At 46.4% G+C, this 67019-nt stretch overlaps 1 protein-coding gene across 1 annotated transcript; it reads left to right on the forward strand.

The window, feature by feature from the left end:
* The first annotated feature begins 18331 nt into the window (after window positions 1–18331).
* On the forward strand, window positions 18332–57455 carry Prx6a (Peroxiredoxin 6a). Its single transcript, XM_084585917.1, has 6 exons — window positions 18332–18517; window positions 45821–45977; window positions 46644–46787; window positions 55155–55228; window positions 55535–55607; window positions 57175–57455. Exons 1-6 carry the CDS (start codon window positions 18426–18428, stop codon window positions 57298–57300), a joined length of 666 nt encoding a protein of 221 aa, XP_084442043.1. The 5' UTR covers window positions 18332–18425; the 3' UTR covers window positions 57301–57455.
* Window positions 57456–67019: the final 9564 nt, after the last annotated feature.

Consider the following 67019-nt stretch of genomic DNA (forward strand, 5'->3'; position numbering starts at 1 on the left):
AGCGTTTATGACACTCAGTTACTGAACCCGGGTTCGAGTCTGATTTGTTCAGATCCAGTAGGATCGCTTTCTTTTCCTTTTATTATTTTTTTTTTTTTTTTGTGAAAGCACCACAATTTGTCATGATCAGCGATCGGTCATTCAGGATTTATCACTCATTCTGCTGGCAGGCAACTTGAACATGGAAGGCAGTTGGGCTAGTTGGTGTGTATTTGTAATAAGCAACTAGCGTGCTGTCCCGTCGGTACCTTTTGTCGCTGTCATTTGTGTTTTTCCATGCTAGTTGCAATGTCGCAGTCATTAACGAAGCAACTTGAAAGACCCTTTGGGGGAGACTTGCGAGTTGGCGCCGCTATAGCATCAGCTTAAATTACTTGCGCGAGGCCGCATGGTTGTGACCTCGCGAGACAGCTTAGCCAATCAGAGCGAAGGCAAAGACAAGATCTGACAAGATTCCTAGTTGCTAGGGTGAGCGGGTGAGTACTTTCGCTCTAAAACCAATCCACGTAGGGGTGCAGCCACCTAGACTCGTAATATTCTAGCATCCATGAAGACCAACCTAGTAGTCGAACCATGGGATCTCTTAGCGAGGAAAGTCGATGAAAGCGTAAAGCGTAGTTATCAGTCACGACTTCTATGTAATTCGTACCATACTTGCAAGAGCTTGTTCCTCGAGAGCCCACTCAACTCCAAATATTTGTTTTCAGTGATAGCGTAAATTCGTTGGCGATAAGCGCAAGGCGACTGGCATGAAAAGCGGTGATTTTATGGCCATACTCTCTTAGCAAGGACAGCTTGATACTGCGTCCATTGGCGCAGGCGCGAACAGAAGCACGATGTAATGCGTTACGTTCCGTTAAATTCGACGCAGCCAGCAGCGCGAAGAGCAAGGAAAAAAACTTGAACGCGGTCACCCTTTAAAATAAAAGGGACATTTTTATTTCCTGAAACGTTCTGTTGATAGATAACTAAGGGCGCTGAGACGTTTAACGTTAACGCCGGAAACAGGAACAATGTCATACAAAGCCTTACACTACCTTCGTTTGCGCCGGAGTAGGGAAGAATTTTTGAAGAATGTACCTTAGAAAGTTGATGCTGAAGGTGAATGACATCACGTTTGACAGGTAGACCATAAGGTGTAACGGATGCTGTCTTTTGATATCGATGTCACCTACAAATATCTGCCATAAAGCACACACTAGAGAAGCTGATAAAATTGCAATTATCGTAATGACAATCTGCAACTAATTGCCGGATTTTCTGCAGAGAGGGGTTTTTTAACTCTGTAGCGGTAATATCAAACGAAGGAGGTCTTATAGATTTATCTCTAAGAGTACGAAAAGCCCTTTACTGAGCGCAAACATGGTTGCGTTCCTCATAAAATCGTTATGATTGTCCCGAAACCTTTCCACATTCAAAGATCCCGTGGAAAATCAACTGCGGTGACGTCAATTCATGACATGCCGTCTATGCAATCTGACCCATCAGAAGACTAACGGAGAACGATGGAGCCTGCTGTCATGCCGGCAAGCCGTGAATCCCCTTGATAAATTTAAAGCATTGACACTATAGCTGTCCTCCACGCAGCGGTTTTCTCCTTGGTTCTCCTCGCCCACCGCCTGCCCATGCTGCACACGCCATGCGTGTTCTTCAGCACCAACCGGCAGTTCGCAGGAATCTATGGAGTCCGCGTTTTGGGCCAAATTAAGCATCTCAGTGCTCCAAATATTTTTAATAAATTGGGATAACAACATCTAGATTTTCGAAATCCGCTATATTGGTGGGTTCTTTTTTTCTCAGGCTACTGAATTCATCATACTGTTCTAAAATGGGCTTTGGTGAGACATCTATACTATAAATGCAAGTTGTTTTCCGCTGAAAATTTTTTTTCCACGGTGTAGGCCACTTATTATTGCATATTGTATGTTCACAGCTGCGTTTGGCTTTTTTTTTTAATTCGAAAGCATATGTCTCATCGACACAAAAGTTGGCGTTGTCCGCTGTCGGCGACCGTCCATTGCAAGAAATTTGAATAACATCACTATGACAGTGTACGGCCCCGCATCTTATCTACATGCTGTGGCATTTGAGTTCCCGATGCAGTGTCTTCGGCCGCGGAACGCGAAAGGGTTCCGGCTCGAAGGAATTCCCTCGTGCGTTAACCTCTTCTTCAATAAAATGAGTTCTTCGGAATACGAGACAATGTTGTTACGGTACGCAGTGAAAGAGACGATGACGAAGTGCTGGGCTAGTGGAGAAAGACGACGCTGCAGCTACGTCTGGTTCTCCTGTGAGTGCGTCCCTGACAGTGAACTGTTGCGGCTACGACGTACCATCGCCTCCTAACATCTCGACGTGCCTCGTAACATCTTGGTGGAGGTGCTGGGTGAGACGCCAATACCACAAGCTGGATCTCCGTAGTGGCCGCCAACTTGGTGCTAGCACTATGCAGTCCGACGCAGCTACCTCTACAGCGGCACAACCAGCGCCCACTGTCGTCGTTGCGCAGCCTCGTGATCCGGGAACCTTTTGCGGCACCGATGACATCGACGTCGAAGACTGGCTCGCTATGTACGAGCGAGTCAGTAAGCACAACCGAGGGGACGCAACGTTGATGCTTGCAAATGTCATTTTCTACCTGGCTGGTACGGCGCGCGTCTGGTTCGAGACGCACGAAGAAGATCTAACATCCTGGGACATGTGCAAAGAGAAGCTTCGGGATCTCTTTGGCAAGCCGACCGGACGCAAGCTCGGCGCTAAAAAGGATCTGGCATCGCGAGCACAGTCGTCGACCGAATCATATCTGTCGTACATACAAGACGTACTAGCTCTATGCCGCAAAGTGAACAGCGCCATGCCAGAGTGTGACAAGGTGGGCCACATCTTAAAGAGCATTGCTGACGACGCTTTTAACCTTCTATTTTGCAAAGATTGTACGACGGTGGCCTCCGTCCTCGAGGTATGCCGGCGGTTTGAGCAAGCTAAACATCGTCGTATTGCTCCCCGCTTCGACCGCTTGCCAAACATAGTTGCTACGTCTTCGTGCGAAGATCTGCCAACACTGCAGCAGCCGTCCCATGAGCCAAATTTGACCAGGATCGTTCGCAGAGAGCTGGAGGCAATGGCCCCCGTCGCATTCACACCTCAGCCGGCGGATGCTACTATAGCACTGATCCAAGCTGTCGTTCGCCAAGAATTCGCGAACGTGGGCCTTAATGCGAGCGTAAGCCTCAGCTCTGGTCAGCCGTCCGCACAGCCATCTGTCCAGCCCACCGTTCCGGTGGTAGCTGCTGCGGCTCCGACTGCACCCTTCCCAACGCGATACCCCGAATCTACCCGACGCTACCGCAACCCAGAAGAATGGCGGACCTTGGACAGCCGACCCATCTGCTTCAACTGCTCACGTGCCGGCCACATTTCTCGCCATTGCCGCAGCCGTTGGGTTCCGCCACCTCGACCTCGCTACTATCATGATCGCAGCACCGCCTACGGACCACACCCAACATCTCTCCGTGATACGCCCTCTCGTGACTTCAACTCGCCATCCCCGCGCATGTCCAGCCGATCGCCGTCTCCCCAGACCCGCTGTTCCCGCTCGTCCCTACCTCACCGTTCCTCGTCCCCCCACTTCTCTGGCCCGCTCCCGGAAAACTGATCAATGCAGCTCCCGGAGGTGAAGCTGCATTGACGATCCGGCCCGAAAATCCTCTGCTGACCCTCGCTCATCGCCGCAATCTTCTAGATATCTGTGTAGATGGTGTGCCTGTTACCGCCCTAATTGACACTGGTGCCCAAATTTCCGTCCTCAGCTCTTCGTTTCGCCGCCGACTCAAAAAAGTTGTCACACCCGCCTCTTCATCAGCCGTTCGTGTCGCCGATGGAGGCGTCGCTGCCGTCGTGGGACTTTGCACTGCGCGCGTGAGCATTTGTGGTCTAACTACCCCTGTGCTCTTCACTGTAATCTACAGCTGCCCTCACGATGTGATCCTCGGCATCGACTTTTTAACGGCGCACTCTGCCCTGATTGATTGTTCAAGTGGCCTCCTTCGCTTAGACCTTTCTGCTCCGACCGCACAGATATCAAGCCACGCCTCTGCTCCTTCGAGTTTGTTCGCCTACCGCCCGAAGCTGCCATGTATGTTCCTTTGGCCCCGTTTCCTGCTATTCCTGATGGTACATACGTCACTTGTCCAATCACCGATGTTGTTCTCCACCGTAACGTCATACTCCCTCACACTGTCCTGACCGTCACGGATAACAGAACCTATCTTCCCGTCCTTAACTTCAGCCGCTCTGTCCAAGTTTTGCTCCATGGCATTGCACTCGCTGACTTGCTTCCGTTGGCTGACTGCGAAGTTTCTGCCCTCAAGCCTGTGCCTCTGTCGTAACCCCCCGTATCAGCTACTCGTTCGACCCTTTTTACTCCCATGATAGCACCGGATTTGACACCTCAGCAAGCCAGTGCTCTCTCCGACCTTTTGTTTTCGTACCGCGACATTTTTGATTTTGGCGACCGGCCTTTGGCCCAGACATCTGTCGTTACCCATTGCATCAATACTGGTGATGCCAGCCCTATTCACAGAAGGCCTTATCGAGTCTCTCTTGCTGAGCGCCACGTGATACAGAAGGAGGTCGACAAGATGTTGACAAATTCGTCGTTCCGCCAGCGCCTCAAAAAAGTTCTTACGCCCGCTAACACCTCTACAGTTCGTGTTGCTGATGGAAAAACTGCTGCCATCATTGGAATGTGCACTGCACGCGTTAGCATCGCCGGCCACCACGTCCCTGTGCTCTTCGCCGTCCTTAATCCTTGTCCTCAAGACGTGATTTTAGGCGTAGACTTTTTAACAGCCCATTCCGCTCTCATTGACTGTTCCTCCGGACTTCTGCGCCTAGCCCTGCCCTATTGTGTTCACGACCCCAGTGCTGACCAATCCCAGCCTCGCCTCCGCTCCAGTACATTTACTCGCCTACCTCCCGAGGCGGCAGTATACGTGCCCATGTCACCTTTTCCCTCCCTTCCTGACGGCGACTACGTTGTCAACCCCATCACCGACGTGACTCTACAGCGCAACATCGTCCTACCTCATAACATTGTACACGTCGAGAATAACCTCACCTACATTCCCGTACTCAACTTCAGCATGTCTTCACAAGTTCTCCCGGAGGGCATTTTCCTTGCTGAGCTGTCGCCTTTGTCCAGCTTTATGATTTCTGCAGTGCTGTCCGACCATCACGCCGACGTACCTGCACAACCTGTCCCATCACGTAGTCCGGAGGACCGCATCTCAGCCATGGTTGCCTCTGACCTGCGTCCCGAATATGCCAGCGCCCTTGCCGGCCTTTTGCGGTCATTCAGCGACATTTTTGATTTCGGTCACGGATCCCTGGGCCAAACGTCCGTCGTCACACATCGTATTGATACTGTAGATGCCCGACCTATTCATCGACGGCCTTACAGAGTTGCTCTTTCCGAACGCAGGATCATTCAGGAAGAAGTAGAGAAAATGTTGGCAAGCAACATTATTGAGCCGTCGAGCAGCCCCTGGGCGTCTCCGGTAGTACTCGTCAAAAAGAAAGACAACAGCTGGAGGTTTTGCGTTGATTATCGACACCTAAACAAGATAACAAAGAAAGACGTGTACCCTCTTCCAAGGATCGATGACGCTCTCGACTGCCTGCATGGTGCTAACTACTTCTCCTCCATCGATCTCCGTTCTGGATATTGGCAGATCTCTGTTGACGAAAGAGATCGCGAAAAGACGGCTTTTGTCACCCCGGATGGCCTCTACCAATTCAAAGTGATGCCTTTCGGCTTATGTAATGCCCCTGCGACATTCGAGCGTATGATGGACTCCCTATTACGCGGGCTCAAATGGACCACATGTCTGTGCTACCTCGATGACGTCATCGTATTTTCATCAACCTTTGAAGGCCACCTCCATCGTGTTTCGGCTATTCTTGGCGTCTTCCGACGAGCTGGCCTTCAGTTGAACTCCAAGAAGTGTACCTTTGGTCGCCGGGAACTCAAGGTCCTAGGACATTTAGTCAACACCCATGGCATCCAGCCGGATCCCGAGAAAATTCGCGCTGTAAGGGATTTCCCTAAACCGAAATCTAGCAGCGACGTGCGTAGCATCCTCGGACTTTGCTCATATTTCCGGCGATTTGTGCCAAACTTCGCAGAAATAGCCCATCCGCTCACGCAGCTTCTGAAAAAAGAGGTCTCCTTTACCTGGGGCCAAGAACAATCGGCCGCCTTCGTCGCTCTTATTGCCCACCTCACCGGTCCGCCAGTGTTGGCTCACTTCAATCCGTCAGCGCCCACAGAAGTACGCACCGACGCAAGTGCTCATGGAATTGGTGCCGTTCTCGCACAACGCCAGCTCGGGTTACCCCGCGTCATCGCCTATGCCAGCCGACTCCTCTCTGCGGCCGAACAAAATTATTCCATCACTGAACGTGAGTGCTTAGCCCTAGTTTGGGCCATTACAAAGTTCCGCCCTTACTTGTATGGGCGGCCATTCACAGTAGTCACTGACCACCACGCACTGTGTTGGCTTTCTACACTCAAAGACCCTACTGGCCGCCTTGGACGTTGGGCCTTGCGCCTTCAGGAGTACAATTTTTCAGTAGTATATAAGTCTGGCCAGTTGCATCGAGACGCCGATGCCTGTCCCGTCATCCAGTCGACCCGCCAAGTCAACCTGAAGGTGACAATGACGCTTGCGTGCTCTCTATTTCTGATTTCTCCAACATTCGCCATGAGCAACGCCAGGACCCTCAGCTTCGCGAAATTATCAATCGCCTCAGCGCCGATCGCGACGACCCTTCCCTTCGTTTGTTTGTGCTCCACGACGGCACCTTATACCGGCGCAATATGCGACCTGATGGCCCCAACCTTCTACTAGTAGTCCCTCAGCACCTACGCTCAGCCGTCCTTCAACAGCTTCACGACGTTCCTACAGCGGGTCATCTAGGCGTCTCTCGCACATACGACAGTGTGCGTCGTCGGTTCTTTTGGCCAGGCCTATATCGTGCAGTCCGCCGTTACGTAGCTGCTTGTGACCGCTGTCAACGCCGGAAAAAGCCATCACTTTTACCAGCTGGACTTCTGCAGCCAATCGACATCCCCATAGACCCATTTTCTCGAGTGGGTCTGGATCTTCTAGGGCCTTTTCCACTGTCCGCATCGGGGAACAAATTGATTGCGGTGGCCACTGATTACACCACACGCTACGCGGTCACACGAGCAATACCAACCAGTTGTGCAACTGATGTCGCTGCTTTCCTCCTCAACGACGTTATACTCGTCCATGGAGCTCCCCGCCAACTGCTCACCGACCGTGGCCGTTGCTTTCTGGCTCGTATAGTCGACGAGATCCTACGGCTGTGCAACGTTCGTCATTCTTTCACGACTGCCTACCATCCACAGACGAACGGGCTTACCGAACGCCTTAACCGGACACTGACTGACATGTTGTCTATGTACGTTTCTGATGACCACCGCGACTGGGACATAACGCTGCCATTTGTGACATTCGCTTACAATTCGTCGCGTCACGACACTACCTGCTACTCCCCCTTCTATCTTCTATACGGCCGTGAACCTCTGCTTCCTTTTGACAGCCTGCTCCCGTCTGTCACCACTGCCAGCTCATATGCTCGTGACGCCATAGCCCGAGCTGATGCTGCCCGCGTTGTTGCTCGCAACCGACCCGCAGCCTCTCAGCACTCCCAGAAACGTCGCTATGATTCCTGTAATCGCAACACCGTGTATTCTTGCGGCTCTCTCGTGCTGCTCTGGACTCCAGCTCGCCGCGTTGGCCTCTCGGAAAAACTTTTGCCCCGGTATACAGGACCCTACCGTATTTTACGACAAGTGACACCAGTGACATACGAAATTGCGCCCTTGCATCCCGTCCGCCATGCCTCTACACCACGCACCGAGACGGTCCATGTTGCACGCCTAAAACCGTACTACATGGACCCTGGTTTGGACGCTAGTACGCACCGGGACGGTGCTTTTCAGCCGGCGGGGTAGTGTCACATTAGGCGGTGCAACGCATAAGGAAAGAAGAAGAAGACTCTCGTGAGTTTTTGAGAGAAGACGACGTTCAACAGTGTCGGCTGGTGCCTAAAGAGAACGCCTGTTTGAAAGCCTTGTCTTCGGTGCCCGCCCTCTGCTACAAGCTGAACTACCCCGTAACAATATTATTGAGCCTTCCTGCAGTCCCTGGGCGTCTCCTGTCATTTTAGTCAAAAAGAAAGATCAAACTTAGAGATTTTGTGTAGATTACCGCCACCTCAATCAGATCACTAAAAAAGACGTTTATCCGCTCCCGAGAATTGACGACGCCCTGGACTGCTTGCATGGTGTCAGCTATTTTTCCTCGATCGACATGCGTTCCGGCTACTGGCAAATAGCTGTCGACGAACGGGATCGAGAGAAAACCGCATTTGTCACCCCCGACGGACTATACCAATTCAAGGTCATGCCATTTGGCCTCTGTAACGCTCCTGCGACCTTCGAGCGCATGATGGACTCGCTTCTCCGTGGCTTCAAGTGGACAACGTGCTTATGCTGCTTAGATGACGTTGTCGTTTTCTCTCCCACGTTCACAAGTCACCGTGAACGGCTTTCTACGATACTGGCAGTCTTTCGCCGCGCCGGTCTTCAACTCAACGAAAAAAAATGCAGCTTCGGCCGCCGCCAGATCAAAATCCTGGGACATTTGGCTGACGAAAATGGTGTGCAGCCCGACCCTGATAAAGTTCGTGCAGTCCGCGAGTTCCCTACACCACGTAATACAAGTGATGTGCGAAGTTTTCTCGGGCTCTGCTCCTACTTCCGTCGCTTCATTCGGAACTTCGCTGACCTAGCACGTCCCCTTACCTCCCTTTTGCAGAAAAACGTGAATTTCTCGTGGAGCAGTGAACAAGCTCAGGCCTTCACAACGCTCATTTCCGCGCTCACCGCTCCTCCTGTACTGGCGCACTTCGACCCGTCTGCGCCTACAGAACTGCGCACCGACGCTAGCGGACATGGTATTGGCGCCATCCTTGCCCAGTACCAGCACGGCCACTCTCGTGTGATTGCCTATGCCAGCCGCCTTCTATCTCAGTCCGAGCGCAATTATTCCATTACGGAGCGCGAATGCCTTGCACTTGTTTGGGCGTTGACCAAATTCCGCCCTTATTTGTTTGGGCGGCCCTTCAGCGTAGTGACGGACCATCATGCCTTGTGTTGGTTGTCATCACTTAAGGACCCTAATGGCCGCTTAGGTCGCTGGGCCTTGCGATTACAAGAATACACGTTTACTGTTGTGCACAAGTCAGGCCGCCTACATCAAGACGCCGACTGCTTGTCCCGCCGCCCCGTTGACCCTCCTGAACTTCCTGACATTACTGCTGGCGACTGCGTTTTGTCCATTTCGAACTTTCTTCACATCGGCGTCGAAGAGAGTCGTGATCCTTCCCTGCGCCCCATTATTGATCACCTGCGCAACGACAGCACCGATCCGCCCATCAGTATGTTTGTGCTGCTTAATAACACATTATACCGACGCAATATGCGCCCAGATGGTGTAGACCTTTTGCTTGTTGTCCCGACACATCTACGCTCTGCTGTTCTTGCGCACCTTCATGATGCTGCTACAGCAGGGCACCTAAGAGTGTCCCGCACATACGACAATGTTCGACGGCGATTCTACTGGCCTGGCCTATACCGCTCTGTTCGTCGCTACGTCGCCGCCTGTGAGCTGTGCCAGCGCAGCTCTTCACCCTAGTGGGCCCCTGCAACCACTTGAAGTTCCAACTGAGCCCTTTTCTCGAGTTGGTCTCGACCTACTTGGGCCATTTCCCACATCCACTTCAGGGAACAAATGGATTGCCGTAGCGATCGATTACGCCACCCGGTATGCCATAACGAGAGCTCCACCAGCTGTGCCTCCGACGTTGCAGACTTTCTTTTGCATGACGTCATCTTGCTTCATGGTGCTCCTCGTCAACTGCTCACCGATCGCGGTCGCTGCTTCCTTTCTAAAGTTGTTAATGACCTGCGCTCATGCGCTACGCGCCACAACTTCACAACGGCCTACCATCCACAAACGAACGGTCTTACTGAGCGCCTTAATCGTACCCTGACCGATATGATGTCAATGTATGTTTCTGACCATCACCGTGACTGGAACATCTCTTTACCTTTCATAACATTCGCTTATAACTCCTCACGGCATGATACCGCCGGATACTCTCCCTTTTATCTACTCTTCGGCCGCGACCCTCTACTTCCCTTCGACACCTTACTCCCTCTTGACGATTCCTCCTGCAGTTACGTTTCTGATGCCATCGCCCGCGCTGATGCCGCCCGTCATATTGTTCGAGACCGGCTTCGTGCGTCCCAGCGTTCTCAAAAGCACCGTTACGATCTCCAGCACCGTGACGCCTACTACCCTCCTGGCTCCCTCGTACTCCTCTGGCTCCCTGCTCGACGTGTAGGCATGTGCGAGAAACTTCTGCCCCGCTACGTGGGCCCTTACCAGGTCTTGCGGCAACGTATGAGATTATCCCTGTGAACCGCCACTCTCTTGCAAACCATCATCCAGAAGTCGTGCATGTCGCCCGTCTCAATCCTTATATCTCGCACTCACCTGTGAAGTCTACGCACAGGGACTGTGCTTCTTCCGCGGGGGGGGGGGGGGGGGGGGGGTATTGTTACAGTACGCAGTGAAAGAGACGATGACGAAGTGCTGGGCTAGCGGAGAAAGACGACGCTGCAGCTACGTCTGGTTCTCCTATGAGTGTGTCCCTGACGGTGAACTGTTGCGGCTACGACGTACCATCGCCTCCTAACATCTCGACGTGCCTCGTAACAATATCTCTGCTGAGGGTACCCTGTAGAGCCGTAAACTATCGATAGAACTCACAAAATTAAGAGTTCTTAACAGTTCCACAGTGCATCGCGAGGTGGTACCTCCACGAATTACTAAATGGTTTGAGACATTTAGAGGGTAGTCTCTGTCTTTTGCTCAAGATAGTACATAAATTCACATTTAAAAATGGGCTTCAAACACGTATAGCATTTATGCTAATAGCCGCGAAATAATAAGATTTTAACACGTAGATTACATAACAGTGCACATTGCGATCCCCTACATGGACGGCATAGCAAAAGTTAAACCGTCATTGGTCTTTTTCTGACAAATTATCTAAAATAACAAATTTATTTTAATTTGCAGCTATTATGAATCTCACCAGCAAGCGAAGAAAATAAAACGCTCTACAAGTATTCAGAATTCTTTGCATTTGCACGATATAAAATTCTACTATATTCAGGCGATACCAAAATCAAATTTCTAACGGTTTCTCCTTCTAAGGGGCAACCCTAATCAACAGCTAAGAATAAAAACGTGAACTGAGATTTCTTTTATCTTTAATCAGTATAACCAAAATAATGCGACAGTTTTGGAGCATTGTAATAATAAGGTACTAGGCACCCTTCAGGGAGATTTTATTAAAAATCTAAAAGGACGATTGCTTTAAATTCGAATTACTGGTGTAGAGTTTTTGTCGGTGCAGAATTTTGGCAGATTTTGATGACCTGTTTCAGTAAACCGTACTAGTCTATAACCACGGTTGTTGTTTAAAGAGCAGAAATAAACTTTACAACATTAAAAAAATGATCTTCATGACCCGAATGCATCTTGCAGAATATGGGGCTTAAAAATTGTCTTTTTAGTACTATGTACCTTCAGCAGAACGTTCGAGATTTTTTCCAAAACACTGTATCAGCAAAAACAAAAGTATCTTCTATTACTTCTAAGAGTACAAATTGCACAAAGCACTGGGCAATCAGGGATGGGGGATAAAATTTTCGTATGCAGGTAGTAGCCAAGGACCAGTCAGGCTTCTTGCCTTTTGCCTTGGCTTCCCCTTTCTTGTAAAATTAAAGAAATAAACTCCAAGTTCCCACTTGAAAGTTTGCGAAAAGTCACAAAAGACATTTGGCGCCTTTCGTTATATACATCTTTTCTCTGACAAATCTGCAGCGTTTCTTGACTAACTAAGGTTCTTTCGTTCATGTCGACACATTTGCCCGTAACATATAAAAATAACATTGAAAAAAAAAACTGTTCACGTGACCACCTGTGCACAACTGTGCACAAACCCATAATATGAGTTTGCCCACAACACCGCGGTCCGTCTAAGGTGGCGGCGCTCTTCCCTCGATGCGTCGGTCGTGACAACACCTTGAAGCTCGTTGGCAAATCACTATGGTGTTCACTTCAATTTGATCAGGCCTGGTTTTTAAAATATCCCAAGTTGATAACTCGCAATTATGCTTAGATTCGAGGGTGCAGCTCCATTAACGCCAACACTGCGCGATTTCTAGGTGTCGGGCGCTGGCTTCGATACGCAGCCTTGGGCTGTATTCTAAAGTGGTCCTGCATGAAATGGGTATCCTTTTTCCATTTCATTTGGTGGCATTTCAGCATGGGGACAGCGTCAGAAGAAAGCAACGAGTGCTTAAATTACAAAGTAGCGAGTCTTGCCGTCAACGATAACTATCGCCAGTCGTCGAATGCACCGGCTATATCATGCAGCCAATGATGAGTTTCGGTCACCAATGAGCCAATGAGTTCCACAGACACTTCAAAGGAGGGGTTTCGTCGTCAAGGACAATACGACGAGATACCTATGACAGAATATCAAATGGATCGAATTATTATATGGATAATTGTTCCTCATAGAAAGTGGCACATGTTTCGACAAAACGGTGGCCCAAAACTGCGTCTGTAATGCTCTGTTTTTGTACCAGCAACCATTTCATTGAATCAGTAAGTCAGCAAGAGTACAATGGTACACGAAACCCAACGGCTTTCTGCTATGCCATGCAAAGTATTTCGTTTTTTTTTTCTTGTTTTTTTTTTTGCATCAGAGGCGTTCCCAATTCATCCAAAGAGCAACCAACTTTCGACATCACTTTTCTGAAACATGACTTCCAGCAATGTTTAAGTAGCCTGCAACTCGGCTGGGCAGGAACGCCTTCGGCTGTAGGGCTGTGTATTTTTGAAAAAAAAAAAAAAAAGAAGGCTCTGCATAGTTGAAGAAAATTAAAGCACGTATTCTTTTGCCCACCATAAATGAAAGAGTTTGAGTGTGCCAAGGTGCATCGTCATTTTATAAATACGAAACTAGCGCGGTTGAGTGGAAATATATAGTAGAATGCGGAAGTTGCATGCAGCGATTATTGCAAATGAGCATTCAGGAGGGCGAGCGTCAGCGACGGCTTAAGCGTGCATGGCTCCCTTTCTGAATTGGAACATACTTCCTTGTTTCTGTTACCGCTTCGCTATTTCTCAGGGTGGGCCAAGTTCAATATACCTGGAGAACAGCTGCTTTTGTGCAACTATGACCACGAGTGCTGGATCGCGCTGAGAATAGAAAACTTCCGCGGAAACTTGAGCGTTTAGTACTCCTCGATTCGGCAGAGCGCACGAAGAGTAGCCCACCAGTGCCAACATCTCCGCTCACCATCTCACGGAAGGCTTTAGCTTTTTCACGATTACAGATGGCTTTCGCTATTGGGGCCCGAGAGATGGGGCCAGTTGGAGATGCCCAGTAAAATCCCTTAATAATACGAAAGTAGCGACATTCTGTGAACTTTGCCGCCGCTCCGCGTACCCTCGCTGATCCTCCTCTCTCAACTCTCCCATCGGCGCTCTTCTCAATGGTGATTGGCTCCGCGGGCCGTCGCCGGGAAAACGCGCGAAAAGTTTGCTCTTTTTGTGTTTTCATTTTTAGCCGCCGCCATTTTTTAGGCAGCCGCCGTTGCTGGGAGCGAGCTCCCTAGCATTCCGCGCTTGCACTTCGCGCTGTTTTAGTGCAGCGCTATGCCGAGTTGCTGCGTATTTAATTGCACAAGCTGTCGTCAAAAAAGGCTTCATTTTTTCGCAATTCCGAGAGGGAAGAAAGACACCCTTCGAATGAAAAGTGGTTCAACAACATCAGCCGCAAGAACTTCACCCCGACGAAGACTAGTCACCTCTGCTGCCTCTGCGACATACTGTGCATTTGTTCCAAGCGACATGAAACTGCTTGCAAGCGCGTCACAAAGCTGACAATCTCACTTAATTCACTGATCATTTTGCGCCGTTATGCGCGTTATCGTTTTGACTTCATGGTTCCGCTCAACATGCTATATAATAGCGACTGCTGATGCATACAATGCGCATACAATAACCGCTTTAATTTCTGAACTAAAGGTCTCACTTTTCAACGCTAACGCGTGCAATGAGGGAGATTGTTAATTCATTAATAGGCTTATGTCGCAGGAGCGTGTAGAGGACTCTTCCGCAGAACTTGCCCACAGAGTGTATACATATCTGCACATCAAAATTTTGTCTCCTTACACCTTCGAAATTAGATCTCGTCCTAATCTGGCGAAAGTTGGTGTCCAACCTAATTTGAATATGGTGAATTTATTAGTTACGTCCAAATTTCCGTGGGCCTCCCTCAGAATGTAGCCCCAGGAACCCCTTGAATTTGACCTCATCCAAAGGTGGCAAAATTGATGGCTAACCTCATTTGCGCATGGCAAATTCAGCGGTTACCTCCAAACCGAGGTGGCCCATTGCCAAAATTTAGCTCTCTGGACCCCCGAAGTTTGACCTCGTGCGAATTTGACCAAAATTGGTGTCCACCCCAATTTGCGTATGGCGAATTGAGTGGTGACCTCCAAACCTAGCTGGCCTATTTCCAAAATTTAGCACTCTGGGCCCCCGAAATTTTACCTCGTCCGAATTTGACCAAAATTGGTTTCCGACCTAATTGAGTATGGGGAATTCAGTGGTAATGTCTAAATTTAGGAGGGCCACCCCTGAAATTTGGCCCTCTGAATCCCCAAAATTTGACCTGGTCCGAGTCTGACCGGAAATTGGTGTCTCTAACCTAATTTGGGTGTGGCCAACTCAGTTTTGACTTCCAACTTTAGGTGGGCCTCCTTAATTATTTGCCTAGTTAACAGGCGTCATGTCCATTTTCGTAGCGTAGAGCAGCCGTCGGACGTGGGTCCGAGATGTCTAGTGTGTACAAAGAAAATAATGCTGTTTGGTCTTGAGTTGATATAGGAGTATTTTGTATGTGCGCACACTGTCGCAGTTATCGATATAAGGCCTGTACTTCTCGTTCACAACTGCATAAACTTTACTTCCGCTAAAATTAGTTTGAGGTGAATCTACATTTAACTTAGCATAGTTATGCTGAGAATATTCAGGAATGTTCAAATATATAGTAAATATTATGCTTAGTATATTATGCCGTGTTGAGACACACGGTAATGAAAAGTCAAAAGGAATGTGAGGTGTATGCAGCAAGCGGTTTTTGTTTTATGCCACAAGCGCTAGTAATTTGCACTTTCATTGCGCGTACGAGACGCTAATTTATGTGGCTCGCGGTACAGTCAAGCGAGTCGCATGTCTTACTCGTGTCTTTATTCGATAACAGAGCGTGGAAAAAGCGCAAAAAGCGCGCGCGCGTGCCAGCCATTTTCCCGGACGGCGAAGGAGCGCTGCCCAAAAAAGCGTGCCGTGGGCAGCGCGCGCAGCCGACGGGCGAGGATATTCGAGGAGGAAAGTGCCGGAGTGGAGGAGAGTGTCGCTACTTTCAAATTATCAAGGGGCTTTAATGCCCAGGAGCCCTGAGTATGCTATATATTGATTTAGAATAAATAACGTAGCAAAGAAGCAAACAAAAAAGCCAACAGCCCAGCATGTGCTTTTACGAGCCGAGTTGCATTAGTGGGTCGCTGGTGGCGAGAAAAGCAGCAACTGTTTGTGATACTGTATTGACGTACAGGGTCATCCACTTCTGGCTATAGCACGGAACATTGCGTCCGGCATGGGCTAATATCGATGCAAAGCGACCCAAACACAGAATGGCTCTGCGGTGGAGCTTTGCATGGTCTGCCATTTAGCTTTATTGCATGGCCGTGTAAGCCGCAATGGAGCTTTGAAAGCAGGGATCGTGTTATAGGAAGTGGAGGAGGTTGTACATTGTTCAATGAAGTCCGGAAACCGTCAATAAGAGTTGTAATGAGCTCATAGCGAGGAAACCTACTATGCCTCGTTTCAATTTCTGTTGTCCTGCAGATTTTACTCTTATATATGGCGAAACAATTAATGGCCCCACAGGAAGTGATAAATAATTTCTTGCGTGCCCTAGGACCTCATAACGGGCTTTTTGTATCAGAAAAAAAAAAAAAAAAACATGCCGAAAGGCAATATCAAAGCCACCTAGCGCACAAAGATTGACAAGAAAAAAAAGTATATATGCTGCAGAATTGCTACACATGTAAAGCACGCAAACAGGCTGCTTATGAATAGACTCGTTTTACATTATTGTCTTTCGTACCTAATGTTCCTTCCCTGTTTTCGTATGAAAAGACTTGCTTTAGGATATCAAGTGCTTGAAGGATACAACAGACGGTATCATGGAAGGGGGTGCAGTGTGAATAAAGCTCAACTTCCGGAACCTTCATGGACAGTGTGAACAAAAACGCATGTAGCGAGCTATTGCCTTGAATTTTTTTTTCGCATGTTGAAGCCTATATTGAAAGTGGCAGATGCGGTATATGTGCAGGCTTTTACCAGACTGACGTGTGCTTATTCTTGGATAAATAACCTCTCTCCATCTCCGGCAGGGAAGACGTGATCGCAATTGCAATTATATAGCATATTCCGGTCATTTATGTCCGTGCCTGTATGCCCCGAAGCAGTGTAATAAAGTTTTCTCCTAATGCCGTATCGCGTAACAAAGGCGATCATAAAGAGCCAATAACAGTGACACATGAACAAATTCAAAGCAATAGGGTGCTCTTACTTAATTTTCTGTGGTATAAACGTGGTGCCACACGCATTACCTTACTTCACTAGCATTTGTCGAGCTAGTTGGTTCATAATTCGATGCAAGAAAAGAGCTGAGCTACCGAGACAAGGACGAAGGAGAGGTAAGACGAGTGGGGCCATTTTTTGCCGATGTTTCTGACGAAACACACAGCTTGAGTATTTATACGCGAGTTCGTCACTACTTTTTCGGCTTACCAACCCAGACAGCTGCACTTCCTGAACAGTATAATTAATAATGCATTTTAACATCATTAGTAAGTTTTTGTGCGAAAGAACTTTATTACCGAGTAAGTTACCTCACAGGTCTTGAAACTTTATCATATTCTTCGTGACGAGGGAATAATGACGTTAAATTGGAATGTGTAGCACGATGTGTTAAGCATTTACTGTGGTTTACTGTCCCACGGGTATAAAACATTAAGACTGCTCTTCTGCCTTTGAGTAAAATGAAATATCTGCTTGCAGAGGTCTCGGAGGAAACAAAAGGGGGATCATCTGAGTAACTAGGCTAGCTATTTCATGCGGTTCTTCTTATTCGCTGACTTCTCGGCGAGTATAACAAGAAATGCACGCAGCTAATTTGATGCAAAATTGTTGTCCTGTTACTGTTAATTAAGTACTGTCTGCTGTTAATTGTTTCGGAGGTGAATCCAGGCTATGTTTACCCGTCCTGCAGCTATTCTATCATTCTCAGGAATGTGTTGTGGCCTTTGTTTTGATGTTTGGTCGTGTAGATAGCTCTCTGGTGTCTGTACGGCCTGGACACTGGGCTATCAAGGTTTAGCCGCAGCTTTGTCACAATAGTACAGCGGACACGTTACTCTGCGTTAGGTGAGTCACACGGGACAAAGGAAAATCGTGATTAAAACTTGTCGCCATTGTCCACGGACGAAATAACTAGTTTCTCGGTACATGTGCGTTATACCACCAATCTAGAGATTTGGACACCTCGAACTGGAGGTCAAAGTTGCATTTCGCTTCTGACGCTTAGCCAGCCAATTAAACCACGCGCTTGTCCGGTAACAATAAGGATAGATGCCTCCTCAACTACCACGACTTGCCGCTTTCACAACACACCGTGGGCGCTGTCTCTAGATGTGGATTCCGTCGGACAGCAGACAAGGGACTATATATCTCGGCGTGCTGCCAATACAAACAGCAATTCCGGGCGTCGATTAAGAGGGGAGGATAGGGCCCACAATAGGCGACGAGACGGGTAATATCCCATGCAGCCACGCACAGTCTCCGACGCTCCGAGGAACAAGACAGCTTGCTTCTCTCCACTTTTGCCCCTCGCCTCGCATTCCATAAGAGAGAAGGACGCGAGCGCCAGTGCATCCCCGTGTGTGCGCAGCCGCGTGCGGCGACGCGAGCGCACCCACGCAACCGGTGCGCATGCGCGCCGGTTTCTGGTGGAAGGGCGTCTGCTTCGACACTCATTCAGTTGTGTTCAAGCTCTCCTCGCGAAAGGTCTACACAGCTTCTGCCGAGCGCCTTCCCACTGAGAAACGGTCCAAGATGCCTCCCCTGAACCTCGGCGATCCTTTCCCCAACTTCACCTGCGACACGACAGTCGGCACCATCGACTTCCACGAATGGCTGGGCAACTCGTGAGTGAATGCCTTTGTAGCGTGCATTGTGGTAACGATTGACTGCGCCGGCGCCGGTGAGCGGCGGCTGTGCCAACGCGGCCGGCGTGGCTGCGAGGTCGAAGAGGCGGCGGGACGCGTCGACGCGGCCCCCATGTCAGCTGCCGGCCGCGTGTATCTCGGCGCGATCTCGGAGTTCCGCATTTAAAGGAAATGAGCCACAAAGGGGCGGCTTTCGCTGATCCTCAGAGCGGGGCACTTGTCGCAACGTGTTTATCGCTGCGTTAGAGATGCACACTTGCGCTTCAAAATTGGTGCGTTGCTCTCAGCACTTGCCAAAGTCATTTTTTTTAGCCAGGCCTCGAGAACTTGCTTTATCGTTCACCTCAGCTTCTCGTGCGTGCTTATGCAGCTTGCATGTCATTTTGCCTGAAGAGTTTGGTCAGTGGTAATGACCACTGACAAGCGCTTGTCGTTTCTAAACAATTAACAGTAGCGCCATTCACGAATCGTAACAAACAGCGCGAGCACATCATGTGAACGTAGTGTTCTCGCTGCACCAAGGGCATCAGTATTAGACCAGCAATAAGTCGCTATTTTACTGCTCAGCGGCACTTCCTTCGTACGCCCAGCATCCAAATCGCGGAAAAAAGATGCACGTTCCTTTAAAGCATAGGCTGTCTGAGGTATGCGCTTTGTCTTGAGCTCTAAAGGATGAGCTTCTGTGTTCCAGCTGCTCGCACCAGCTCTCCAATTTTCAAAAAGACGAAGTCCGCTGCACAAATGTAGCGCTAGTCTGTTCACGCGTTATTGTTCAGAATCAGTTTTTCCTTCTGCGTAAGTATTTCCCGACACAAGTCACAACGCTTTTTTAAGGCTACCGATGGAGTAGCCGGTATATGCAGTGGGGCACAGCATCGGATCCTTCAGTTTCTAAAGGGTCTGAGCTTGAGCCATAGAGCAGCGGCAACATGAATGCCTGAAATGGCTTTCGTTTTGTGAAGTACTGTACTTTTGCATACTTTAAACCGACGTCATAGCGGCCGCTATGTGTACGACCAGAAAGCGAGACGGGAACTCGGGCGTTTTTCAATTACCCTTGGCATTCGTGCACGATGGAAGTCGGACTAGCTCTGATCCCAAAGTTGACGCAACGTGATGTCACGCCTCACGCACACTTCTCACTACGGTAGTGCTATTATCTAGCAAACTTGAATACTCTCAGTATTCGTGACTGAAAAGCAATACTCCTCCAATTTACTTATTTGGTGCCATGCGCCTCATCCGTCGCCTGATACCGGGGGCGTGGCCGATGAGGAAAGGGGAGGAGGAACCGAGATCTAATAGAACCATTGTAGGCTCTGATGTTGCGACGCAGTATTAAAACTATATAGCATGGGACTTAGAGCGGATAGTGATAGCCGGAGGAAGTTATAAAGTTCGTGGCAATAAGGTGGCTCCATCGGGCGCAGGATAGTTACCTGAAAACGGTATAGACAGAATAATACTGAAGACTCGTATGATTTAGAAGGCGCTGGGAGAGGCAGTTTTTCTGTGGGCGTAGGCTGATGCTGACGAGCTTAAACGCAAAATTTATTGTCCGTTCGTGACCTGATCGGCCATCTTAAGAATAAGCAGTGTCTACAGCTTGCAGCAAACATGCGCCACCGTCATGCCCACAGTGTTCTTTTTTTTTTTAATTGTAATAAAATATCTTCGCGAGTTCTGGCTGAGCCCTTTCTGTGCTTAGTTGTTCGCATGGTCTTGTTGTTCCGACTAATGGAAAAGTCTCGCATTACGTTTCGAGGTGTTGGATGCCCTAATCTAGAACCTAGTAAACTTGTTGACGAGTGGAAGTAGCGCAATAGTGAAATGCTTCGGGCGACCGCGCCTGTATTTCTCTTTAGCAACCAACGACAGCTTAGTACCAACTTGGTTACCCAGCTGATGAACAAAGGTGTACGAATTAATTTTTATAACAATGCATGAATAAGGCAAGCAAAGTGCAGGATACGACTAATGAAAAGAAAAAAAAAAATGAGAGAGACAGTGGTGTTGATAATGTCTCCTCTTGTACTTGTGATGTCACTCTAGTTGCCGCGAAGTTAGCCACAGTAGCGTTAAATGCTGTGCCGTTTATTCAGCTCGTATAGGTCCTCAGCGCCGAACAGATGTTTTAGAGTGTGGCTAACACCTGTACTCTGCACACGAGAAATTAGGTTTTGTGGTTCTACTGTTAATGCTTTTAAATGTTTGGCCCCGTTCTTTACAGCAATAAATGTATTACGTAAGTGAACATTGCGCATGGTTAGGTTACGTTGAATCTCTATGGGCCGCGCAAATATCTCTACTGAGGCCTAGCTACGGACGAGCTGCAGGGTGGCGCTTTGTGGCCAGAAGATGCTTCCCCGCTGTTCAAACGCATCTCCACACAGCCTCCAATGGGTTTGCGCCGGTGCCCCCCCCTGGGCGATCGCCGTTTGAGAGGCCCAGCATGCTCCCCGTTGATGGTGCTCCTTCCTCCGCATTCAGGTGCCCCCTCCAAGGTCGATCCGTTTCTCGGAAGAGGGCGGAGAGGATCTGCGCGGAAACGCATTCCCCAATCCAGGGTCATTTTTCATGCCCGAGTGGCCCGCTGCTTTCGGAGCATGGGCCGGGTTGTCACGTCTGCCGCGTGGCCGTGCCTGAGCGCGTGCTGGGCCAACGCTGCCTCACGTTGCCCCGGAGCGCTTAGGCATCGGCCCTGTATGCAGAAAGTTGTTTGCCTCTCAGCGAAAACTCCACTACCTTTCGCTCTAGTACCCGCTCACTGTGTTGGAGTTAATCTAATTAACTCCATTTAACAGCTGTCTATAACACAAGTGTGGTAATTTATATTCCTCGTTAGTCCGAATTGCTCTATAGCAGCAGTTTGTGGCTCCTATAATTTTGTGGAGCTTGTATGTATACTCGCACATAAGGACGAAACAGAAAAGGCCTCACAGCAGGCTGTGCGGCAAACGGTATCCACTTTCCTCCTGACATTGTTGTCAGTCGTCCTGTCAACGCTAGCCACTCGCCAGTTGACGCTTTTTAACCAAAGCGTCATGGAAATATGCCACCGTGATTGGTAAAAGGTCCTACTTTGAGAAGCGTTAGTCACCTCATTTACAGGTTGTATCCATGCACGTTTCCGAAAAGTCCATGTGTAGTCTTGGCAAATATATCTGCACAGTTAGTAGATACCTCCGATGAAAACTTCGTTGTATGGAGAGGTTTTTATTTTTGTTTGCCTTGCGTAGCGCAGACTAGCCTTTGAAAATCCACCAACTAGCCAAGAGACAAGTTTTATTCTATTCGACGCTGGAATGCGTGATCACTGCATGAAATTGTTTAGACTGGGGTTTATTACTTATTTTCTCTCTAAACAAAGCTCACTATTATTCGTACCATTTTTGCACCGTCAACACGCGAGATAAATACACATTTTCTATAAAGATGTCCGCCTTGACAGCTAAAAATGAATTCAAGTTCTGTCCAAAAAAAAAAAAAAAAAAACAGTAGCTGTGTTAGGACTAAAATGAGGCTTGCAGATTAACCGTGCATTGCACCAGAAACAAACTGCGTTACCTGTTGAACAAAACCACAATTTTAGGCATCACTTCTAATTAAAAAAACTCATTTTTACTGCACGTAAGCAATCTAAAGAAAGCATTGCAAGCCCTACATGCGCTGAAACTACTATTGCAGAAGCGCTGGAGGTCAGACGGGGCTTGTCTGTTGCATATCGTTTTTTTTTTTTACGCTATGGATACATACTATATGGGTCAGCAAAATACAAGATCCGGTTCACAATCTTGGTGTACGCTTATCATCTGGTTGTTACAGAACATCTCCAATAGCCAAGCCTTTATATAGGAACATATTAACTACTTCCCTTAGAAGATCGAAGCGCTGCACTAACATGCATCCTTAAAAAACTTTCTTACCCAAAATCACCTCTGCTATCTTGTCGTCACAAAAGGTCACTTGGGAAATGCAGTTCACCAACAAGCCGCTGGTGATTAAGTAATTGCTCTTGCGCTTTGAACAAAAATTTCAACAGTTGGGTATAACGATTCAATTGGAAAGGGAAAGACATGAACCACCACCGTGGTATTCTACCTACTGTTTGTGACATCACATTAACCCATTTTTAGAAAGCCTGTACACCACACGAGTGGATAAATACAAGAATACCTTTCACTGCAGTAAAGATACAGAAATTACACGGAATTTTATGCCGATGGGTTAGCAGGTGAAGCGCATATCGGAAGTTCAAAAATACGAGACAGCAATGAAGAAGCCATGTGACTGTCTCGTTATGCAACAGTCACTGCTGAATGCTATGCTGTCTGTGCTGAAGTTGAAACAGTAGCGAGTGAGCCTATCAAAAAAGCATTATCGGTACAGGTTGGCAGAGCGATCTCAATGCAATAAACTCTAGAAACGCTGTTCAACCACTGAGAGGAAGCTCCGTACACAACTTAGTTCACTGCACAGAAACATGCCGCACAATTCTGCTGGGCCCGTAGTCACCTTGGAACCAAGGATAATGAAAGAGAAGTATAAATTATGGGGAGTAAAACTGATCAGCATGCCATATAGATATGGCTTGAAGTGAATGCAGAACAAACTGAAAACTAATTAAACGGCAGTCCACACGGGCGGGTGAAGTAAACAAGCTACATTCTGTCAAGCCCATCTTAGAGTGGAAATCATGCCGACACTGCTGCAATGTTTTATTGAAGTAATGTGATGTCTGCTACGCACAGAATTGCACACACTTCACGGGTATTGTGATGAGCTTTAATCACATGCACTACAAGACATCAAGAACCGACGAAAACTATTTTACTGCATTTTACAATGACCACATCCATTTCATCCAGCATTGGGCTTATGTGAGCAAGCGCCTGTCATTTTTTCAGACCATTTTGTTTCTCAAGAAGGCCAATGTTTTAAATGATCGGTAGGCATCAAAACATCAAATCATGTAACACAACAGACTGTCTAACCTTGTGTTTCACGCTGGATAACCAGAGTTGGTTATGCGTCATAAAGCATCATATAATTAGCATTGTTCGCATCGCCTTCTTGGAGAGTCATTAATCCTCCAGACGCACTTCGAAAAGGTAACAGAACGGGAGAGACGGAGCCGAGCCGTGGTTCGTCCTTTGGTCAGAATAGAAAATTTGTGGGAGTATATTCGTCTAATTTTGTGGTTCGTATTTTATTCTTTGTAATAGTGCGTAAGACATTACTGTACTACAGCGACCACCAAGTGATAATTACGCATAACCTTTAACTACCTATGATTGAATTTAGCGATGGCAGGTGGCATCACTGAAGGCTAGGTCACGTGAGGGATAAAAAAAAACTGGGTTGTAATCGTTCCTAGGTCGTTTTAACTACAATACTAAAGGCAACCTACCTGAAGAACAGCACTCATAACATGAAGCAGTGATTATATATGTGCTTTTTCATTTCTCACGTGACCTACATTTGCATTTGACGTCACAGCCATCGCTCTCCGGCTGAAGCCTAAACACGCGAGATAAAACTTTGATTGTAAATAGCTGTTGTAGGTGAAACCCACGTGATGATTTGTATACAGTAATGTATTGGGCATTGTTACAAGAAGGAAAATGCAACTAAAATTTGCTGTCTGTCTATATTCCCATTAAGAGTACGACACGACTGCGCTAAAGACTCCCGTCGGCAGTTCTCTTGCAGATCCTCATCACGTACTCATACCGGTGACCGACATGCACTCGTGTCGCCTTCCGAGCATATCGGCGATTATTAGAGGTGTTCGCTGACATCTCCCTGTATTTCGCTCCATGCATTCAAGTACGTGGTTCAAATCTCCGAGTTGAGCGATTGATGCACGCTTGGGAATTGGCGCTAACTCCCTTAATTATTGCGTCTGTAGTCGCGCAGATACTCGTTAAATGCAGCCGTAAGCCAGCATATTATGGGAAAACCACACATCTACGTGGTGTTCAAATAAAGACTCCGGATTTAAAGAAAAATAAAAACAAAAAAATTAAGTTGTTTCAGTGAGCTGTGCGGTCAGGCGGACAACTGAGAAAACTGTCTTGTAAACTCTGTAGCTACCTGATAATCATCAACAATGCTTATTGACTGCGATTAGCATGCATGTTCGCGCTGAAAACTTGCAAGCAGTGACGTTGGACGACAGTTCAGTTTTGTATCCAACGTTAATTACAGGCACCTGTTTTGAGATATAAGCCCATCTAATCACCCATACGGCCCCGCCGGGGTGGCGCAGTGGTTACGGCGCTCGACTACTGTTCCCAAGGATGCGGGATCGAATCCCGGCCTCGGCGGCCGCTTTTCGATGGCGGCGAAAAGCAAGGCGCCGTGTGCTGTGCGATGTCAGTGCACGTTAAAGAACCCCAGGTGGTCTAAATTTGCGGAGTCCTCCACTACGGCGTCTCTCATAGCCTGAGTCGCTTTGGGACGTTAAACCCCACAAACCAACCAACCAACCAATCACCCATACGAGATCACAGCGTTTGGCCACGTTTGGCCAGACGCATCTTCTGGTGTGGCGTAGTTGTTGCTGCGGCCCTTAATGTGTTGTGCAGGAAGCGGTGACTTTGATTCTTGTCCGGATAGCCAATGGCTTCAAGAATCGGCCCTTGCGCCTCTCCATCCGCACAGTGATTCGTCCATTTAGCCAGTGACGTTGCTAGGGTGGCGAGGAAGCCCCCCCTCCCCCCTCGTACCCATGCACCGAATCGCAACTTACTCTCGAACTCCTCTGTCCTCACGGTTTGCTTTGAAGTCAAGTTCGTTCTGCACCCAACCACGCATTGGAAGTGAAGTGGCATTTCACACAGACGCAGCGATCGTGCCCCACGACTGATAATTCAGCAAAACATAACCTCAAAACCACATATTTCCGAAAAAGGCAGAAATACTAGCACGTGTGTGTTGCGAGGAAATTCACTGAGCGAGCGGTATAAGGTAGATGATTGCCAAGTATGAGACCATAACAACAAAGGGGCCTCATGAACTACGAATATGTAAACATTAAGCGTGTGCAACCACCGTACCTTATGCGCGCAAATATAACGAGGACGTTAAGTTGTGAATGCTACAATGACTATAACGGAGTAGCAATGCTATTTCGCATACATATTTAGACTACCAAAAAGAATCGGCGAAGAAAACGTGGGAACCGGTATAGAAGCCCCTTCCGGTGTCCTTAAATTAGTGCTTCTTTCGTTCTGCTTAAGAAATAAGTGCCTAACGTGCAATGAATTACTGTACTTATATCTGTAATAATGACTCAGTGTAAAAGAATCGCGGACACAGACATCAGACTATTCAGTTCTCCTTTCAAAGCACCTGGCATTGCTAATTGTGCCCTCCTTCTCATTTTTTTTCTAGTCTTCGCGTAGTTATCAGACTTGCCATTCCACTGAGCAACAGGCATTCCGTGCCTTTCGGCGTTTTCAAAGTATGAGGCGGATGTGTGACGGCGCTGAGGAGCAGGAAGGGCGTTCGAGATAAATGAACAAGACAAAATACTGCCGGAGAGATACTGTCAGCGGTGCTCGCTTGGGAAAGGAGAGTGAACTGCACATACACAAAAAGAAGCGATGTAGCGGCGCGGCCGCCGACGGGTGTCATCTAACACGCTCCCGCACTATGTTTTCTGATGGGTATCGAGTAAATGCTGGTGTTTCCAGGGTACACGAACGTACACAGGCCCGGTCCAACGTTAAAATGGCCTGGAATCTCTGGCATAAACTAAGGCATGCGTTTTCAAGCTCTCCTTACCACAGAATAAATAATTCGTTCTGCGAGAAGATCATACTTGCCAGTCAGTGTCTCAGCTGCCCCAATAAGCAGCCTTTCTCGTTTTTACACAATAATTCATCCCCCCCCCCCCCGCTTCTTCCACCCTCTCACTGCCCAGCTTATCCTAGTGCGGACCGTACCCCTCCTCGCGACGCCACGGCATTTAGCGAAAAAAATAAATAATAAACGGTTCTCAAGGTCACAGCTGCCTCTCCACGTTCTTGTCATACGAAGTTCTGTACGCAACAACTCAGTCACACCGGACGGGCGCTTCATGCCGAACGCAGCGGTCTCCATGCATAATTAGACGGGTAAAGGTACTATGAAACGCTATTTTCTAAAATAAGAAAGCGCGCAAAGACAACAAATATTTTCACAATTAGTCCACTTCGCAACGGACAATTTTTAGGGTGCCTTCACTAGTAGCCGAGATATCGACGATTAGAAGTGATGCTCGTCCTCTCCCCCCAGCAAGCCTACGCCGTCGCGTAAGGAAAAAGACAAGTGTCGATGGCGCCGGACTGCGTCCGTCCACGTCTCTTGGGAGCGGCCAATGACAGGGCACACCCAGGCAGCCCTGTTGACGTTTATAGGAAGAAGGCGGCTACGAACGCACTGTGAGGTGTCGTCCTAATCGGTTGCGAGCGGTCACCGCGGAAACATTAAAAAAATTATTCATAAGTTACTGGCTCTACTCGGAGCTTTTCAATTTAACGCGAGTTCTCAAAAACATCACCTCCATGGATGAGTTTCGCTAAAATATGAGCATAAATATCCGTTCAGTGTTCCTTTGAAGAAGTTGACTTGCAGGTTATATGCGTGCCAATAATGTTAACAGCCGCGTAAAATAGAACAGTCTTTGAATACAGCTGCCTACAAGATTTATAAATATGCGTGCTTACTAAAGTGAATAAAATGTTGGTTAATGAACTTTAGTTAATTACACAATTTACGACGTTTTATCTCAGTGTCTGCCAGGCGCATTGCCCATATAAAATTTATGTACCGCTCTTCGTAATTTAAGGAAAAAATTGGAAGGTTTAATTTTTAACATCCCGCCCTACTAAACCGTGCGAGCGTGCCTGCGTGGCCCATTCTATTATTCTTAATTCATCTACTATTGAATTCCGTCGCTCCACGTGTGGCGTCACTTTTTTCGAACAATCTGGAGTTTATCGTCATGCCGGCGCCACTGAACTCAGGGCTGAATGGGAGACAACCTTTTCGTATTAATCGGATGCGCTAACAATGCCAAATCGTTTGACGATTAGCCATCGTGACGCATCTGCATTCAAACTGAAAAATTATTATTTGCACATACGCCGCATTTTTGCTGGTAATGACATTTTTTCGCAGTGTAAAAGAGGCTATTGTTGCCAGACGCCCTAAACCAGGAATTGTAAAACATCTTGTGCAAGAAACCCTAGCAGCCATCAACATGTGCCACGTAACCCACCTGCTAACACAAACGATATTGCTTGCACATGGACTTCTCTTGATTTTTTTTTATCGTAGTTGTTTTGTAAGCTTTTGGATTTTTTTTTTTTTTTTTTTGTGATAATCGACTTCGGCGAGCATGATGCCAAGGACTCTGTTGCGGATGGCTCCTATGGGTCGCCAAACTGAGGAACCAGCTATAGGATAAAAATCTAAAGCTATGAAATAGGTTTCAACAAATTATACATTGCGCAATGCCTCTTACCTTATCACGGTGACAGGAGTACCGGTAGTAAAGCCAGGGTGAAGTCCAGTGGGGGCTCGCGGAACTCCTGGGCTCCGTTGTACCCAGTTTGAGATCCCCTGCCCTAAAAAATTGCCAGGAGGATTGCACTGGAGAGAAGGGGATGGAGAGATGAGGTATATAAACCTTTATTTAAAGCGGCTCCTCCTCCCCGCATCCCTGTGGCTACCTGCTTGTGCGTGCGTAAGGTTTTGTTGTAGGTCTGTGTGACCTTACTCTGTTCGCCTTGCACCAGCGATTGCTATTTTCCTCGGTCTTTGGGATATATGTACATAGTTTAGCTTGGGTGTTGAAACACGAAAAATTGAATAGCTTTCTTCGGTGCAAGTGGCAGCTGAATGACCGTGCGGCGTGGAATATATATTCACGTGGTAGTGACAATTCTCAAAGGCAACCAACAGCGTTCTTAGATAAGAGACAGTTGGGAAAACTGCGCGTAGCGAAGTGGGCCCAAACAGTCGTCCATCTGGCGCCCTGCAGTCTCACAACGACCGCAGCGCCCCTCCCCCACACTGCGGTGGATGGGTAAGGCACGAAATTTTAAATGCTCCTTATCCTCCTCTTTCAGCAACGCAACGGAAAATAAAACTGTTTGCATTTTTAAACACGCTCTTGTACGCATATGAAAGGCACAGTGTCTAATGATGCGTCGGAAGCAAGGAGTTTACAGACGCGGCTCAAGCGTGTCGTCTGCTTCCTGCCTGCTTGCGATACATCTGTATACGCGGGGGATTTTCATGCTTACAAAAGTATGTTTAAAAAACACAAATGCAATGTTATTTTCCGTTGCGTTGCTGAAAGAAGAGGATAAGGAGCATTTCAAATTTCGCACCTTACCCATCCATCGCAGTGTGGGGGAGGGACGCTGCGGTCGTTTCGGGATTGGCGGGCGTCAGATGGGCCGACGGTTTGGGCCCACTCCCTACTGCGCAGTTTTCCAACTGTCTCTTGTCTAGGAACGTTGACAAACAGACTCGTGTGGCACTGGAGCATCTATGGGGCTGATTTGCGCTCTCAAATAACTCGGCGGCAGCGACAGCGGCAAAAGCTGTTCGCTGGTCTTCGAACTGCGAATGCCCGCTTCATTCGACAACTTTCAATTTAAACTCTGCTCAAATCCATCTAGATTACTAGGACAAAAGCGACGAGTACAACCTGGGACACCCCGCCGGGGTGGCGCAGTGGTTACGGCGCTCGACTACTATTCCCAAGGGTGCGGGACCGAATCCAGGCCTCGGCGGCCGCTTTTCGATGGAGGCGAAAAGCAAGGCGCCCGTGTGCTGTACGATGTCAGTGCACGTTACAGAACCCCAGGTGGTCGGAATTTCCGGAGTCCTCCACTACGGCGTCTCTCATAGCTCATAGCCTGAGTCGCGTTGGGACGTTAAACCCCACAAACCAAACCAACAACCTGTGACAGTGTGGGAAGCGACGTACAGCCGTCATGATTTTTAATATAGCGCGAGCGTCGACCAAACTGCTGGTCAGCGCCTTATAGCGGCGATAAGCGTGCAACACTGCTAGAGATAAGTCTGCTGAGCTCTTCTGACCACGAGGCCACACGCCCTGCCACAATATTCGTCTGTTCGAGAAAACCCGAAGGAAATCAGAGCGCATGCGCAAGAATAAGAAGTGACAGACATGATTTTCCTCTTTTTATTTCCTATTACGGTAGGCCAAGCTGGCGAAACGGAGTTAAGATAAAAAAATTAAGAAAGCAAATACACCAGCACGCGAAAAGCTTTGCCTAGAATTTGAACCTTTGATTTCAGCAGCCCTCTGTTAGGTGGGACCATGATTAGAGGCAACCAGCAAAGCACGTGGGCTCTACTGGCCGATATGTCTTTCCAGTTTTATTTTTTATTATTATTATTTTTTTTTTTTGCAAACTGATATTGTGGCAGGGCGTGTGTTTCTCACGATCGGAACAGCCTAGCAGTCGACGCTCTACCTTAGTGCGCGTGTGTGAGCTCTCGCCGTGTTGCACGCTTATAGCCGTTATAAGGCGCTGACACGCAGTTTGGTCGACGCTCGGGCTATATGATTAAAAATCGGGACGGCTCTACGTGGCAGTAATCATTCCAGTTACATCTCGGTGAATCTTGGACGCAAACAAAAATGGTAAAGCAGGATTTCTGCTACACTGAGCGTGAACAAAAGAGCACAAGATCGTTCTGCGCGGTATAAGCAAAGTGATCAACTTGATAAAGCCGCGTGCTGCCGGCTGTTGAAAGCAGCAAATAAAGGTTACAGCGGTTCGTGGCAATATTAATGGCACTTCTCAAGGGGAATTAGGAACCATTATTTTCGATGAATGCATTTGAAGTATCAAGTAAAAGACGTGAACGGGATGTAGCGTTGTCCTCAAGATAGCCCCAACTATAAAAAATAACCTAAGCGTTTTTCCGAAATGAACTCAAGGAAACGTTGAGGTTTACCTGAAGTATACCCTCTGCTATTTTTTAGTTCTACCTGCATGAATAAGTAATCGACATTAACTATTTTAAATGTCGCACTAAACAATCTGCTACGAATGGGTAAGTTGTCAAACGCTACGAAAATGGTCCGACTGAGGTGCATCCGACGAGGTAAGCCTTGGCCTAGCCTTTTTGATGAGGCAAAAATAAAAGCCCGCGCAGTTTAAAAAATACCACGTGACAACGCGCTTTGTGCGCTTAAACGCAACGCGATTACAGCGATTTTATCGGCGAATTAATAAAACCGGAGCACTTAACTACGTTACTGTCGTGAAACGCTCAAATTCTCGCCTACAAAGCTGCTTACAACAGAGCTTCGGTTTGCTGCTGGTTGCGAGGTAAGCATCAACGGCTGGTGACTTCCAGCAGGAACTCGAAAGCACCGTTGTGGGCTTTGCGCAAGGTGCGAATCTCACAGCGCTAAGCCCACTTGCGGACGACAGCAATTCAATTGCTGTCTTTTAAAGGAAGTTCAATATTTAGTGTCTCAAAATTGCCAATGTTGGTAGAACAAAAATAGTTCAGGTATTTTGGTAAACGTAACAACTTCTATTATGACCATTACCTTCCCGATTATGTCCGCTCTAGGGCAAAGGCTCCCATATCCCTCCAGTTTACCCGGTCCTGCACCAGCTGCATCCATTGTATTCCCGCAGACTGCCTAATCTAATCCGCCTACCCAACTTTCTGCCGCCCCTAGCTGCTCTTTCTTTCCCTTGAAATCCATTTGGCTACCATTAGAGACCACCGCGTATACTGCGTTCGCCTTACATAACCTGCCCTTTCCATTTTATTTTTGATTTCTTCTGGTATATCATTAATTTGCGTTTGTTTCAGTCTCTTAACGTTGCACCTACCGTTTGTCATTCCATAGCTGTATGCGTCATTCTCAGTTTAGGTAGAACCATTTTCTGTTAAGCCCCGCAGCGGTAGAGCAGTGGTTAGGGCACTCGACTACTGTGCTCAAGGATGCGGGATCGAATCCGGCCGCGGCGGCCGCTTTTCGATGGAAGCAAAAAAGCAAGGCGCCTGTTCGTTTGCGGTATCATGTGCACGTTGAAGTATATCACACGTGGTCTATATCTCCGGAACCCTCCACTACGGCGTCTCTTATAGCCTTAGTTGCTTTGAGACGTTAAACCCCCTAAACCAAACCTTTCGTTATCCCCCACGTTTCAGCCCCAGAGATGAGTACGGCTAAGATACGGCTGTTATATGCTTCACCTGATTTCATTTTGGGGAGCACGCTGCGGTTTATTTTTAATCCTAGTCCATCTTAGCTGGGGCGTAATTGCAGACGACGAAAGCATTGGCGTGAAAGAAAAATTCATAAAAATCCTTGCATTTACTTTACTCAGCACAACTGTGGCGTGCGGCTATATTTCTCCAAGAAACGTTCATAATAGTGTACCTTCAACCATAAAGCGTAGCGCAATGAAATATGAGTAACTTGCCACGAAACAGCTGTTAATTTATTTTATTTATTTGAGCATACTGCAAGCCAGAGTTAGCTCAAGCAGGAGGGGCATATACAGCTAAATATAAACCTATAAAAGCATCAGCCACAACAGCCGCAAGTCAATAACAGGACACAAAACCAGCAGGCACCAAAAAACAATACTAGGAAACATACAATAAATTCTCCAGCTCATTTGCAAAACGCTTGGATGCACATAGACCAGAAGGAAGACTATTCCATTCCGCGACAGTATTTGGGACAAAAATGTGCTTAAATCCACTAGTTCTTGCTAAAATTGGTGCTAATGAACTCTCATGTACATGTGTCCTCCTAGTGCTCGCCAATTTCACACAATCAGGAAGATTTGCCTTCAGATTTCTAGTCAAGTAATTATGGAGCAATACTAGACGGGTAACTTTTCTTCGTATTGCTAATAACTGTAAATTACTCTTGCGAATTAATGCAGTCGAAGAGTATGTCCTTCTATATTTGGCGTAAATAAAACGAACTGCCTTTCGCTGGACACGTTCCAGTTGAGCAATGTCTTGTTATGCGGGTCCCACACTGCTGCCGCATATTCAAGCGGGGACCTAACACATGCCTTGTATGCAGTGATTTTGGTACTTACGGGAGAGTTTCTAAGTTTTCTTTTAATAAACCATAACTTTTTTACTGCTGATAACCATAACTTTTTTACTGCTGATGAGCAGACGTCTGCTATAAGAGATGATCAAGTAGGTTTGCTAGTGAGGGTTACTCCGACGTACTTAGCTCTCTACTTCTAATATGGGAAATTTGTGAAGTATACAACTGTGAAGCCTGGGCACTTTTTTCCTTGTGATTCTTAATAATGCGGTTTTGTCTTGGTTGATATCCATACCCCAGCGCTCACACCAGTCTGCAATTGCCACTACAGTTTTTTGTAGGGACAAGTGGTCAGAATCACTATCTCTTTAAAAACAATACAATCGTCGGCAAACAACCTCTCCGCTACATCCTTTTCAACAATATCCACAAGGTCGTTCATAGATCAAAATTTCTGCAACCCAGTGTTAAGCTGGCATGGGCGGAGCCAAAGGTAGCGAATGACGGCGAGGCGGGGCATCGAGGAAGTAAGGAAGCGAGGAGCTCTTGGAGTAGTATCAGTGCAAATTTTTTTACTGTATTACGTGTTGATAGAGATTTCAGAGAAAAGCCTCCCCAGCAGTGGTAACCCCGGTTTTTAATCACCACCTTGTCCCTAGGTAGGGAATCCATTGTCCATGAGTACTGGCCAAAAGATCACCAATGCGCATTTTTTTCTCGCAGCACCATACAAACCCGCCTAGATTATTTCACGTAGGCCACGGCACGTTGACGAATACGTCACCAGCTTCCCACGAGTATGCCTGGTTTCTGACGCTGCGGAAGCGAGGATCGGGTTGTCGGCGCGTCTTCACCTTCAAACCGACCTCACTGCTGGGCCGGGACGTATGCGTCGTTCCTCCACCGCCACACCTTGGGAAGAGCGTAGTTTCAAGGGCAGCCTCCCGTAGCGTCAGCCCCACGTGGATGCCTGATGCCACGTGAGCTGCCGCTTCGTGCAGTGGCTTGCATATGACGGATTTCCCTTTTTAACAGGTCGCCTCCGCCTCGCGGCGTGGCGGAGCATTGGCAAATAATCAAACAAAAACATAACAAAAACAAATGTCTCCTCACTGCGCGCAGTTCGTCATTCTGGTGTGCTCACAGCTTACAGGTCCTCCATGGCACGGTCTGCCCAAATGTTCCCTTGTCACACCGCTCCATGTCGCCACAAGTATCTCGGGCATCGTTCGGTGTTCATCACACTCCGCTCAGCCTCGCCGAAACCCAGGGCAGTTAGGAAAGTTGACACCTCCGAGATGGAGTTATTCCGGGGTATCTCAGAACCATGTGACATATCCGCCCTGTTGCCAGGCCAGGGCTGACATCCGCTTCTAAAGCTTTCAAAGTGCCCCTGACAATGAAGACACGCTGGTGCCTTCGCAGACGTGACCGCACAGACATTACTGCAGATTTCTCTACGTTTTGCACCTGGCAAAACCCGTTAAGGTTGCCGCAAAAGATGCTCGATTCCCTCTATGTAAAGCTTATCGTGGAAACACCATATAACGGCACGTTATCGTTTAAAGCAGCAGTGCCACGAAACGAATTTCACATTCAGGAAAGGCTTGTCAATGCTGAACATCTGAAACAATGCATAATCTGCAACAGGTAATGACGCAGCACGCAAAACGTCATTGTTTCTTCAGCTACTGTTTCTGACGGGGTCAGCATGCCGCTAATCCCGATGCATTACTGCTAATTTCATATGAAATATTTCAAGGCGCTTTCCGATCTGCGTCCGAAGTAAAAAAACGTATTTGTTTTATCTTGCTCTGTTTATAATGAAATCATAATATGAATAGCTCACGCTAAACCTTTAGTGCGAGCCATAAATCATCCTTTCAATTAGCGCTACGTAAATAAAGGTACATTACAAAATCGACAGTATGGTGGGGCGCTATTCTGCTATGGCCGTCAGCCAAGTTAATAGAAGGTACTCTTCCTTGATATTAGAAGCAGTAAGCATAATGTGTGCGTTTCCAGTTCCCAACAAAAGTATTAAATCTGCTTTTTTAAATTTACCCGTTACGCAAAACGTACTACGCGTTTCCCTAATCAGACCATTAAAGGACGGATTTTATGTTAGTCAACGCAGTTACGTACATTACGTTCACAAATCCTTTTCCGTACATTTGCTGTCGTTTATTAAGTGATCGATTTCCAGGATTTAGGCAACAAATTCTAAACAGCTAGATGCAACAGTGTTAAAAAAAACGCCTCAGCGACCAAGCCCAATGGAAGAACCAAATGAGCGCTGTGGAGTGGCGTGGCCTTGTCTAAGGTATTTTCTTTCGTTCGCGAATGTTAAGTAATTCGGCAATGCTGATTAACTTTATAATGATTGAAGAACAGTGTCAACACAGAAATTCAGTCTGGAGAAACAGTTGGCTGCAATGCTTGCACAAGGGTAGCAATTACGCAGCTTTTGCGACCTTTAAAGGAAGATCCTACGTGACAAGCTTCTGAAGCAAATCTCTTCTCCAGCGTTGGCGCAAAGCCCCATGGTGGACAGGGCTCCATTGAAAGGACGATTTTGCTTCCTGAGACTCGTAATACGCTGAAGCAGCAACAGTGTCACGTCGAAGGGTTTTTTTTTTTTTTTTTTTCTATTGTATGGGTTCGTTTTTTTTCGATGAAAACTGCTTTACGTGAACGGTACTTTGGTGCGAAGTTTTAGTCGGCGGTTTTTCACGATGACTTAAAGCTTCTAAGTTTACTTTCTTCTTGAAGCGGACATTGCGAGCTTGCTAATGAGTCTTCGCTAATTAACTGAGAATAAAAAATGTACTGTGGACTGGGCGACGTTACATGGGCATTTTCAGGCTTAATTACCTTATCTTGGGCTGCCGGCATATGTCAGGACCTGCTTACATCCCAGAAATATCTCTGCCGGGCATTCCGACATCTCTAGCTCACTTATGATGCTAGTTGCTTCTACTTTCAGTGTGCAGGGCGTTTTAGCCAAGCACCGTCCCTTTGATCCCAGAATGGTTCCTTTAAGGCAGAACGATGGCAATTTAACCGTGTTTGCTAGGGGAGAAGGACGTGAGTAAGCACGGGGATTGTATGCGCGCTACATAGAATTAATTATCTGGGTAATAGTTCAACACGTTTATTAGAATTGACTCGTTAGTCGCCTGATTTCGATAAAACTTGTAGTGGACCATACTTATGAAAACCGGAACCGCGGTGGGCGGTGAGTGCGAGCAGCCACTAGCGCAAGCAAACGCCGGTCGGCTGCGCGCATAACGTGACCTCTCATCCAGTATAGCGGCTGGTCCCTCTTCCACCCCTTCAGGGTTGCCATGTGACATCTACTTTCGGACCTGTTTTCGTGGTAATCCGCTGTATTACAGCTGTAGTTGCTAATGGAACATTTCATTAACCATTAGTGTTCCTTGCACCTTTGTTTCCGTTTGTTCGAGAAAATGATCAGAAACTCCACGGTCACATGTTGTAATGCGAGTTGCCATGCCGAGAAAAAAAAAACTTCTTTCCGCCTATAGTTCGCCCTAGTGTAGCTCCAGATAAGCTTATCTTCTTCGCCGGAACGGCGCGCGTCGGCTGCATGAATCACATAAATCCGTTTTACGAGTGGATTGTGCTCGGCCTAGGAAAGCTGGCTTCGTCGGGCAGTCGTCACGTTTTTTTGTGGTCATCGTCGGCAGCAGCATTAACGAACGCCTTTTTTGCCACGCCTTCTTGAGTGGTAGGGGGTTTAGGCAGGCTCTCGAGGCCCCTTGCAACCCGCCGCTCTTATCGCTTTCTTATCTTGTAGACCCCATGCCCGTATCTGTTCTTCGAACACTCGTCTCCTTCAAACTTCTCCAGAAGAGGGAACTGCCAGTCGCCCTTGCCAATTCAGTCTCAATCCGGGATGACAAAACTTCCCTCGCTGTTTCGCGCTCCGGCGCTCCGTAGATTTGTGGGTAAAAATAATCGCTTTTTTTTTAATCTCATCTCTCTGCATTGCTCTACCTGCCGTGCCTGAAAAAGGGCCCAAGCAAGCAATTTTGCCTCCCTACAGCAGTGGCCTAGGCAATATAAAAAAAAAAAAAACAGCTGGTTCAGACCAAAGCTAACTAAACGAGGTGCTTTAATACAATTTTTTTTTTTTTAGGGCGGTCCTGTCATGTACCCTTTTCTCGCAGCTTGCAGAACGCTGGAACATAGCATGTGTCGCATTCATCTTGTCCCATCGCTCCAATATGAGAACCCGTCTGATGCGTTTCCGCCTGTTTATCGATGCGACAGTCGACATTCCAGATAGGCCAGATAGTGGTGTCCTCCGTGGTAAAGTGGACGCTAGTTCTCTTCATTTCCGCTCTCTTATGGGCGCAGGCAAATATATTTTTCGGCGTATGCATGGTATACCGCGGAAAGGCTTGTGTGAGTTGCTCCGAGGTTTCCCACATTGCTAGTGGTGTGAATACATAAAAAATCACTCCACTTTGAGTGGCCACGAGTGGTGTGCGACAACGAGTGACTGAAAAGGGAAAGATTTAGGCTGGAGCAAAATATTTCCACGAAATACCCGTAATCTCTGCGAATAGAATGTTGCACATTGCAGTGTAATTACGGCATGACTGAGCCGTATGATAGTGAGCCCAGTTCTAATGGGTGTTCGTTTTTTTGTTTTTGCTCAAATTATTTTATAGAACTTCGGAGCCCTCCGTTAGGAAAGTGTACACTTTAAACATAACTCATAAATTTGATTCTAAATGGAATTTATCTGTGTTCGGCTCTTCTTCCCATTTTTTGTTCCTTTGTCGAGGTATGCAAGCTCAAATGCTGTAACGTTGTGTAAGTTATTTCCCGGCTAGATTCCTGCGAGGCTCAGAATACATACAGGAGTAACCGAGCCGTTACTGCCAGTGTTAAGCTTTGGGAGATATAATGTGATTTTGTAACTCCAAATATATCACCTATGATACCGCGTCTAGTTTTCGTATATTGCCTGTAGCTAAATCAAATCCTAATGTGTTTCAGAAACGATCTTTTACATTTATTTATCCGAAAGCTAACCCTTGCGGCCAAACAGCCTAAACTTTCACTGTCCGTGGTGTGAAATTATCGGGTGAGGGAAGAGTTTTGAATATTGATTTTGCTTTACTGTGCTTCGGCATATCGAGTGTATTTTCATCATTCTTCTCTGTTATCTAGAAGTCATCAAGAAATGCCTGCGCCTAATTTTGCTGGAAGCAACTTTTTGTAGTTAAACCTAATCATGGAATCTTTTCAACGGTATTTCGATTAAGTTAAGAAAATTACATTTACACAACCTTTTCGAATCCTCATCATTACAATGTTAAAGCTACAACCTTGTAAATGTATTTCAATGACTCTCAACCGGTTCATTGCAATGTCAACCACGTCGTTGGCTGCTTACATAGTGCAGAGAAGGAAGATGATTCGTGATGTTTTACGCAAATATTGGCCAATGCCTTAAGCGTGACTATTTGAACGTTTATTGCAAGTTTCATCGAAATAAATCTGAATCTGTGCCACTGCTACGAGTTATTTGTATTTAAGTCCTGAGGGCACTGCAGGTATTTCTGCCTTGCTAGTCAGTTCCTTGGCAAATGATAGTATTACGGTTACTCTATTTTCTAGGGTAATAACGTAAAATATTTGGAGCAAACTACGCGCCCCGATGGCGCGGGAATTCCGCTGCTCGGTTCCACCCGTGAGTTTTTTTAGAGTATCACGCTGTACACTGAGTAGTTACACTTATTGAAGTGTGTTACTGGGGCCATATATATATATATATATATATATATATATATATATATATATATGCAAGTTTAGTGCAAGTTAAAAGATAGCATGTGTGCCCTGGGTGGTGTGGCCCGTAGTGATCGTAGAGGGTGTCGATGGAAAAGCGCCAAGTTCCTTCGGCCGCTCGTCCGGCGGCACGTCGCTGGTCGGAAACCGAATTCTTGAATAAGCCGGTTTATCGATGACCTGATCAAGTAGGAGACAGACCAAATACCGTTGAGATTCGGCGTGCTCTCCCCTTTTCGCGCGAAAACATCCCTTTAATTGCCTTTCTCCAGGATTCTCTGGCACACTTCATACACCGATCAGAACTATGCTTCTTTTGACAAAGGTATGCCGGTGCTAATAGGGTGGATTTAATGTCGAACACCCGCGCATTCCTCTAAACCGTTAAGCGTCTCAGCACATGTCTACAGCCCCCGCGGACTGGCACGGAAAAGCATTATAATGAACAGTACAAGCGCGTAGCACTGATCACGTGTGCAGTCGTATCCGTGGTTCCCATTCCTTCTGATTCTGGGACATCTATTCTCAGCGCTGCTCATCTTCGCAAGGCCCGCAACCGCACCCCTTCACTCACAACACCATTTCGGTCTCCGGGGATGTCCCGGCAGACGTGCACGGCAAGGGGGAGTTGAAGAGGGGGAAGGGGAAACCCCAGCAGCCGCCGGCGCCGTGGGCTCCTAAGCTAACAGTATGCTTGATTTTATCATTGCTATGCACTCAAATGCCTTGAAAAGTGGGAATGTAACAGGTTTACCTTAAAGCTACATGTCGACTACACGCGTCCTTCAGACGCAACTATGGAGGGTGAGCGTAGGTACAACTCAGAGCAACACGAGGGACCAGGATTACCGGTAGCCCCCCTACTGTGACGGATACTAATTAATTCAAGACTCGCTTCCTACTACCGTTAACCCCATTTTCTGTATTTTTTTCACCTGTTCTCTTATCTACACTGCCCTACTCTTTAGAAGAAAACTGTTGTGACTGAATCGTTCTCGAAGTGTAACCCCTTGAGAGAGCGTAATTTCATCAATCGTGTTATTGGAGGCTTGCTGTATTTGTCCTATCCCTGCGTATCACTGTTCCCTCTGAGGGCGCTTCTATTTTCCACTCCAGCTACGCTGGACACAGTCGTCGAGCTCAGTGGATGTCACGGCATCATTTTGCCTTTGCGTTTTGGAGCGTGTTTCTCGAATTCGAACGCGATGCCAACTGGAAAAGCAAATTTCAGCCTGCGTAGCTCCAACGTGCTGGTTATGGTGGGTGGCTGGGTGAAATATGAGCGAGCCGTATTTATCAAAGTGCGTGTTGCTAGAACAGTACTTTTGTGGTGACAGTAGCGTTTTTCTTTTTTCAGTATTGAGCAGCCGCCTAGCAATCTGGAAGCATATTGCGACTACAGGTCATTGGCATCTGAAAGCTTCTGCTGACGAAAATATGCGTTCTGGAAAAGAATCGGCAGTCGTGCATATACACCCTGTCAATACCTTAACAGTACCGTGGGACCGTCGACTGCCCGGCGCAGCGACACCGAGTGCCGATCCGAATCAAAGCGAAAGTAGGGAGAGCGAATTAGCGGGGGCCGTAACCATTCTTCACGATCGAGTGTCACCTACTCGGCCGGTTTTGTCGGAAGCAACCCCTCGAAATAAATTTTGTGTCCTAGTTACGGCAACGTTTGTCCCGTGCTCTATCTGCTTTTTGTTTGCGGATTTGATTTGCGCACATTTGTACAGTTCTAAGTGCTGTATACGCTTGTCACTGGTTGCATTTGCGGGTATATAGTGTCCCGAGGACGTTCCTTTGACCTCAGTTAATAAGCTGATATTTAACGTCCTCGACAAAAAATTATTTCCAAAGGAACGATTCCGATTATTACTTCATCGCAAATCTCGTTAGAGATGTTATCTGCAATATATGCGACGGATAAAAAGAAGCTGAGGCAGCTTCTTGGGGTGCCGATGCGGAACAGCAGAGCAGCCGACGCTCACTGCAGCAGCAGGAATTGTGGGCATGCCTTTGACCTCGCTCACTTTGCCATCTCCCACGTTTGCGCTCATGCGATACATGAATCGGCCCGCGGTACGTGGTCTGGTGAAATCGGCAAATATGTCGCAAAGGAAGGTACTACGGCTGCACCTTAAGAACAGGGTCCCAGTCCGAGCTCTGAAAAAAAAAAACACAAATCTGCACAGAACGCTCAATTATAAGTGGGAATCAATCGCTAGCCTGTTCGAGGAGGCTGAAGTTAAGAATTACATCGCTGCAAGATAAAGAGGCCTTTAATCCTTTCAAAAAAGTTCAAGACATATTTCATTTCCTGCTTGATTATCGCCTGTGCTATATAGGAATGAAGTTCTAGTGTTCTCGAAACTACTTGACCTTGAGGGATTCCCCTAAAGATTGGTTCAACGCATTGTTTGTGGTTGTAAACGCTCTACGTCTCCAATCAGGCGCAGCTTTTCAGACTAAACAGCAGTGGCGATGGTCAGTGTCATTCTCACGACCTCCAGCAATTTCATGTCTTTCTTCCTTTTCTGTGTCAATTGCGCTTGCCTGTGCTTCATTGTTCCCTTTTGCAACGGGGCTCCAGTCCGCTGGTTAGTGCTCTTAGATGTGGGGATGAAATAAAAAAGCGTTCCTGCAAATCGCTGAAGAGGTGGCGTGTAGGAAAGCTCATTCTGTTTTCACTTGGTGATTTCCACTAACGAGAGCTGCATGTTTGTTCACATCGTGCTGAGCTGCCACTGATCGATAGTATTTACTCACCCCCTCATTGTTTCCTGAATCAGACATTCAGGTTCCAGTCCGTGTGTCGTCTCCCGTAGAATAGAGGAAACCCTTGCCGCTAATGGGCATCGTGCCGACAGTGTTAGAACAGGCGGTCCTAACACTCTAAAAACGCGCTTATTTTCGTAGGCCTCCGCAACCGTTCAATGATATACGACGCTCATTTTCATTTATCGAGATCGCATAATTATATGCCACATTTCCTAGCATCCACTCCTCATTCACGCGTGGCCGTTACTGCGTCTGTCTACTCTGGTGTCATAACAGACGGTGCAATTTCGTAGATAACTCTCCGGCGCACGTTGTCACGTGATCCTGAAGCGCAAGCGTAACGTTGCTGATAACTAGCGGATGCAATCCCGGAGTTTTCAGTCCTGATCGCTACTACTGCGACCACGTTCATCCCAGGGTTTTTTTTTATTTTTTTTTTTTTTGTTATTGCTGCTCTCATCTATCGGTGTTAATAGGCGGCGTTGCGCGCCTCTGCTATCGTCTGCGCGCTCCGCATTGACGCAGCGGGCGAAGAGGGCTTCCGACGGCTGCTGTCTAGCTTGTAGCAGGCGGGCTACCGTCACTCAGTCGGTTGCGGCCAAGGCTACGTCAATTACGGAGCACGCGGGGCGTGCCAGCCACTTGATGCGTCTTTGTCCGTCGCTCACTGCGACCGCTGGGCGGCCGCCGCTGGTGTTTATTGACGGCCAAACGACATCCTCTTCCTCTCTACGCTTCAGAGCACCACGAGCGCACAACGCCGGGAGGACGCATCGCCACTTTCCCCCATTTTCCCTTTCTCCAGCGCAAAGCAGCTTGTCTCTGGCCCAGCCTTCGTAACAAAGTCGTGGGCATTGTTTTGTGTCGGAGCCGGTCGCACAAGCGGACGTCTGGCTGCTGCACTCAAATCTATTAGCTGGATTTGCAGGAAGACGCTGCATGCGACAATGAAATCGTTTTGATTCGTCCATGGGCTGCTTTTCGCCGGGGCGTTTTGCACGGGCGTTAGTTCTGAAGTCTGAAACTAACGTGTTCAGAAGTGGAAACAGGAGATTAAGGAGGTAAACGGCCCATAGAAGTAGGATTTTTTTTTTTTTTTTTTTTTTGCTTTCAATGATAATTCTACATTTCTCTCCCGCGGAACTTCATTTCTGTTCTACACCATACTTGCTTTCAGTATGTATTGTTAGCTCTCGGCTTCTCCACTCCACGGCTATAGGCCTGAGGGGGGTGTAGAATGGCGCTAAAGATGTTCTGTGAGCCAGACGTTGTGGCGAGAAAACTTGTGGCCGTGAGCAGTATGTGGCAGGCAGCTTCTCTGTAGATCGCTTACGTTGTAAGAGATGCCGAAAGAATATCGATGCTCAAAGAATCAAGGAGCTAGTTGTATTGTTTTGTTTATATGTGGCAATATAAATATTTATTCAATTAGAGAACGAACTGACGAAAGTTTCTTAGCTTCCTTAGGGAAAAGCCAGAAAAAAAAGAATGCCTTGTTGGTGGCAAATTCAGGGGCTCACGGCGCTGGTCCGTTCTTGCCCACTATGTAGCCATTGTCGCTTGTGTTCCAAGGCTACACTGGCGCACTTTTTTATCGTGCTTTCCCTCTCTCGGAAAAAAAAAAAAAAAACTTTAGCAAATTCGACAACATGGAAGCTTTCACAGATATACCACTGTCGTGCTTCCGTACCTGTGTGTCAGTTGTGTGGAGGCTTTCATTGCTCGCAGAGTCGTGTCGTTCCTGTTCCTCCTTTGTTCGTACCTGGGAAACCGTCCATAATGGGCCAACAGCAGAGGTCTCAACAGAAGCCATGCCGCTGTCTGCTGGCGCCCCACCCGCACAGTCGTGGTTAATTGGCTTGCCGACCTTCACGCTGAGGGGTTGCATTCCGGCCCTTCTTTTGGCAGAGATAAACTCTTATACAGACGGTTCTCACGGTTTCTATTGAAGGAAATGCCGGAAATGGCTAACATATACCGGACTTTGTCATCATAAGTACTATTGTTGCTGTTGAAAACGCGTGGTTGCGCACCATTAATATGCGGTGATTTTCGCATGCAACAATTGCATATGCCTAGTGGATTTGAAATGAGCGCTGGTACAGGTTGTTTCAATACAAGCTATTATTAATTATAAACTTGAGTGTAAAATTGCGCTCCTCGTATTTCACATTACCTGATGGCTTGGGGATGATTATGTTCGCATCGGACTATGTTCGAGAAACGCGCTTTTCTGATACTACGAATTACACAATTTTGTGATTACTCATCGATTTCTTAACCTGATATACCATGCATCTGTTGTGACAGCGTTTCTGAAGATGCTTTATTCGTAATGTAGCGAGTCTACTCCTAGTTTCAGCTGCAATTCTCAAATACACCCGGTCACAAATTTTCGCGCCGCTGAATTGAATTTCTCTGGAGGGGGCCCAGGTGGTTAAAATTACTCCGTAGCCCTCCACTACGGCTCCTCTTTCTCTTTACACTTTCACTCCCACCTTCCTCCCTTCCCTTACCCCAGTCAAAAAATATCAATGGGTCCAATTGGGAAGACCAGTCAGATTGAATTGGTTCTGCCAATCCCAAATGGTTTGTCCAATGGGTACTGTCCAACCCAAATGGTTTCTCCACTCCCAATTGGGAAGCCCGGTTGGTTTCCTCACTCCCAATTGGGACGTCCAGTTGGTTTCATGACTCCCAATTGGGAATGAAGAAACCATTTGGGGGTCCCAATTGGGATTGAATAAACCCATTGGGAAGCCCAATGGGTTACTTCAATCCCAATTGGGATTCCTTCGCTCCCAATTGGGATGCCCATTTGAAACGAATTGGGCTTCCCATTGGTTCTAATTGGTCCTAAGCAAACATTCCCAATTGGGAAAGTCAAGTCAGTGATATCCTTGACTGAGATGTGCACAGATATACATACCTCTATTAAAAGACAACAGTGAAAAATTTAAGTTCTTATAAAAAGTATATGCCGCTTAATCTTATTAATTGATTATATCATGTTCACTCTAAGTGCAGGCATAATTAAATAAGTTAACTCTGAATAACAAAAATGTGTCACTGGTCCCAGCAGCACTGTTCAAAGAATGGAGTATATAAGTCTGCAACCTGTGGATATATACATTGAATCTGTATTAGTTCCATGTGTGTAATGCTTGCTTGTCTCATATATGATTTCTGTAAAAAATTGTAATTTCATTCCACTTGTATAGAAGTCGGCTCCCCTATAACTTCTGGACACAAAACATTGATATTGCATTTCCATTCTTTTTTTTTTTTCAGCTATGTGAGTTCAAACCATTTGGGCTCAATGGGTATGCCATTTGAGTTCAATTGATGAACCATTTGGTCTTCATGGGTGACCTATTATTTTCAATTGGGAGCACCAATTCATATCAAATGGTCAGGCCCAATGGGTGGCGAAAACACAATTGGTTTTTGACCCATTCATTTCAATTGGGAAATTCCCAATTGGACCCATTGACTTTTTTTGACTGGGACGGCGCGGTTGAGGTGTCCACGAAAACAATGAAACAGTTACTGCGCCTTTCCCTTCCTATAAATCAATCTGGAGGGGGAAATCCAAAATCACCCTTGTTGTAATGATGCCCGTGCACATTAAATCCCTTCCCTTGAGGATTCTTGTTTACGCAGATATGCTTTACTACTCGCTTTAATGACTGATACCTTAATTTGCGCCTCCAATATCTTTCCTTTATTCATTATCATACAGTCGGCACCCATCACGTCACGTGAAGGTCCACAGGATGTAGATGTAAAGCCGCGCTTTATTCCAGCCCTGCGAACATGTCTACGTGTCACATATGGGTAGCGTGGCCGACTCGAGATTCACCCACCTCAAGTGAGCGGCCCAAGTCAACTCCTGATTGCATGACCAACGTTACGTTGTGGGGGTGACGTCACACAACTCGCCGTATAATCTGTTCCCAGCCATATAATCTGCCCATTACCACTTTTCAGAGACATGTTAGTCATTCCTTTTCCCTCGCAGCGCCGACGCTGGCGTTTCTGGAAAACAGGGTCTTTGCGCTATCGCGGGTCCTTTCCCAGCGGCATGGCTCACAGTCCAAGGCGTTTCTTTATCCCGTGAAAACCCACCGAACTCCTTGTTAATGCGCCCTTGCTACCGGCAGATCGGCGAAAAGGCAACAGCCTGCTACTTTCGCCTGCCTGACTGATATGTGTGCTTGGCGCCTCTCACATTTGCCACCCACCTGAGCGATGACAAAGTAGCTCCCCTGTGGTTCGTAGGGAAGTAAAGAACCGCTCAAGTTTTGACGCGGCTACTGTTTCCAGTGTCTTGATCGATCACGCACTTGCTGCTCAGTACGCACCAATTTTGTTTGCACAGCTTGCAAACGTGAGCTAAAAGGACGTTTTTCTTTCCTAGTTTGCTATGGTCATAATTTCGATTTGGATTAAATGCAGAGCCAATTCGTGTATGCAGAGATTTGGATGCAATTTAGGAAACCGCACGCAGCCGCGATAGATTCCACCTGTTTAGGCACAGGACTTTGATAGGTAAATACGAGTAACGCTGCGTCCTTCCCTTCTTTTCTTCTTGACTGCAGCTGGGCCATCTTGTTCTCGCACCCTGCCGACTACACTCCGGTGTGCACTACCGAGCTGGCCAGAGCCGCCCAGCTGGCGCACGTCTTCGAGGAGAAGGGAGTCAAGCTCATCGCCCTCTCTTGTGACAGCGTCGAAAGCCACCACGGATGGATTAAGGTATGACCGCTTTTTGTGACCATACCTTTAACTGTTTAATCTGTAATAGGTCAGAATTTGTTAAACAGCAAGTTCATTCCGCAAACGAACGGGTGCATCACCCTTTCTCAAACATTTAGAGCCCAGAGGTTTTGGTTCAAGACTACACTTCGCATGGCACGTGCAGCTTTCAAGCCTCGTGAAAGTATAGGCACACTCTCCCTCTTCACTCCGTGAGCTCACTCACTTAAGCAAACAACTGGGCTCTAAAATTATTTGAGGCTAAACATGCTCAAAGCCCGGCTTGCTTCAAAAAACAACTGTTGGTTGCCGAATTATTCCTTGCGTATTGTGCCCAGCTGTATATATTGGGTTTTCGTTTTCTTGCTTCTTTATTTTTTCACTCACGTTATTCTTTTTTTTTTCTTGGCAAACCTTGCATTTTTGACACCGTTAACTTAATCTGCGATCGTAGTGGTCCAGTGTGCTCATCTCGGTTCTTCCTTTGCTTGTACTCCTTTGAACGCTTTGCGTTTGTCGAAGCTCATATTCGTAAAGTCTGACGCAGATTGCACGCAAGCTGTAAAGTATTCTTCCCCCACTCTTCCGACGCTCTTAATTATATCGAGTTTTTTCAGTGTCGCACACGTCTGGCTATTATTCCACGGGCGCGTGTCTTCCTCGCAGGACATCGAAGCATTTGGAGAGCTGCCCGACGGGCCCTTCCCGTATCCCATCATCGCCGACGAGAAGCGAGAGATCGCCGTGCAGCTGGGCATGCTGGACCCCGTTGAGAAGGACAAGGAAGGCCTGCCGCTCACCTGCCGCGCTGTGAGTGTTCGCGCTCGGAACTTGTGCCTTCTCTTCGCTGTCTGATAGGGTTCAATCAAGTTTCAGTGCATTCCCGAAGCCGCAGTTGCCGTTTACGTATAACGAGCTCCCTTCCTTTGCATGGATATTTGTGATATAACGCAGACATTAATCTTTATTTCCTGACCAGTCATCAGTGTCGTGTGAGAATTTGCGGACGCATTTCTTAATCTATTTCCAGGTTATTGTCAACCATACACTAGTGTTAGTAACTTTTTTAGGGTCTACAGACCTTTCTCATACCGGCTGAGGCGTTTTCTTTTCTTCTTATTCCCTTTGTAGTAACTTCGATTATGAGCATATCAAGGGTATATTTTTGCCGATGATATCGAACGTCCTCGTAGAAAGCTAGATCCCGCGTTAGCGCTTGCAGCGAGGTTTCAACCACTTCACGACGCGCAATGGGAACTGCCGGTGTTAGGAGCACATCGGTAAAATCGAACCGAGAAAAGGACTGAGACTTCGCGAGGGCGCCGCCGCATTTCTACTTTCATTTGAAAAACCATATATGAGCAGCTGGGTATTCTGAGACGGACAGTAACTCTTGTGGAAGTTAAAATTTTGACCTATTCCGTCAATCGATCAAGCACAAGCGTGCGTGCAGTTCACTTCTACAGCGGTACTTGCATGGCAACTTTTTTAGCGGTCAGCCTCGTCGGTGTAAGTAAATGAAAGCAGCCACATAAGGGTAAATTGTGGCCGCATGCCAACATCTAATGCGCTAGAATTTATTGGTTGCGGTGAGCGATTTCAGCGATAGGTGTGGCGACGCCGGCAGGGCCGAAGCCGAAGGTAGCGAAGGCCAGCGATGCGAGGCGTCGAGGAACCACGGAAGCGAGGAGCTCTTTGGAATAGGAGCAGTGCAAATTTATTTGCATGATTGCGTGTTGGTAGAGATTTTAGAGAAAAGCCTCCCCAGCAGTGGTAGTACCCCGGTTTTTAATCGCCGCCTAGGTAGGGAATCCATTGTCCATGAGTACTGGCCAAAAGATCACCAATGCGCATTGTTTTCACACAGCACCATAAAGACCCGCCTAAATTATTACATGTAGGTGACGAATACGTCACCAGCTTCCCACGAGTATGCCTGGTTTCTGACACTGCGAAAGCGAGGATCGGGTTGGCGGCCCGTCTTCAACTTTAAACCGACCTCACTACTGGGCCGGGACGCATGCGTCATTCCTCCGGCGCCGCACCTTGGGAAGAGCGTAGTTTCAAGGGCAGCCTCCCGTAGCGTCGGCCCCACGTGGATGCCTGATGCCATGTGAGCTGCCGCTTCGCGCAGGGTCTTGTGCTTCACAACAGCCGTCCTGAGAAAAAATCTCAATCGGAGCAGATTCGAACCCAGGAATTCCTCGTGGGAAGCGAGTACACAACCTCATAATACGGCGGTCTCGTGTTACTTCATGGACAGAAGTGAACCTTTTGTGTATGTGTGTGTGTGTAGGGGGGGGGGGGGGGGGAAGGGGGGTGATAAAAACTACCTTTTAAGGAAAAAAAAGTCCAGCCGGCGTTTAAAAACCGCCGACATGGTGCTTTGGGTGAGAAAGATAATTGGGGGGAGGAAGATGGAAAGAGAGCCGGGCGGAAAATTAAGGAAAGCAAGGAGGGTCGAAGGTAAAAATGCGGCCATTAAACGTGCACTAAAGGGCATCGGCGACTGTCATAACATGAAATGACCTTATCAGTTATGGACTGATAAAGTTCACTGCCTGAAGAAGACATGAAGGTAGCACGCAAACAGTAACTAGATTGCCTAGATGCCCAGCGTCATTTAAATGCTCAAATAAGAAGTTGATTGCATGTCTGATTCCTAATGCCAGTCTTGAGGGATGGACCTAAAACACAGACCATTGTTAGAGGCGTTGTGCTAGTGAGTGATACGCAAAATCACAAGATGGGAAGGTGGTGTAAATGCTCGACAAAATAAAAAAAGAAATCTGCGACTGTCACGCGCGACACCACGCCAGATCCTTTAAGAGTAGCGTACGGCGGCGGCCCCATGCTGCAGCAGGGTTGGTGTCTGAACTTCCCGGGTCGTCAGTTTAGGTGGCGTGGGCGAACAGGTGGACGGAGGGACGACAACTGCATGGAAAGCTACCGCACGCTCGCCTATAAGCTCTTCGCATGCCGTTCCATGAGTGAATAAGAGTTTGCAATGACCAACGAAAGTTGTTTGAAATTGTTTGAAACTCGGCCAAGCAGTCGGTAGTGTTGCCAAGCGCTTGGTAACCCATTCAAACCTATGCAATATTTCCTCCCTGCAGCCAAACAAATGATGGTCGGTGTTCAAAAATGACCAGTTGTACATGGCAGAGGTTAGCTGTTGTTGAACCTAGTGTACGAGTGAAAGCTCTGTTAAAGAAGAATTGGACACGATTTTCCGGTATGTCGCACACGCTGCACTCACACACACACAAAAAAATAGGTTTTTCGTGAAGTCCCGATGGAACAAAGTAGCAGCGCAGGAACTCTGGGCTGGACGGATTGCGTGGTTGGCCGCCGCCGAGACGCTGTCCGCATGTTCGCTCTCACCAGCAAATGACGTCGAGGCAGATTCTGAAGCTGCCGCTAATTTTCTAGCCTTCTAATTGTTTGGTAGCACTACCTTCGCTCTTTCACCCGTCTAACATCTCGTTCTTTATTCGTCTACGCCGCCTGCTTAGCATATCTCGCTACACGGTGGGCCTTAGTGCTTTACGCCCAATGAGTGAAAGTAAGTTTATCCGCTGATGCTTATACGATGGGCAGGTATTTATCGCGGTTGAGGCGCTATCTGTTCGACCGCGCGAACGTACCTTGTGCTCACCAGCGTCTGGGAGCCTCGATGCGCACATCCTGGTTGTTTCCTTTGGAGTACACCGTTTGTTTCTCTGAAGCGGGAGTCACAACTGACAAAAGAGCGACCAGATACTTAAGTCCGCTCGGAGGATCGCCTCGACGGATGTCCGTTCAAACCTTGAACACTAGCTTCGCCAAAACCAAAGCACAGCTCCCACAGTTGACGTTGCCAGCGTACGTGCGTGATGTCGTGTATCCTTGTGGCTCGCGGGACACTCGACGCTTCTGGCAGGCGTGTCGCTCCCATTGCGGCTGGGCTCCCGTCCGCGCGTTGCTGCCTCGAAAGCTGATCCTTTAGAAAGGCGCTGGAAGTACGACGGGCAGCGAATTTTCCTCAGCCCTCGGGGCGCTTCTAGAGAAATTTGCAGTGAATGTATCAATTCGATACAATTTGATTTCAATTTTATACCTGAGTTAGCATGGCATTACAGCATATGCATGTATCGTGACTTTGTCGTGGTAAGCTCCGCCACTGCTTTGCTCAGTTCCAGCTGTGGAATTGCGAGCGGGAAGACCACGCGATATGCTTGTCGCAGGATGACTTGTGCGTATAGGCCTGGCTGTTTGCGCTTTTGAGCTCTGTTGAGCTGGTTTGGCGCGACAACCATACTCTGATAAATATGTTGATAATGATATTAGGACTAAGAGCGGAGCTACATATATTTAAATATATGCCCTACTGTTACTTGTTTGAAAGCTAATTGTTCAGTTTTGGTTAAAAAGCTCGTTAATTCAAACAACTATAGGTGTTTCTAATGTCCACCACTAGGAATGACACGATGTTGAAGAATATATGCCCTTATAGCTTGGGCAACCCATTTTTAAATCCTACTTCCTTTGCAGAAACACCCTGCAGAATTGTGTTACGTTCAAGGCTGCATGTTCTGTTACATCTGGGTCATTTCATGCTAAATGTCCCAGCTCCAAAGTCAACCACCACTTCCGAAAAAAAAAAAGTGCTTGTGAAACAAGATACGATGACAGATATTGTTTTGTTTGTGAGGTTTAACGTCCCAAAGCGACTCAGGCCATGAGAAACCGATATCAATTTAAATATTTCACTTGTATTGGTATTTTGTCATTCCATGACTGGAACAAAAGAATTTTTCGCTATGTTATTGGTTCACTGAAAATGCAAAAAGTGGGGTATTTTGAGAATTTTTCTTTACATTAACCTCAACAAAATTTAAGCCGAAACAATATTTTTGTGATTTTCGTTGCTGCTGTAGTTCAGGTTTAAAATAAATATACAAATTTGAACAGAGCCGTCTTGATGCAGTTTGTTCCAAAATTTGAAGAAAAGTGACTTTTTCTTGGTATTGTGGGGACCGATCTCCCATCGTCCCCTTTAAGGTCGGCTTTTTCTCCGCGGTAGGTACTCTCGTTATCGCGCAATGGTGCCAACATTGGTGGTTAACATTATCTATCGAAAACGTGGCGCCAGCGTGCAGCAATAAATGCCTGTTTGTTGTCAGCACGTGTTGTTCCTTTGTTCCCAAGAGCACGGCCCACAGTGGTCGGCGTGCGCTCGGTAACGCATGCGATCACTGGGTGGGGACAGGGGTTTTGACTGTCAGCCGCTACTAAGCGGGGAAAACGTATTTATCCCCCTATTAGAACCCCACAATATTCAGGTATGTGTTAGTAATAACGGCCGTGGAAACGAAAACATCGAATATAGCTAATTATGCACATCAGCGACCTAGCTTTGTGCGAGTAAATTTTGTTTGTCGGGATAAATTAAGTCCATAACCAGCGGCAGCGCCAAGTCGTGCCAAACAGGAGCTTCACTACAGAACGCGCATACGTGTCACCGCCTGATATTACGGTTCGTATATTCAGTTGCGCCTTTGTTGCGCGTGTGGCTGTGCCGCTTCACATCCATGAAAATACATATCCAGCGACGCATTTTAGTCAGTGCGCCACATCTCATTTTTAGTGTTTGGGCCGCTTAGTCAAGCCAGCTCAGACAGCATCGGTGTAAGCGCTTTTCGGTTGTGTGAGTGGAGAGCTCTTCTCTATTCTGTCTGACGTGGAGACAGAACAATTTGCCTCCTATTTACAGCAGACATAATGTCGTGCATCAAAGGGTTTACGGTACCCCTTACAAAAAGAGAAAATCCCCTACAAACCCAATTTATTATTACGCTTGTCGGCATCGCTTTCCATTTCTTCTTCAACATGCAGGGTGGTCCAGGAAACTTTAGCGAAGGGTTAAGAAATAAAACATTTGAGGTAGGCCAGGGAAATCAATCGCATGCAGCAATACATGGAGCTCATTTGCGCGCTACGATCGTGCCGAGCAGCACGCCAGCACTGTCAATCGTGGTTGCGTGGACGAAATCGGCTTCGGCCCCGTTGTAGCGGCAGGCCGACTGGTCTAAGCTGGTTATTTCGCCCGCGTCAGCCAGTAGACGCATGTGACACTGCAAGTTGCAGCGAATGCGGCGAGTTCCTTGCAGCCATCGCCAACATTTCAGATTGCCGCTGGAAATGGGCTGTCGAGCCATTGCCGCGGCTAATTTAGCTCAAACAGCGACTGAGAGCGCCATAATCGCGACACGCGAATGCTCTAGTCACATGATAGTTCTTGTATTGCACGGGTTTTCGCTGGAACATGGAAAAAAGATGCACGGGATGCTTTCTTTGTCTCAAATGAAATGAATATGGGTTTCTGAAAGTGCTCTGCAACTTCGCAGATCGCTGGGACAACCCTGTATATTCAACTTTTCAAAGCTTGAATCAGCCTCAGACAAATTAAGTTTACCAAAGCTCTTCATTTTTCTTTCACTGTCAACTCTTCATTTGCACAAATTGTCTCCGAACTGAATATGCGAACCATAATATATCAGGTACTACCGGTTCTGCAGTGATGTCAGTTTGCCAGTGCTTGGAGCTATCGCTGGTTATGCACTTCTAAAAAAATTCTTCTGTTGAAAACAAATTCACTAGCAGTAAAGAAAGCTTTCTAGATTAAAAACTATGACGTTAATCTGCATAACTAGCTATCTTGAGTGTTTTATCTTGATGACCCAGATTCCCAGCACAGACCTGAATATCAAGAAAGGGTAAATTTTTTCAAAGTTTAGAACAAACTGCGTCAAATGCGGCTTTGTTCAGTACGCTCATGTTATTGTCAAAATTAATGACAAACTTCTCAGAGAAATTCTGTCGGCTTACACTTTAACGAGGTCAATGTATTCCTAATACGCGATTTTTTTTTTTATTTCAGTGACCCAAGAAAATGCTAAAGTTCCTAGACTTTTTCATTCATGAACTGTCATGGAAGAACAATGCAAAAAATATACGTAGTCACACCTTGTTTCATAATTAAATTTCTTGGATTCTCAGAACGGAAGCACAATCGGTAGCACGTTTTTTTTTTTTTTTTGTTTTTTTCAAAATTCGCGTTGGTCGGTTTTGGGGCTTTAACGTTTGGCATGGAATGGCTTATCTATATTTTGTTTAAAAAATACCTTTAAGGCTGGGATATCAGCGTAAATGTCCTTCCATCACTGTTCACTAATAAGGCCAATTTTAGCTACCCCATAACAACCAGGGTACATCACCCATTGACCCTATACACAAAATCTCCAAGCCTCTATTATTAACTTGATGCCCATAAATAGGTGCTACACCTGCCGGGCTGACTTTCTGATTTTTGTGACCTTCGATAAGAAAAGTTTGTTGAATTTACATGTCATCTAACACCCTATGGTAATACAAGCATATGCAATGTCTACTGGACATTGTGATTGTTCTACCTCACTTTGCAAGTTTGACAAATATCCATAGACGTATATCGTTTTTTTTTTTAACTGTTTGCAGATAGTTATTTTGAAACCTGCGAAAGATACGTCGATGCGCACAGTAAAGGTTTATTGTACCCTTAGGCAGACATGTGCGTCATGATCCCAGTGATGAAGCTATTAATCAAAATATTTAAGTATTTTTTTTTTCTTTATGGGCAATGCATTTCGGAATATTTCACGGTTTTTTAGTTCTTGGCTTCCCGCAATGCATATCTTAAAATGACATTGTCAGACGTAGTATTACCCGGAAATGTTGACTGTTTCTGTGGCATAAAGCAGGCAGACAGCTTCTGTATTTGCTGTATTAGAAATGCGAGCAATGCCATATTGAGAAGGGGCATTGCGGGAAGCCAACTTTACGCGCTAAAAATTGGTCGTTTTTGACGGTAGATATTTCACACTGCATTGCCGATAACAAAAATTAAAAACCTGGCTCCGCTTTTATGTTGACGGCCTTCCATTTCATAATGAAATAAAAGTAAAAAGGTTGGTTAGTTAATTCTAGTTAATAATTCGTTTAGGGCTTTATTACGCAGATAATGTGAGTTTTGCTGCACAGTTTACCCGCACAGACCGCACCGATGTATCCCTTGCAGTGTTTAAAAAAACGATTTGTAAACAGTTAAAAAAAAAAAACACCGTGTATCCAATCACTGCCTACACCTCTTTGCAGTGATGCTTGTACTATGCAGAAACTTCGTGGCACGGCAGGCACATGCCGCATTCGAAGTGCTGTGTAGAAATTTCCCAATAAGAACACTTCCATACACATTCGCAGTTATCCAGCCCATCTCTACTGAAGGGACCTATTGAAAAGCAGTCATCAAATGTGCAGATTAAAGGATCTGCTTAATGAGCATTTTTGTTCGGTGGGCAGTCCAATTCTGGTCTGAATCATAGGCGGCAGGGGTTCTTGCATGTTGGGGCTCAATGTTTTCAAGCAGTTCAATATTTTCCACGGACTTCATTTCACCCTTTCACTGCCGGGACAATTAGTGCTTAATAATTGACAAGGAATGCAAAGCTACCGAGATGCATGCTTTCAAAAATTACAAGCTACGGTCAAATAACTGTCAAATTATTTACTGCCATAATTGAGCACATTAGCTCCTGCTGCGTGTGCTCAGAGGTTATCAGCTGCGCGTGATTATCACTTTCTACACACTCGAATGTGCACGGATGATGATAAATGAGCGCTTTCAATTGATCGTGGCCTATTTTGTTTTTCATGGAAACATGGTGGGCAGTGGTAATGGGCAATGTGAATATCAACCACTTTTAACTCTTGGGATCGGCCGAGAAAGGAAGATTTCAAGCTAACAAGATACTTTTAAAGTGTGCTGATGGCACTGCATATGCATGCTGCACCACAAACTTGTTTTAATTGTAACCGCCTACATGGGCACACTGCTTCTTTGTAGTCCCAAAATTCAATAGCTGTTATTTCCGGAGTCCTCCACTACGGCGTCTCTCATAGCCTGAGTGTCTTTGGGATGTTAAACCTCACAAACCAAACCAAACCTATTCAAAGGCTATTATGCTGTATATATATACAAACAGCAGCAGGCATAGGCAAAATTCAGACTTTGCCTTTATGGTCGGGCTCTTTCTTCAACAGCGTTGTTGCTTTTCTCTGGCATGCAAATGGTAAATGAACCTTAAATTACATTCGCAGGTCTTTATTATTGGCCCTGATAAGAAGATGAAGCTCTCTATGCTCTACCCAGCTACTACTGGAAGGAACTTCGAGTAAGTAGTTCTTGATGTAGACAGTGCTGGTTATTTTTAGCAGTGTGTGCATTCTTGAGACAATGTTTCTGGTACACTGTTATTTTTGCTTTAAATATTGGTGCAAAATCAGATTCATTGAATATCATGTTCTCAATAAACACTGACCAAGATTTTGTCTAATTCATTTGGTGCAAATGTTTGATAGTTTGAAAAGTTACTTGCCAAGCTTTAAATGTGTCAGTTAATGTGGAACCATAAAAAAAGTATCTTCCGACAGATGGTTTTCTCAATTACAATGTGCTCCTTTTTTTTCCCCCTTCTCAGTGAGGTTCTCCGTGCAACTGATTCGCTGTTGGTGACTGAGACCAGGAAGGTGGCAACCCCAGCTGGATGGAAGGTGGGTGTCTCTTTCGGAGAGGCATGGAAATCTGCAATGGGCAGAACTCTCAATATAATAGCGTAAACGCTAATTAGATGTGCTGGCAACGTCGTGACTCTCAAACGCGTAATATTCGCCTAGTCTGCGATTGTGTATGTTTACATTTATATTTATTTTACTACATATGTGAATCCCTCTAATTCTACCTTACCAGAGGTTCTAACATGGTTTCTACGGCTAAAAGTATAGGACTAAACTGCGCGTCTTGAGCATCATGCCAATGCTTGCTTTCTCCAACTGTATGAAAAACGAAGTCTCAGTTCTTCACCGTCAGACTTGTGCCCCTTTGTTCTCCGGCCCTTTCTTGCGCCAGTATCCTTTTCTCTAATGTGGCTCAAGTTCGATGTAGTCGGAAGTTCCTTGCTGCCGCATTTCCGTCCTGTCCTCTATAATCGCTTGTGACATTGCCCGCAGTAGCGCTGCTACGCAAACGACGCACAAAGGTGGCAGTCGCCTCGAAGATGCGAAGCGTGGTTTGAGCGGCATTTGAAGCTAGGCCTTGAAAGTGGCGTTCTACCTCAAAAAAAAAAAAAAAAAAAAACAAAACAACGAGCGCAGATATTATTGCATTACGGCAGAAGTGAACGGACAATCAGGGGGACGAAGCGAGGCGGTTATTTTGTTCAATATTCTTCCCACACACAAAAAAAGGGAATAATAATCACTGAGTGACGCCAACAGCAACGATCCCTAGTCGCCTGGATTGCAATAGTCATCTTAGACTGCACCGCGTGCCAACGTTGTCCCGTCATTGAAAGCGAGTGAAACGTCTACTTAACGTATGTAAGCGGGAGGAAACCTACTCCTTATGTTTGAACTTCCGCTGTGACCCTTACTTTGTCGGGGTTTTCAGGAAATGCTGTGCATTTCAGGAAGGCGTTCAGAGGTCTAAGCAGGGTGTTTCGCTTGAACTAAGTACACGAGCTGTCTCTTCTTTTTCCTTTCACCCCGAATATGCAAATAGGGTTTTCAGCGTGTCCTAGTTGGTAGTGATCATAAAGCCCGGCAAAATTTCCTTGTGTAGGATTATCGGGTGATAAATTGTGTACCGTGCACTGTCTGTCACGTCCAGCTCTAGCGCTTCAGCAAAGCTGTTCGACGCTTTGTCTGTCATTATATCGCGGCTGAACTAACGCGCAAGCATGAAGTACGGCGACAGCTTCTTTTTCGTTTAACTGGAACGTTGTTATGGCAGCTGATGCTATTCCTTGCTCTAGCAGTGCCGTACTGGAGACACGTTGAACCCAGGCCTTCAGTGCCAACAAACTCTCGCATTTTGCTTTTTGTTCGTTACGCTCTTATTTCCACATATCGACGTCCTGTATGCTGCGATGGAGGCGAAAAGCAAAGCGCCTGTATGCTGTGCTATGTCAGTGCGCGTTAAAGAACCTCAGATGGTTTTAATTTCCGGAGTCCTCCACCACGGCGTCTCTCATAGCCTGAGTTGCTTTACGACATTAAACCCCCGTAAACCAAACCACTTGCTGACGCGTGACTCTGGCGTTCTGGTGATGCCATCTTGCAGAAGGGAACTCCCTGCATGGTCCTCCCGACCGTCACTGACGAGGAGATCCCCAAGCTCTTCCCGACGGGCATTAAGGAGTACCCGGTGCCATCTGGAAAGAAGTACCTCCGCACCACCATGGACTGAGCGGCTTCGTACGACGCTTCCATAATCCTTGCGCTTCCGTACATTGAGCCGCCAGACCTGCAGGCATTCATAATGCCCCTCTTTTATGGCTTAGCGAACGGGGTATGGTTCAATATTTTGCATGCCTTCGATCAATAAAAAACATTTTCAATAAATGAGGCGTTGTGTGTGTGGGAGAGAAGCATGCTGCCGAAACCACATGCCTGTCCTCCACCAGTCAAAGTTCGTTGTAATGGCTGAAAAGGCTTATATAGCGTTTAATTTTACCTCGTGCGGAGGATGCACGCGAGATTTCCGCATTAAGATGCGGTATTTCGCCGCGCAAACGTTGCCCTGTTTATCAAAGGTCTTGTTTGAAGGCCGATATGAGGCGGCGTAAGTCTTGGTGTCACGGAAAGAACGTAGCTAGCAGTTTTTCGAGAATATCTAAAACTTCTGCATTTACACCTTTTCTCTCAACCAATCAATAAAATATTTGAATTTTTTTCACTGTGCTAGGGCTGCCCATATTTTTTAAAACCTTGCTCCAAGTTAGCTGGGACATCCGGTATATATATTGGCGAGGACAACAGGGCAAAACTTGAAGGACAAAGCTAAGCAGTAGGAGCAGGCAGAGTTCCAAACAAAGCGCGCGAGTCTACTACAGTGTCTTCTTCCAGGCGCACTAAGAACATAACGCCAGGTGGCAATATTCATAAGGTACAAATATGAATCCCCAGGAATTGAAAAACTGAACAGTGGGTTAACTTCAACAGTTCGATAGGGGGGGGGGGGGGGGAGAAAACTGAAGGGGATCGGCTTCTTTTATTGGTGTATCGCAACGAGCCCAACATTCGGCGAGGCCATGGAAAGCGTAGGGGATTTTTTTTTCTATTTACCTGAATTAGCAATGTAGTGATTTTCGAGAGATATAAATACAAACTGGAAGAAAAACAACTCGCTGATCGCGGGAACCGAGCCTACGACCCGCGAATATCTCGTCCGGCGCTCTTACCAACTTAGTTACATCGGCGGCTGTCCAACCTACTTTCTCGGGTATCAGTTGCCTATAGCCGAACCTTTAGAGTACTCACCAGCCCCCTCGTCCATAGCGGCGGACGTCGCGTGCAACGTGATCGACTGGGACGGCGGAAGCTGTGGCTTCAAGGCTGCCGAAACGGTGACCTCGAAAGCTATTAAACAGAAAATTGAGCAGAAAATGAGGGTCTCGTTGCGATGCACGAATGAAAGAAGCCAACAGTCGGCTCCTTTAGTTGTTGAACCGAACGAGTGCTGTAGTCGTTTTAGAGAAGAACATAATTAAATAGAAAGTAGAACGAAAAACAACTCACTTATTAACCAATGTTTAATTATTGCCTTGAGATATTAAGTTTCAATGCAAAAATTGTAGATCTGCTCGAAAAACGTCTAAATATGTTTTCAGAGTGTTTGTAGAGTGATTTTTTACCACCCGAAAGCGATACCTGGTCAAAAAACAAAAAAAGACAGCAGCCCCGAGACGCGTCCCAGAAAACGAAACCGCTTTTCTCTGCTGTGCTTTTTCCTCAGTTAAATCTAGGTATACACACTTGGCGTATGATTCAAATTTAAAATAACAGCTTATCAAGTTAAATCATTTTTTGAAGGCCTGTAAATAGAGTTGCGTAAGACGCAGCGTGTTGGAAAACAGGGTAGCCAGCTGTTTTTCGATGCGATCTACAACTTTGACTTGACACTTTTTTATCTCAAGGCAATAATTGAAGAAAAAAAGGTAATTACTCTTCACTAAGTTTTCTGAAAGAAAAAATGCAGATTAGCATAGATGACCCTGGACCCCCCTGAAATGGTTTCAGTGGGCTCATCGTATATTTATATATACTTTTGATATAGAGTTATATATATTACATATATTTTTGTGATTGCCCGAGATAATTTACGGTGTGTGGCAGGCAGCGCAGTGCGTTTCGGTTAAAGCTAACAAAACCTTTGCCTGAAGAAACCGATATATTTTGCTCCGGCTATGCATGTACGCCGCAAGGAGGTTGCAAGCCTATCGCAAGATTCCTAGTTCTGCTCGCGTCCTTGCTCCGAATCTTGCGATTAAATGTAGTCAGCACACATAAGCTTGAACAATTCTTCGGTGTAGTGCAGTCTGCTCCTGATAACATGAAACCAGTTAATGTGTCTATAACATTACCTAGACGGTCACCCGGAATTCAGATCGCCCATCACGTTTTTGACATGACTAAATGTCCGACTTAAAGGGACAAACAGGGATATATTTTATTCGACTGAGTCGCACTGTGATACCAGTTTTGCAGGGTAGCAAACCGGTTTCTTTTACCAGTTAACCTCCCTGCCTTTTCTCCTCCTCATCTTCCTTCCTTGACAGGAATATAGAATTCCAATTATGGGGCGTGTGCCGACGCACATGAGTCGATTTTACCGGTCGTGGGCCGAAAAGCCACCTCCCTCCACATTGCAGCTCCGATCAACAGGTGACCGACATTAGTCCTTCCTGGCACCACATGTCTTCACTACTATACACATTATGTTCTCCTACGACTAAACAATTTCTGCCTAAGGAAAGCCGCGTTTTCGTGTGAGATGTGCTCATTATTAGTTTTCTGCGCGCATATACAAAGCGCCATATGGCAGACCAGATAAACAGCAGAATACCCTGCGCCGTTTTATTTTGCGAAACTCGTAGGCACCTTTAAATTCGGTGTCATTAATTTTGCTTGATGCTAAGTAATCAACGCTGTAATATCATTTATTAGCACAGCGCCGGGAAACAACTGGGTTTTAGCCAAGAGACGCACACAGACTGAGGGCAGCAGATGTGCAGCACGTCTAGAGTACACAGGCGACACTGGCTGTGAAAGCCAAATTATTTTCTCGAGTTATTTTCTATAGCAGATGCTCAACATGTTCCGTTTGTTGCATGCTTTAGCTTTGCAGCTAACATAACAAAGGTAGTGCGCGGCTTTCACCAGTCATTCAGCTTCAACACGCTACTCGTTACCTTTTCATTCCATAGGGAGCGGCAGACTGGTGGCGCGAGCTCTTGAGGGGGAAGTGAAAACGCTTGCGGACTTTTTACGTTCACCCAGGGCTAAGTATCAACGACTATAGCTTCACCGACTGCCTGGCCCCGATGTACGCCACGGTGCTAGTTAACAACACGCTACACCGATTTCACCACCGCTTATCCAGAAGAAGTTCCTCGTGGAACTGTCTCTTTAAAAGCCACGTGTATTTCTCTGTTCGGCATTAATCGCTAACAGTCCTCGAAGCTGTATGAATAAAGCCAATACTCTAGAAGCTAATTCATGAAGCGGTTCGCATATGGTAACTCTGCATCACTGCGCGGTGATTTTGTTGCTGCTGCTCTGCCTAATGTGTTTGGTCGGTCCGCAGTATGTCGTACGCTGTATGGACAGTTAATTGCAAACAGCTTTAGAAAGTCGGCCACCGATTCAGAAATGGCCCACTACGTGACAGCAACGACAGGGATGACAACAATATCTGTGAACGACAACCTACCGCCGCCGCACTTTGACCTGCCTAATTCTTCCTTGGCCACGGCGGCAATGCAGGCCCGATGTATTAAAGGAAAAAATCACAATGCCCTTATTTTCTTGTACGTATATTTCTCAAGAAATTGCTGGCAATTCAAACGCGTCTGAGTCCATTTCGGCGTCTAGATGCACGCATAGAACACTGGAGCGGCAGACTGCGGCGAAAATAAGTGAAATCCTAGCGCAGCTGCTTTTTGTCTGCGTGGGCAAGAGAAGCCGCTGATAGCCTAACGCTGTCACGTCATTTCTTTATGGGCAGCGCTTAAATTGACCCTAGATGTCGTCTATTTAAAGGCTGGTAATTTTGAAATACAAAGAATGCAGCGGCTGTGAACAAAAGCCGCGCTTTCTGCAAGCACAATGCAAATGTCCACAAGAAAACACTAGCTCGTAAACTTGTGCGTTGCGCACCCTGGATTCACGACGGAAAGAAAAACTGCATGCATAGTGCTCAAGAGGGAACAGCGGAAAACCTCAGAAGGCAGCTTAGACGTTCAGGCGTCACTCAACGTATTTAAGCCGGTGTTTAACCAGCGCAGTGCTGTCAGTGAGACATCTAGCTCGGCTCTTAACTGCAGTCTTTTCGACGCTTCTGCTGAATTCGTTTATTGCGAGCATCGTCAGATAAACACCTGCCATTTAGTCCCGTTCATTGCTAGTGCTCGCTTGTGCGCAAGCCACAGGCCACGGTCGCAAGATTTTAGTGTGAAATCAACTAATTTCACACTAAGCACGATGAAGTTCGGCGATTCTGGATACCTCATAAAATAAATTTTTCCTGGATTCAGAAGCAAAAGTGCTCGTGTGTACGGGTCAGGTAAAGGTATGCGCGTACTTTTTATTTTTTGTCGCAAAAAGAGCGCGCTAACGCTAGCAACCAGTCATGGGAAAACATATCCTGCAGAGTGAAAACGCGGCCTTTGGCGTGCACAGACTATTTTCATAACAATTAAATTTTAAAATATGAAAATAGTGGCTGCCTATTAGATGTGCGAAATCATGCAGAGAATAAACAAAACCAAATTGAGACCTGTCGCAGACACTAACTTTGATAAAGTCTTTCTCATGACCCTAAGCAGGGGTAGTTTTTTTTTTTTTTTTTTTTTGTAACTGCAGTTCCCTGCGATTTACCCGTGTTCAGTTGCCTCAAGCATTAATTTTGCTATTATTTTGAATGCATTGTTCTTATCACCAATTATGTACAGATAAACTATTGTGTGCAATAACAGTGTTGCAAACATTTCGCAGCACACTGACTAGGATCATGCCGATTTTTATTACTCAATTAATAGAGACATACGCTACATCCATGAGAATTTGCTTGAAGCGACTTAATAGGGCCATCCCTTTCTCAAAAGCGTGTCGAAGCGTACGCAACAAATACTTGCGAGCCTATTCTAAAGCCCTCGCTTATCATCTCTTTGGGGCCTCGCAAAAAAATTAAAAAAGAAATAAAAGCGCGCATGCTCAAAATTGCCATTTCCAGCTTCGGAAGCGGTGGTGGTGCAGTGGAGAAGCTGGTGGGTATAATGCATATTACTTACACCACCTCGAGATTTGAAATCGGACATCATTCCATCGGGCGCGTTCTAGTCGCCAGAAAAGAACTCGATGAATGGCGAAAGCGCAATTTGGTTTTTGCACGCATTCGCGTTGATTACATAACACGGACACTGCTATTTCGCGTCCAAGGAACGCAGCTTTCTTTGCCGCCCTCTTCTGTTCTCGCGATTGTGAATCAAAACAGCCTTCACGCAGCCGCGTTCGTGCCTGTAACACGCGGAAGGCGAAGATACAGGACTGGAGAACCTGTATCGCTACGTTACAGTACTGACTTCTGTAAAGGATACTTTGAAGTGAAAAAAAGCAAGGAAGTAATTTCTTCACTATACCGCGGAGTTCTAGTTCTCTAGTTCTCGGGGGTATATGCTGAGGTAAATGCCGTTTTGAATTGTACTTTGAGCTCAAAACTGGAGCGTTCGTACAGAAACAGTGAATCAGGTTTCATAGGCGGCATAATATTCCAGAAAAACAATGCTACAAGTTTCACTGCGACTGCAGGAACGATTTAACCCTCCTCTAACATCAATGCGCTTTAGAGGAAATGCTTTGTGCCGAAAAGCGACCTTAATGCCGCAAGCGTTGCGCTTAGTCCTGATTAGAGGAGAGCAAAAGGCCTATGAAACAAACCGAGCAGCTTGACGTGATGCTGCATGGCACACGTCTTGTCCGCATGTTCAGCTAGGACTTTTTTTGCAGTACAAACAACTTGCGGTTTCCACATCAAACAAAGTGTGGTGCATAATTGCAACCGTTTAAATTTCTCGGTGCGGAAAAGCGACACATAATCTAGTAAAATGCATTCTATAAGTAGTGATAATGCCTGAACGAAGGCATTTTTATTTGCTATTACTCTCTGAAGAGGCGCACCATATTTGCCTTTATATATATATATGACTGTGGTGCCGATCAACAAAGATAGCGTCGTACGATAAAAGAGAATTTATAATGTCATTTTCACGCTTACGTACACTACATACAAGTGTGTTTAAGACATAAAGCTGTATGTGTCGGAAAACGTTATTGCAACGTACGCAATCTTATGGATGCAACAAAAATTTTATCAACAGCTCTGTATTTCGTGCTCAGAATTAGAACCATTTTTGTGATGAAACAGATATATCTTGTAAGGTACAGAATGGAAATAACCGGCAGATGAAATATACGCTAAAAGTGTCGTATGCCCGTTTCTTTCTGTGTTTCTTAAAACGATGCAAAAACCCCGTCATCATTCATGCAAGTTAAGGTAGCAAAAAAAGCGCTGCCAACGAATATTTCTTTCCGAGGGGCTACGGTTTCCTATCTAAGGGAAGCACTGTCTTGTAAACGTTATCTTTTGCAAGCAGTTCCATCTAAGACTGTAGACAGTTTAAAAAAATACGTATTTTGAGTTGGAAAGTTAGGAGGGCGCTTTACGATGGCGCCTTTGACGTAACACCACCTCTCATTTTTCAAAACATTTTTTGTTCAAGCTATGTACATATTTTAAATCATCACAGTACTGTACTGTAACATCAGTACACATCCCAAACACCCGTTAGTAAGTCATACGCCTCACAACGCGTTCACAGGTGCTCCTCTGAAACGCTTGGTACCAACGGCTCTTCGTGGCCTATGCGTTGCTTGCTCGCCTGGCAGGCAGGGGGCCTGTGTTGGAACTCCAATGGCGGCAGATTTGTTTTACTAACTTGCTTCTATTTTCTGAAATGCCCCCATTATTGGAATCTGCTCTTAAATTTTGACTTCACTGAGATTCTTCCCCAACTTATTAGCTTTGTTTATTTATTTATTTACCTTCAAGGCATTTCGGCATTACAGATAGGGGGTGGTTACATAGGATCAACATCAAAACCTTTTGCGGGACACGAACAAATATGCATGCCTTTCCAACATGAAGGAAATACATAAAAAACACATCAAAGAAAGAAAAAGTGGCTGGGCTATACAAAAAAGAGATGTTTCATCGCATCTTTGAATGCCGTGGGACCTTCTGTGCAGGCAATGGATAGGGGCAGGTGGTTGCATTCTCTTGCAGTTTTTGGAAAGAAAGAATAAAAAAAGCATATTTGTACGATAGAATGGGGCATGAACGTTATGTGTGGGATCGATGCGTGCGACAAAAAAGTAGGTTTAGAAAGAAGTTCATGTTTTTGTAACGGGTTAATGAAATAAAACTTGCGAAATAGGAACAAACGCGAGAGATGTCTTAGAACGTTTAAATTTGAAAGGCCTAGTTGTGACTTCATTAACGAAACGCTCGAGGCACGAGCATAATTAAAAAGAGCGAAACGCGCTGATCGAGTTTGAACAAATTCGATATCAACAATTAAGCTAGAAAGACGTGGATCCCATACAGCGAAGGCATATTCTAGTTTAAGTCGAATTAAAGTTTGGTACAAGGTTAGTTTGGGATGTTTTGGGGCTCGAGAAAAGTTTCTACGAGGGCAACCTAAAGTGCGACTGGCACTGTTAGTAATATATTTTACATGAACATGCTATGAGAAGTTATTTGTTGTGTAGACACCAAGATAGATAGATAGATGAATTTATTAAAAGGAAAAGGCAGAGAGGTTGGCCGGAATAATTTAAATCTGGCCTGGTACTCTGAACTGGGGAAGGGGAAGGAAGGAGAGAAGAAAGAAGATCATGATGGGTGACGATGTGGAAGAAGGCATATGAAATGCATATCTACAGGCACAGTTGCTTGCTTTACAAGCGCGAATCAAGTCCGCTGGTGCACAAAAAACGGCAAAGAGCACGCACTGCCTGGACACCCTTCCCCTTGTCCTGCCAAGCGCCCAGAAGCAGTTCCTCCGACAGAGGACTCTTGTCCGAACGCTTCAAGGAAGCGGCTAGCACACTTCTTTCGCACGCATACGCTGGACACACCAATAATATATGGTCCACAGTCTCTGGGATGCCACAAGTTGAACATTCCGGCGAGTCAACCTGTCCAATTAAATGTAAATACTTGCACGTGAAAGCCACATTTAAACGAAGTCTATGTAGCAAGCATGCCTGATGACGCGGAATATCACACGGGACATAAAATTTCAATATTCGATCGAGCCTTCTTAGACGAATGTGTCGGGCGTTTGGCTGGGCCCAGTAAGCTGCTGTAGCATTCTTCATACAACTTGTAAGAAGGCAAGTTGTATCCGCTCTTGAAAAAGGCACGTCTGTTTGGAGGCCATTGCTGAGTGTGCTTTTCGCTTCAACCTCGGCCTGCTCATTCCCATGGAGCCACAGTGGGCAGGGATCCACTGAAACATTATGCAAGATATTTGTAGCAAGTAATGTTTTCAAGGGACACTCTGTTGATTGCGTAGACGAAGGGTAGAGGCGTGTTAGTACTGCGAGAGATTGTCATACTTTCACATTTAGTAGCATTTAGGGTCATAAGCCAAGTGTTACACCAACTAGAGATTACGTCAAGATCAGACTGCAGGAGCAAGTTGTCATGAGGATTAATTATTACACGATAAAGAACACAGTCATCGGCGTAAATCTTGATGGATCAGGAAACACAGTTAGAAAGATCATTATTATATATAGGAATAATAAAGGGGCTAAAACGGAGGCTTGTGGAACACCATACTTTAAAGCAGTAGTATATGATATATTGTTATTAGCTGTTACAAATTGAAAACGGTTAATGAGAAAACACTCCATCCATTGTATGATGCTGGGATCAATGTTCAAGGTGCGCAATTTTAAAAGGAATAAACTACGGGGGACTTTATAGAAGGCTTTTGCGAAATCGAAGTATATACAGCTTACTGTTAAACCAATGGTCAAATGAAGAATTAAGCTATAGTGTTAGTAAAACAGTTAATAGCTGTGTTTCACATAAGTAGTGTTTGGGAACACTATGCTGGGCGGGACTAAAAATGAATTTGATCCGAGCAAGCATATGAGGCTGGAATATATTGTGCGCTCTCATAATTTACAAGGGATACTCGTTACCATGATTGGTCTACAGTTAAGGGGAGAATGAGCGTTATTCCGTACGTCGGGTGCTTAAAATTTCCGCGTGAGGTCATGTGAATGTGCATTGGCGACCAATTCAGATTTTTCCCGAACGCCGTCTACGGCAGTGGCGGCTTTTCGGAGAAACGAGCTATGTATATACGCTTCCCGTGAAACAATACTTTCTTCGGAATAGCGCCCTTAGCGTTGTATTCCATCAAAATGCAGCAAATGCTTGTTTTTAGCTGCAAGCAGGCTGACTAGTTACAACTGAGTAGCTTTTTACCACCACTTTATTGAGAGGTTAGTATATTTCAGCTTAGGTAATGTCTCTATCAGTTTGCAGAATTCAGAAAAATGCGATTCTCGTCGCCTTTGCAGCGCAAAGCATTTTGGAGCCACACGCCAGCAGAAGCTAACCACGCGATCTGAAACAGTGCTAGCAACCTCTGCGAACGTTCATTATATACCGGCGAGCCTGTGCTGCGCTCCTATCGTTTCGCAACTCGTGCACTGAGAGGAAAACACGAGAGTTTCACAACGCTGTAATGGGCGCGTGTAAACGCGCCTAGCGTTGCTTCTTGTCGCGCGGCTCCGGCTTCGCCAGTGTGTTGTACGAAAACTTAGCAA

The sequence above is a fragment of the Amblyomma maculatum genome, unplaced genomic scaffold (assembly GCF_055883805.1).
Source record: "Amblyomma maculatum isolate TAMU_Amacu unplaced genomic scaffold, ASM5588380v1 scaffold_13, whole genome shotgun sequence".
Lineage (NCBI taxonomy): Eukaryota > Metazoa > Arthropoda > Arachnida > Ixodida > Ixodidae > Amblyomma > Amblyomma maculatum.

What these genes read in the sequence shown, in the direction of transcription:
- Prx6a (XM_084585917.1), top strand. Translation starts at nt 18,426, where the DNA reads ATGCCTCCCCTGAACCTCGGCGATCCTTTCCCCAACTTCACCTGCGAC. An exon ending in GCCACCACGGATGGATTAAG is followed by an intron (nt 45,978 to 46,643) that starts GTATGACCGCTT and finishes TCTTCCTCGCAG; the next exon opens with GACATCGAAGCATTTGGAGA. An exon ending in ACTACTGGAAGGAACTTCGA is followed by an intron (nt 55,229 to 55,534) that starts GTAAGTAGTTCT and finishes CCCCCTTCTCAG; the next exon opens with TGAGGTTCTCCGTGCAACTG.